Genomic DNA, 60,948 nt, shown 5'->3' on the forward strand with positions numbered 1-60,948 from the left:
TCTTTCCCTGAAGTTTTTGTTGATCTCCGTTGGGTTATATGTAATTTGTTTGTCCTTTTTCCTTTATGCAAATACCATTCTTTTAGTTTGTTCTGTCTTAAGCTGCCACATTAATATTTTGTGCATTTTTTCCCCTAGCTCATAATACTTCTGTTTTGTCTTCATTATGTTCTTCTCCACCTTATATGTTTGTAGTGTTTCATATTTTATTTTTTTATCTGCCAATTCTCTTCTTTTAGTTGTATCTTCCTTTATTGTTAATTATTTTTCTGTGCTTACTATTTCCCTTTCCAACTGTTCTATTTCCCGATTGTAGTCCTTCTTCATCTTAGTTACATAACTTCTTATCTGCCCTCTGATGAACGCTTTCATTGCGTCCCATAGTATTAACTTATCTTTCACTGATTCCGTATTTATTTCAAAGTACATTTTAATTTGTCGCTCAATGAATTCTCTAAAATCCTGTCTTTTAAGTAGCATGGAGTGTAATCTCCATCTATACGTTCTCGGTGGGATGTCCTCCAGCTCTATTGCCAATAACAGGGGTGAGTGATCCAATAATAATCTAGCTTTATATTCCATTTTCCTAACTCTCCCTTGAATGTGGGCTGATAACAGGAACAGGTCTATCCTTGAGTATGTTTTAAGTCTACCTGAATAATATGAATATTTATTTTCCTTTGGGTGTTGTTTCCTCCATATACCCAAAAGTTGCATTTCCTGCATTGATTTAATCATAAATTTGGTTACTTTGTTCTTTCTGTTAATCTTTTTTCCAATTTTATCCATCCTTGAATCCAAATTAAGGTTAAAATCCCCTCCTATTAGTATATTCCCCTGCATATCTGCGATCTTCAAAAAGATATCTTGCATAAATTTTTGATCTTCTTCATTAGATGCGTATACATTGAGCAAATTCCAAAATTCTGAATTTCTCCATTTCTTTATCATTACATACCTCCCTGCTGGATCTATTATTTCCTCTTCTATTTTGATTGGTAAATTTTTATTGATTAATATAGCTACTCCTCTGGCTTTTGAATTAAATGATGCTGCCGTTACATGCCCTATCCAATCCCTCTTTAATTTCTTGTGTTCCACTTCAGTTAGATGTGTTTCTTGCACGAATGCTATATCATTTTTTTCTTTCTTCAGTAAATTTAACAGCTTCTTTCTTTTGATTTGGTTATGTATTCCGTTAATATTTATAGTCATATAGTTCAACATGGCCATTTCATACTTTGTTTACCTCTCATTTCTGCTTCCTCATCACTACCTTTCCTCCTTATCCATTACTGTTTTCTTTTTTTGAACGCACTGTAAGACAACACTTCTAAAACATAAAATATTTCCACTATTCCCACATCTAAAATTCCCTTAACCCCAATAGTCCCTCCCCTCTCTGAGTTGCCCTTTGTCCCTTGTCGGGCAACCACATCTCCCCTCTCCATTTGGATTACGAACCCGCTCGCAAGCGCCAACTGATTTCGCAGTGACTGTTATTCGTCCCCACCCAGCCCCCCAGAAAAGATTTTAATCTTCACAAATAACAAAGCTCACTCTCTTAATTCCCCCCTTACTTCCTTTCTTCCCTTTCTTTCCCTTCTTAGTTCTTACTTATACTTTATTCTTCTTTATATATTGTTTGTCATCATTCTTGTTCTTGTTACATCTCTTTATCTCTCTGTCTGTTTTGTAGGTGTTCTGCAAATTCTTGTGCTTTCTCCGGATCCGAGAACACTTTGCTTTGCTGCCCCGGGTTAACTATTTTAAGCACCGCTGGATATTTTAACATAAATTTATATCCTTTTTTCCATAGGGTTGATTTTGCTGCGTTAAACTCCTTCCTCTTCTTTAGGAGTTCAAAACTTATGTTTGGGTAGAAAATTTTTTTTGACCTTTGTATTCCAGTGGTTTTTTGTCTTCTCTTATTTTTTTCATTGCCTTCTCCAATATATTTTCTCTTGTCATATATCTCAGGAATTTTACTAGAGTGGATCTTGGTTTTTGTTGTGGCTGTGGTTTAGGGGCTAATGTTCTGTGTGCCCTTTCTATTTCCATTCCTTCCTGTAAGTCTGGCATTCCTAGGACCCTGAGTATCCATTCTTTTATAAATTCTTTCATATCTTTGCCTTCTTCATCTTCCTTAAGGCCCCCCCACTATCTTTATATTGTTTCTCCTATTATAGTTTTCCATTATATCTATCTTCTGAGCTAACAGTTCCTGTGTTTCTTTAACTTTTTTTTTATCAGATTCTTCCAATTTCTTTTTTAAGTCATCTACCTCCATTTCTATGGCTGTTTCTCATTCTTGCACCTTGTCTACTCTTTTTCCTATTTTTGTCATGATCATCTCTAATCTATTCACTTTTTCTTCTGTACCTTTTATTCTTTTTATTTCACTGAATTCTCATGTCAGCCATTCTTTTAATGCTTCCATATATTCTTGAATTTTTTTTTTATCCATGTACTGTCCCTTCCCTTCATCTTCCATTTCTCTGTGTAGACTTTGATGTTCTCCCTCCTCTTCCTCTGAGTCCACTCCAGGATCTGTGTCCTTTACCTCGGTCTCTTCTGACTTTCTTGTTGGGTTGTTTATCTCAGTTTGCTGGGTATTTTTGTTTTTATTATTTTTATTAATGATGTCTTGGTGTTGGTCCTCTTCCTCTGGGCTGGTCATTTGCTGTTTCTCTCATTTCCTTTTTTCATTCTCTTCCTTCTTGTTTCCGTTATTTTCTGTGTTTTCCTCTTGGGATCCTTGTTGCCGGATCATTCTTGTCTGTTCAAGCTGTGGAGATCCACTCCTCAGCTGGTCCCCCTTCCCATCGGTGTTGTTTTTGTCGTGTGCATCGCGCATGTGTGAGGATTCGCGCATGTGTGGTTGCGCACTTCTGTTTGGCTCTGTGAGTCCTGCGCTCGGGGTTTCCATTGACCTCAGGGAGCGGGTTTCTCTATGGCGGGCCTCTTCGTACAGGTATGGCCTTCACCTTTCTCTTCTGACGTCTTTCCTTCTTCTTTTCTTCCCGTTGTTTTTGGTTTTTCTTTCTTTGGTGCCATTTTCTCCACACCTTTATTTTTAATTTGTTGTGATTTGTGTGTCTGTGGCTTTGCTTTTCCTTTATTTTTTTTTTATTTTCTGGAGAGGGCTGGTATTTTCTTACCAGTCACTACTCCATCACATGACTCCCTCCCTTGAAGAAAGGTTCAGGTCTGAAACGTCAGCAATTTATCTTTGCTTTTTTGGAGACCAGCTGAGTTTCTCCAGCATTTCTGCTTTTACTACAATCACAGCATCTGTAGTTCCATATTTCCCTCAGTGCAAAACAGGCGTCTCAGCATAATATCTGCGCTGAAATTCATCCCTAATTAAGTTTGCACATGATTCATGTCCTTCCATTTTCTGCATATTAATTTGTCCATCTGAAATCCACTTAAACATTGCTGTATTATTTGCTCCCACCACTATTCCTGGCAGCACATACCAGGCACCTACCACTCTCTGTTTAAAATTCTTGCATGGTACATCTCCTCTCATCTTTCTACCTCAGCATAAATGATTGTCTAGCCTGTCAATACATCTCGTAATTGATAAACATCTATCAGGTCTTCCTTCGGTCTCCAGATAAAACAGCCCCATGTTTGTCCAACCTCCTGTTGTACATCCTTTCCTTTGTCTCAATACATTATAAAATATACCAGAATTGAGTGGTAGGTCCTAGGACAGAGGAAGAAGCCAGGTACACTGACTCCCAAACTCCAAATCATCCCTACTAGCTTTGCACATGTATACAGGTCAACATAACAGTGATTCACGCACAGCAACCAAGCAGCTGCAAGTCCAGATCTTGAGAGGCACCTGGATAGGTACCCAAAGGAGCAAGACACAAAGGGATGTGGTATTAATGCATGCAAGTGGGATTAGAAGTGATTAGCATGATGATCAGTATGGACATGATGGGCCAAAGGAAAGTTAAATGACAGGAAATAATGGCTCTATTAAGTGGCACAGATGCTGACACATTGTTTATTATGCAGATCCCGAAGAAAACAATCTGTTAATGACAACCCTTTCGGAAAGAAATTACTTTTTCAATTCTTTATTTACCCAAACTGCAAAACAACTCTTCCTTCAAATATTTTGAGTCAGAATTAGAACTTAATTTTGTAAACATGTGTCCCAAAGTTCATTGTTTTGCAACAGCATTATGGTGCAAAAAATGCTATAAATTAGATTTTAAAAAATACATCAGTACAAAGAAGAAAAAAGTGAGGTATAGAAAACAGATATGAAAACTTTAAATGTACATAACATTAGGGGAACAATTGGTTAACTGTTCACTTCAAAATTCAATCTCAATATTTCTACATGAAGAAAATGAGAGACATAATGATGCACATGAAATGGATCGGATCTTGTCATATGTACCAAAATGCACTGAAAATGCAGTGAAAAGCTTTGTTTTGTGTGCTATTCAGGCAAATCAACCCATACTTCAGTGTAGTAAGAAGTGCAATAAGAAAACAAAGTACAGGAGGAAGTCCTACAATATTTCAAGGAGTGTGGTGTATAGTCTTACAAAGATAACATAGAGCAGAGAACAAAGTGCAGTTGGAACAGGGAGGTCTGTTTAAGAGTGATAACAGCAGGAATGAAACTGTCCTTGAATATGGAAATTCGTGTTTTCAAGTTCACATACCTTCTACCTGATGGAAGGGGAAAGAACAATGTCCGACTGAGGTGGACTGGATCCATTAACACGGTGACAGCTTTCCAAAAAGAATGGGAGGAACAAATGGAGTTGATGGACAGAAGGCTGGTTTGTGTGAGGCATACTTACAACTCTGCAGTTTCCTGTGAAGAGAATTTCCCTGACAAAGTTGTGATGTACCTGGACAGGATACTTTTTTATGGTGCATCATGTTGTGTGCAGAATGCATATTTCTTCCACCATCATTTAAAAGGCTGCCAAGTATTTTGGGTTGTCTCAAGCAGGGTGTAAATGATGGCTTACGACAAAGATTTTTATTCTCCTCACTCATCCACTGGACTCCTACAACCTGCTGATTTAAGGCAAGAATGCTCCTGGCTGATCTCGGAGAACTTAAACAGAATCTCACTGGCATATTGGATTGCACCAAATTTGAAACAAGTTACTGAAGATAACTGACAAGACACAGAAAAAGGAAATATCACAAATATGAGCAAAACCATAACATTAGTGACGAACCCCTGAACTTGATCATTTAATTTTTAAGGAGGCTATAGAAGAGATACTGTCATCCAAGGCATTTTCCTTCAATGGAAGCAAAATGATAGAACCACATTACAACACTAAGTAATATACATAGTTTGGTGTTGTTTAAATTCAGGATTTCACCAGGACCCCTTGATATAGAATTAGAATTGATTTTAAATATTACACAGTAGATTTCTCACATGCAATGCTCTCATACTTATCAGATCTAAAATTAAAATTGAGTTTTAGTGAAAAAATAATTAAACTTGCTTGTATAGAAAAAAAGTTCAGTTGAACAAATTATTAGAAAACTAGGCATCTACCAGTTGAAGGAAATCTAGTTTATTATCCACAATTATTTTGTTTTAAATAATGGCTTTCTATCATCCTTTGTTCAGTTAAAGCATCCAAAATAATGCAGATTCACAAAAAATGCTTAATTTTACTGGTGATATTTTTCATTTTCTAAATGTGTTTCATGCTGGCTAGTTGAGGGGTTTATCAGATACAATGGTCTTGAAAAGATTTAAGAGTAAAATCTGAAGCTCAGAGACAAATGGTATTGTGCAGTGTGGACAGTGCTTCACATTTACAGGGATATAACACAGCAATAGGTACACCTCACTGACAAAAGGCAAAGGAGGAAAAACCCAACACCCAACCCCAACCAACCAATTTTCCCCTGCAGCCGCTGCAACCGTGCCTGCCTGTCCCGCATCGGACTTGTCAGCCACAAACGAGCTGCAGCTGACGTGGACTTTTACCCCCTCCATAAATCTTCGTCCGCGAAGCCAAGCCAAAGAAAGAAAAAAGGTACATATAATCCTCCTTATAAAATCAGCAAGCTTATCTATATATTTTATTGGAAATTCAGCCTCAGCAAGTAAATGGCAGAAAAGTGAAACATGCATCAGAGATTCTGCTTTTCAGTCTTTGTCTTAAGTCTTTTTGGTGGAACGACATTCTTCGCATTGTGATACATCAAGTAAAAACAATCAAACTTCAAATTTTGATGAATACTTACAGGAGAATCACATGCAAACCTGGAGAATTTGTGAGGATTTCTTGGTCCAGAAAATCATCCGCAGTATGGATTGGATTTGTAATGTCAGTAACATGTCACATAATACAGCCGACAACGTTGTCATCCTTGGCGACTTCAACGCTCGCGTCGGCAAAGACTCAGAAACCTGGCCAGGAATCCTTGGCAAGCATGGTGTCGGCAAGTGCAATGACAACGGGCGCCTCCTGTTGGAACTCTGCGCAGAACAGCGGCTTGTCATTACTAACACCCTTTTCCAGCAGAGAGACAGCCTGAAGACTACCTGGATGCATCCCTGATCCAAACACTGGCACCTCCTGGACTACGTTCTGGTACGAGGAAGAGACAAACGAGATGTGCTCCACACCAGGGTCATGCCCAGCGCGGAATGCCACACTGACCACCGGCTTGTTCGCTGCAAGCTCAACCTTCACTTCAAGCCAAAGTTCAAGAACAGTGGTGCCTCCAGAAAGAGGTTCAATGTTGGAAACTTGCAGTCAGACGTAGTGAGAGGAAACTTCCAGGCAAACCTCCAAGCAAGGCTCGAAGATGCAAACTACCTCAGGGACACGTCTCCTGAAATCCTCTGGAATCAGCTGAAAACGGCCATACTGCAATCCAATGAAGAGGTACTGGGCTTCTCTTCCAGGAAAAACAAGGACTGGTTTGATGAAAACAACCAGGAAATTCAGGAGCTGCTGGCAAAGAAGCGAGCTGCCCACCAGGCTCACCTTGCAAAGCCTTCCTGGCCAGAGAAAAAATGAGCCTTCCGTCTCCCATGCAGCCACCTTCAGCACAAACTCCGGGAGATCCAAAATGAGTGGTGGACTAGCCTCACCAAATGAACCCAGCTTAGCGCCGACATTAGCGACTTCAGGGGTTTTTATGAGACACTACGGCTCCTAGAACGCTTCCACCAGCGTTGTCTCCGCTCCATCCTCAACATCCATTGGAGCGCTTACATCCCTAACGTCGAAGTACTCGAGATGGCAGAGGTCGACAGCATCGAGTCCACGCTGCTGAAGATCCAGCTGCGCTGGATGGGTCACGTCTCCAGAATGGAGGACCATCGCCTTCCCAAGATCGTGTTATATGGCGAGTTCTCCACTGGCCACCTTGACAGAGGTGCACCAAAGAAAAGGTACAAGGACTGCCTAAAGAAATCTCTTGGTGCCTGCCACATTGACCACCGCCAGTGGGCTGATATCGCCTCAAACCGTGCATCTTGGCGCCTCACAGTTTGGCGGGCAGCAACCTCCTTTGAAGAAGACCGCAGAGCCTACCTCACTGACAAAAGGCAAAGGAGGAAAAACCCAACACCCAACCCCAACCAACCAATTTTCCCCTGCAACCGCTGCAATCGTGTCTGCCTGTCCCGCATCGGACTTGTCAGCCACAAACGAGCCTGCAGCTGACGTGGACTTTTTACCCCCTCCATAAATCTTCGTCCGCGAAGCCAAGCCAAAGAAGAAAGGCTGTGTACGGCCCCTCACCCAAAGTCCAAAGCCCTCTGCGCAGCTCAGATGGCGAAGTCCTCCTCAGTGACAAGATCTCCATCCTCAATCGATGGTCAGAACACTTCCAATCCCTTTTCAGTGCCAAACGCTCAGTCCATGAATCCGCCCTGCTCCAGCTCCCTCAACAACCCTTGAGGCTGGAGCTGGATGAGGTCCTTACCCGGGAAGAGACATATAAGGCAATTGAACAACTGAAAAGTGGCAAAGCAGCAGGTATGGATGGAATCCCCCCCAGAGGTCTGGAAGGCTGGTGGCAAAGCTCTGCATACCAAACTGCATGAGTTTTTCATGCTCTGCTGGGACCAAGGAAAGCTGCCTCAGGACCTTCGTGATGCCATCATCATCACCCTGTACAAAAACAAAGGCGAGAAATCAGACTGCTCAAACTACAGGGGAATCACGCTGCTCTCCATTGCAGGCAAAATCTTCGCTAGGATTCTCCTTAATAGACTAATACTTAGTGTAGCCGAAAATGTCCTCCCAGAATCACAGTGTGGCTTTCGCACAAACAGAGGAACTACTGACATGGTCTTTGCCGTCAGACAGCTCCAAGAAAAGTGCAGAGAACAAAACAAAGGACTCTACATCACCTTTGTTGACATCACCAATGCCTTTGACACCGTGAGCAGGAAAGGGCTTTGGCAAATACTAGGGCACCAATGATGCCCCCCAAAGTTCCTCAACATGGTTATCCAACTGCGCGAAAACCAACAAGGTCAGGTCAGATACAGCAATGAGCTCTCTGAACCCTTCTCCATTGACAACGGCGTGAAGCAAGGCTGCGTCCTCGCACCAACCCTCTTTACTATCTCTTCAGCATGATGCTGAAACAAGCCAATAAAGACCGCAACAATGAAGATGGTGTTTACATCTGGTACCGCACGGATGGCAGTCTCTTCAATCTGAGGCGCCTGCAAGCTCACGCCAAGACACAAGAGCTACTTGTCCATGAACTGCTCTTTTCAGACAATGCCGCTTTAGTTTCCCATTCAGAGCCAGCTCTCCAGCGCATGACATCCTGTTTTGCGAAAACTGCCAAAATGTTTGGCCTGGAAGTCAGCCTGAAGAAAACTGAGGTCCTCCATCAGCCAGCTCCCCACCATGACCACCAGCCCCCCACATCTCCATTGGGTACACTGAACTCAAAACGGTCAACCAGTTTACCTACCTTGGCTGCACCATTTCATCTGATGCAAGGATTGACAAAGAGATAGACAACAGACTCGCCAAGGCAAATAGTGCCTTTGGAAGACTACACAAAAGAGTCTTGGAAAACAACCACCTGAAGAAACACACAAGGATCAGCGTGTACAGAGCCATTGTCATACCCATGCTCCTGTTCGGCTCCTAATCATGGGTCCTCTACCGGCATCACCTATGGCTCCTAGAACGCTTCCATCAGCGCTTTCTCTGCACCATCCTCAACATTAATTGGAATGACTTCATCACCAACATCGAAGTACTCGAGCTGGCAGAGTCCACAAGCATCGAATCCATGCTGCTGAAGACCCAACTGCGCTGGGAAGGTCATGTCTCCAGAATGGAGGACCATCGCCTTCCCAAGATCGTGTTCTATGGCGAGCTCTCCACTGGCCACTGAGACAGAGGTGTACCAAAGAAGAGGTACAAAGACTGCTTAAAGAAATTTCTTGGTGCCTGCCATATTGACCACCGCCAATGGGCTGATATCGCCTCCAACTGTGCATCTTGGTCAGTTCGGCGGGCAGCAACCTCCTTTGAAGAAGACAGCAGAGCCCACCTCACTGACAAAAGACAAAGGAGGGAAAACCCAACACCCAACCCCAACCAACCAATTTTCCCTAGCAGCCGCTGTAACCATGCCTGCCTGTCCTGCATCGGACTTGTCAGTCACCAACGAACCTGCAGCAGACATGGACATACCCCTCCATAAATCTTCGTCCGTGAAGCCAAGCCAAAGAAAAGAAAAAGAATGGAAGAATGAATTATAGGTTGCTGAGTATTTCTGGCTTTTTCTAAAAAAAAGTTACTGACCTGAAATGGTAGATCTGTTTGTCTCCACAGATGCTATCTTACCCGCAGAATATTTCTGTTTTTATTTTAGAGGTTCAACATCTACAACTTATTTATTTTTCAATTAAATTTATATGATCTTTTAAGATCTCAAAGGTTCCTATTATTGTCATGTAACATTACATTATAAATGTAATATACATGATATACATCAACTTTTGTCTGCTGTAAGTCGTTATGAGCATTGCCCAGCACCCACAACAATAGGAGAAAGAGAAGTAAAAGAGAATCCTTTCAGAGACACTGAGCGTCCATGGATTTGTCTCCAGTACTCCGCAGCATCTGCAGCAACACAGACTCTTGTTTAAATATTTAGCAACCCAATCCAAATGTCTGAGAAGATAAGGAAACCTTCAGCAGCCCTTCTTGCCCTCAGCACCCTCTTGAATCCTGGTTCCAATACCTGGTTTCCATGACTTAGTCTCCAACAGCCTGTGTGAAACCACCACCCATAATCTTTGTGGATCCTTCAGCCCTAAGCCCCTCGTTGATCCGCTGCCTTGGACACTGTCCTGTAGGGTCCTCTCCTATACTTCTCCTACTCAACAGTGGATATTTTCTTCATTTCTGGTTCAGTCCATTTTTCTTCTAGAGTCTATAACCCCTTATGGTCCGCTGCCTTGCACAAGAGGCATGATCTTGGGCACAGACCCTGTGGTTGCAGGATTTTTTTTTAAACTTTATTTAAAATTTTATAACATGAATAAAATAAAAATTACATTTAAAGAAATAATAAAAAATAAGATAATAAAAATTAGAATACTACATCATTAAACTACACAAATTAACCCCCCCAATAATTATAACACAACATTAATCGTCTAATTTAAAATTAGGCCAACCCTCCCCCCGCAAAACAAAGAGTGAAGAATTAATTAACAATGTTGTAAATAAAATAGAAAAAACCCCACTTACAAAAAAAAGGATAAAACTTAACAACAAAAAAAATTACTAACAACAAAAAAAATATCAATACTAAAATAATACCCTTAAATATATATTTAAATCAAACATAATACATGTATTTAACAAATGAAATCCACTTTAAAACTAAGTTCAAATATTAAAATCATATATCAACCTCATATCTGTTATACAAAAAAAATCATAATTAATAATACATAAATACAGAAATTCCATTAATACCAAGTTTCCTTTATAATTCATCGAGAGAACAAAAACATCCCTTAGAAAAACAATCAGATAAACTTTTTATTCCCTTCCCCTCCCCTTATATAAAAAAGAAAAAAAAAGTTCAAACTCATAAAATTCTCCATATTCTTCATTTATAACATCTTCAAAATTCTCTATCGAAATTAACTTAATTTTATTAAACTCTTCTCCCTCAATGTATTTGTATTTGATTTTCTTATTTTTCTTCTTATCACCTTTCCCCTCATCTTCCTCTTCATCATGTGACATCATCCCCTTAAAAAAGAGAGAAAAAAGAGAAAAAAAAAACCCAAAAAAGAGAGAGAAAAAAGAGAAAAAAACCACCTGATTCCCTCTCAATTACAATCAGAAAACAAAAAGAGTTAAAAAAAATTATTTATTTAAAAAAATAATTAAAAAAAAGCTTCACTTCATAACCCAAAAATTAAAAAGAAAAAAAAAACAGGTCTGAGGTCACGACTACCTCCTCCTGTTTAAACCGCCCAAAGCGGTAACTCCCCCAAAATATTGGGTGTGAGATAACTCACAGGTAGCTGATGACTTCTGGAAACTAGTGCCCACCCAGTTCCCTCTCCCAACTCCCATTTCATTAAACTATCATCATTATTTAAACTATTTAAACTCTTCTCAAAAAAAAGATTAAAGATTTATTTTTTTAAATCAACGTTACCACTTCAGTCACCATTGCTTCCATTTCTTTTAAAAATCTGGATCCCACCTTACATCTCTACTCTCTTTGGAGACCTTAAAGGACTACATCGTTCCTGAAACTGCATGATTGGTAGAGACTGAGCAAAGTCCATAACCTCTTTAGGATTGTCAAAGAACTTTGGCTAATTTCCATCCTAAAAAATCTTCAGTACCACAGAATACCTGAATGTTGCCTTATGTCTTTTTTTTCACAACCGTTCTTTCACAGAATTAAATTCGCGTCATTGAAACATAATTTCTTGACTCAAATCTTGATAGAAGAAAACAGGATTATTCTGAACCATCAAAGGAGATCTATTTTGCTGGGCATTTCTAATAGCCGTACGTAAAATTGTCTCTCTGTCACAATAGTTTAAACAACGGATCAGAACAGGTCTTGGATTCTGTCCTGAAAAAGATTTTCTTCTTAAAACTCTATGAGTACGTTCCAGTATTAAACCTTCAGGGAATTTATCCTGTCCTAACACTCGTGGAATCCATTCAGTAAAAAATTTTCTTGGATCTGGTCCTTCTATACCTTCTGGCAAACCAACAATTTTCACGTTGTTCCGTCTAGATTGATTCTCCAAATAATCAACCTTTTTTGCTAAATTTTTATTTTGGATCTGCAATGTTTCAATTATTCTATTTTCATCTTGCAGTTGATCATGTACATCGACTAAACCTTGATCACACATTTCAAATCTTTCAATGGTTTCAAGCTTAAAAGTTCCATTAATGGCTTCCATCATCGCATTAATCTTAGAAATAAACAGGTTCACAAAATTAGCTAAGTGACTCGATACAGAATATATCTTATCTTCAAAATCCTTAACAAACATTTCAACAGAAGTAGATTCAGGCATAATGGGGTCTTGCTGTTCCTTAGAGACCATGGGATCTTCTGTCCCTTCCCTTAATTTAGTATCTTTTCTAGCAGTTTGACTTCGTATAAAAATCCCTCTCAAAGTCCCCCAAGCAATGCCAGGAGACTGAAGATCAGGGTTATCTTTAAGCCAAATCTCTTTAATCATCTTCACTGAATCGATGTCTGGAAAAACCGTTGTAATTGAAGATGCATTTTGCAGCGCCACCACTGTAGCAGTCGAATGACAGCTCTTTAACTCTCCAGCTGGTGGCGCCCCAGCTGATTCAACTGTCAAAGTCTCAGTAACAGCACTCACAGTGGCCGTTGTGTGAAATACTGGCACTCGGCCAGCCCTTTGTTCTGAAAGCTGCCGAGTGCGACCTTCAGAGAGCCTTACCAGTTTAAAATGGAGTTTCAATGCCGAATTCTGTACGTCTTCTTCTGGATCCATTCTATGCTGAGTCCTGGCTTCTTGTAAACAAGTAGGCTCAGACAATTTCAGAAAATGTAGTTTTTTAACAGTCTGTTGATGTTTTCTTTTACCCTTTTTTTTGCATATAAACCATTAGGCACTAATCCAGCACCTCTTATTATTTATAAACTTTTAAAAGAACTTTAACGGGCACTTAAAGACAAAACAATAAATCAGAGTCAGGAGAGGTCTGGAAGGCACGTCTGTTCCCTACGCCATCTTGCCACGCCCCCCGTTGCAGGATTAAAAAAAAACATTGGCTCCTTTAACAGGCTGTTTAAAGCCTGTACAGAGCCTTCAGCATCAAAACCATGCAGTAGGACCCTGCAGAGCAGTGCTTGACTCCATTCCCCAGTCTTCTGGGTCTGCAGAAGCAGCAGCACTGCCATTAGAACAGCTCTGGCAGTGCCGCCATTTTTTTCCCTGTTCGTTACAAGATCATTACAGCCAGTGCCCACTCTTGGCTAAAGAGTAGATTTCAAAGAGTATCATAAAGGAAGACTGAGAGAAGAAGAGATATAATAAAGGAACTCCACAGCAAAAAAACAGGAAACACTGGGAAACTCTCAGAAGGCCATAAAAGATATATGGAGAGACAAATAGAGTTAACACATCATAACTATGAATGGCCATCAACTGAAATGTCTTCTCTGAAATATTTCTATTTTCATCAGATGCTGCCTGACCTGTTGGGTACTTCTAGCATTTTCTCTGTTAGCTTCAGATTTTGTGTGGTACAATTTTTTGTATCTCACATGTGATTCCAGATATATTGCTGCAGATATGTTTTAGCTGCCGATCAAGTCCCCAGTTGGATGGCAGTCGGACAAAGACAGCAGGTATAGCCGTTGTCTCACAGCACCAGTGATCTGGATTCAATCCAAATTTTTAGTTCTGTTTTCACAATGAAATTTTTCCATATGTTCCAGTTTCTTCCCACATCCTAAGAATATGCTAGTTGGTGTGTTAGTTGACAGTCTGAAATTTGCCCTTGTGACTGAATGGAGTTGATGGGAATGTGTGTTCACTGTGGGACTCGCATGCATGAATATTTGATGATGAGCTCAGTTCAATAGATATCTCTTCAATTTAAAGGAGAGCACATTGCAAGCACTAAATTTTGCAGTTGTTCATTACTCTCAATGATCTAGCCAATTCACTAATTTCACCTGGACCAGATCCAAGAGCAAATCCTCAAGGTGAAAAAAATACAATGGTCTTGGCATTTTTTTGCAAACTTCACAACCAGTCTTTGGAAACTCAATATTGTGTAGAGATTTCTAGACAAATCAAGTGAATTCTTGACTTCCTGACTTTAATAAATACTGTTCTGAATCTCCTCTAATCAGCATCTCTGAAAAATGTTCTGGTAGTTTACAATCATCACAGACTTCCATTTAACACCACAAAAAAATGTTGCTTACATACTCCAGGTCTTGGAATACAGAAAAAAATCACCATTTGCTTAAGGACATCAGCAGGTTATCTGGCAACAATAGGATTCATCGCTACAAAATACAATTTTAATTCCTGCAACCCCAGTGTGCCTACAAGCTTCCCGCTTGTAAAATCGCAAGCCATTGTCGAATACTCAGCAGTTCATCAAAAGCAGTTTGTTAGTCTCGCAAGGTCCCATGAATTTTTTAAACAAGAAATTTGAATTGCTCAAGATAATTTAGTGGAAATCAGCAATGCTGTTATAACTTTGTTCCTGCTTCAGAACCTGTATAAGAAGGAGACATTTGTATAATGAAAATAATAAAAAATAAAGATGCTGGAAATCCAAATAAAACCAGAAAATCTGGAAAAACTCAGCAGACCTGGCAGCATCCACTGAATGGGAAATTAAGTTGATGTTTCATTTTGGAGATCCCCACTTTCCCAGTTCTGAGAAATGATCCGTGACTCTGCTTTTCTATCCACAGATGATGCCTTAGCCATTTTCTTGGAAATGCACAAGAACCAAAAGAAACAGGAACAGGTGAAAGTTGTCCAGCCCATCGAGCCTGCTCCACCATTCCATGAAATCATGGCTGATCTGATGATAGACTCATCTATACCTACTAGCTTTTACCACATCTCCCTTAATTTCCCTACTATGTTAAAATCTATCCAGCCTTGTTTTAAATATATTTCCTGATGTAGACTCCAATGCTTCAATGGTCAATGGATGCCATAGATATTCCATAGATTCACCTCTCCCCCACCCCCACCCTCCTCATCTCTATCCTAAATCTACTACCCTAAATCTTGAGGCTATGTGGCCTAGTTCTAGTCTTCCCCCATCAATTGAAACATTTTACCTATCTGTATCTTATTTATGCCTTCTTTCCTAATACTATATGTTTCTATAATATCCCCTTTCATTCTTCTAAATTCCAGCAAGTACAGACTCAGATGACTCAATCTCTCCTCATAGGCTAAGCTCCTCATCTCTGGATTCAACCTGGTGAATCACCTCTGGACCGCCTGCAAAACCAGTACATCCTTCCTCAAATAAGGAGACCAGAACTGCACATAGTACTCCAGCTGTATTGTCGCCAGTAACTTATACAGTTGCAGAATATACTCCCTGCTTTTAAATTAAATCCCTCTAGCAAATGAAGGCCAACATTTTATTTATCTTCCTGATTGCCTGCTGCACCCGCAAACCAACATTTGGAATTCATGCACCAGAACTCCCAAGTCCCTCTGCACAGCAGCATACTGCAATCACTTACCATTTAAATAATAATCTTCCATTTTCCCTTCCAAAGTGGATAACCTCACATTTTCCAACATTGTACTCCATCTGCCAGCCACTTGCCCACTCACATAACCTAATTATTTATATCTCTCTGCAGACTCACCATATCCTCTGCACAATGTGCTTTTCTACTCAATTTTGTGTAATTAGCAAACTTAGATATGCTACACTCTGCCTCCTCTTCCAGATTGTTTATGTATATCATGAACAGCTGCGGGCCCAGCACTGACCCCTGTGGCACTCCACTCACCAGATTGCCAACCATAATACACCCCTTTCTATTCGTTAACCAATCCTCTATCCATGCTCACACATCACCCCAACTCTATGCATCCTTATCTTATGTATGTAGTTTATGTGACACCTTATCGAACGCCTTCTGGAAATGCAAGGAAACATCATCCATCTGATCCCCTCTATCTACCACCTTCATTATATCCTCAAAGAACTCCAGTAAGTTTATTAAACAGGACCCTCCTTTGCTGAATCCATCCTGCGACTGCCTGATGGATGCATTTTGCTCCAGATGCCTCGCTATTTCTTCTTTAATGATTGCTTCAAGCATTTTCCCAACAACTGATATTAAACTAACTGTCCTACAGTTCCTTGACTTTTTTGAATAGTGGCATGACATTCACTGACTTCCAATCTGCTGGGACCTGCCCAGATTGGTAAATTATCAGCAAAGCCTCTACTATAACTTCTGCCATTTCATTCAGTCCCCTGGGATACATTCCATCAGGTGCATGGGACTTATTTATGTTTAGACCCTCAAGTTTGTTCATTAATACCTCTTTCATGACAGCAATTGCATCCTGGTCGTCACCTCCCATCACATCCAGAACATCGGTTTTTGTCATGATAGACAGGTCCTCTACTGTGAAGATTGACACATAATAGTCATTCAAAGCCTCAGCCATTTTCTTATTATCCAATAGCAATTCCCCCTTCTCATTCTCCAAGAGACCTATCTTCACTTTTGCCACCCTTTTCCTCTTTATAAAATTATATTTAAAAATTACTGTCTGTTTTTATATTTTGTGCAAATCTTTTTTTCATAATCTACCTTCCCTCTTTCTTGCTCACTTTGTTTCTTTGTTGCTTTTTAAAGTTTTCCCAAACTTCCAGTTTCCCTCTGCTCTGAGCGATTTTGTAATGAGCTTTTAGTTTGATGCCTTCCTTTATTTCTTTAGTTGTCCAAAGCTGTTTGTCTACTCTTACCATCATTGCTAACTGGAATATACTTTTGTTGAGCACCATGAAAAATTTATTTGAAAATCTTCCACTGTTCCTCAACAGTTCCTTCATATAGCCTGTGTTTACAGTCTATCCTGGGCATCATCCTCCTGTAATTTCCCTTCTTTATGCAAAACACACTGGTTTTAGAATGAACATGTGTACCCTCCATTTGTATGAAAATCAAATCAAAGAGGATCTCTAACTATAAGATGACTAATTTTATCTGTCTCATAGCCCAGGACCAGATCCAAGATAACATGTTCTCTTGCAGTTTCAGTATGTGCTGTTCAAGAAAGCTATCATGTATGCATTCCATGAAGTCCTACTCAAGATTGCCAAGACCAACCTGATTCATCCAGTCTATGTGCATATGAAAGTCTCCCATGATAACTGCTGTTCTATCCTTACATTCCTCCCATATTTCTTGGTTTATTGCCTGTGTCACTGTAATGTTATTATTGAGTGGCCACCAGTTTTTTTTCCTTTTACTACTCTTATTCTCTACGCAGATGAATTCAACATTTAGTTTCTTAGATCTTACATCATCTCTCACTATTGCCCTGATCTCATCCTTGACTAAGAGTGCTACCCACCTCCTTTACCTTCCTGCCTGTCCTTACGTATTACCTGACATCCTTGGATATTTACTTTCTAATCCTCTCCACCCTGGAACCACGTTTCTGTAATGGCCACTAAATCTTTGTACTGATTCATGCCATAAGTTCACTGACCTTGATTGGAGTATAGGAACAGAGACGCCCTTCTGCAGTTGTACAGGGCCCTGGTGAGACCCCACCTGGAGTATTGCGTCCAGTTCTGGTCTCCAATTTTGAGGAAGGACATACTAGCTATAGAGGGTGTGCAGCGCAGATTTACAAGGTTAGTTCCAGGGATGGCGGGGTTGACATATGCTGAAAGGCTAGAAAAACTGGACTTGTATCGGATGGAGTTTAGAAGGATGAGGGGGGACATGATTGAGGTATACAAAATCATCAGGGGGATAGACAGGGTGAAGTCGGATTACTTGTTCCCAATGATGGGGGAGACGAGGACTAGAGGGCATAGTTTAAGAATACAGGGTAGGCCCTTTAGAACGGAGATGAGAAAACTTTTTTTTACCCAGAAAAGTGTGAATCTGTGGAATGCTCTGCCACATAGGGTGGTAGAGGCAGATTCGCTGATTATGTTCAAAAGAGAGTTAGATAAGACTCTAGTGGGCAAAGGAGTTAAGGGTTTTGGGGATAAGGCTGGAAAGGGGTACTGATAGTAGTGATCAGCCATGATCTGTAAAATGGTGGTGCTGGCTCGACGGGCCGAAGGCCTACTCCAGCTCCCATTGTCTATTGTCTATATCCACATTTTCTCTCCTATGTCCCATCCTTACACTCTCCACTCTATCTTTCCCTTCCCACTTCTTCCTTTCTTTTTCCAATCATCAATTCCTTACTCAATCCTCAGTCCAACACCTTGCAGTTCTGATCTTGCTTTTGCGTCTTTCCCATTTCCCTCCTCTCTCTCTCACCAATTTCAATCTGCCTCCCTGCAGTACCTCAGTAACCATGGTTATGAACAGTCATGAGTATCACCAGATCAAGGTCAGGTCAGTTAAGCTTTTGAGACAGAGGGGTTCCAGGTCCTGAACAGTAGTCAATAGAGGTGTTGAGCTCAGGTGGACTGTACAATCTCAGGATCCAAGGCCAAATCCAACACTAATTTGCAGACATGCATTTAATTGGCAATCATATTAAATAGATTTATTTCTAGTAAAAAATCTTTTGCTCTAATTTTCCCATTAGAACCCTTGCATCAACATTTGAATAGCTTGATTTTTCGAGTTCCCTCAAAGGTATACAAAGGTTAAATCAGTTGGAACTGCCTATGGTGAACATTTAATCCAGGAACATAGTTGGTTTTCTAGACTGGATCAACAATAAGTATAATTGTTTAGAAATTCATTCCCACAAACTGGGTGAAATGAATTCCTGCTTTCTATGGTAACATTGGATTACCTTATTCTGCCGCTGGTCCAATACAAGAGGACAACTCGAGAATCCTAATATCACAAGCAAGGACATTGGTATGCTTGAGACATGTTTGTTCTTTTCTTATTTTTCTCTATATAAGATGCAGCTTTGCTTACGACATTACAAGATTTTTTTTGATGAATAAATAATTATTTTAATTATTTAAATCAAAATCAGAAATGCCAGAACCATCCCTGGATTTTATTTTAAATTGTGCAGTAGTTGGATAAGTACCTCTGTTATAATTGAATAAATGACAAATAAAGTTAGCCCAGTGTTACAAGGTTTGAATCTGCCAAGAGATTATAATTCATGACATTGACTTTGATTACGCACAAAATTTTCTGCCAGACTTCAACATGATATTTTTAAATTGAAGTCAGCAAAGAATTCTTTATGCAAAACTTCTGTAGCTGGGGGATTTAAACCGCATGAATGTGGTATTATTAATGAAAATAGCCCAAAGGTGCAATGTGGGAGTTGATGATGTTTTATCCTTAGTAGGTCGTTTTACTTATACCTGCGCCAAAGACAATCTGATATACCCCATGGAGGTAAAGAAAACTGAAAGGTTTGTGAAGAGAGAGGAGAGATGGGCATTATTGCCCACCACAAGATCACAAGGGTGGCATCAGGAGACCTTGTAAAGCCATCACAAAGGTCTGCACAGGCTGGAGATGTGTCAGGTATGAAAGATGTAGTTGTGTCAGGTCTGTCCCAGGACATTGTTATAGGAGTTCTTTAGGACAGTACTCCAGGCGAAACACTTGCAGTTGCTTCATCAAGGACATTCTTTCTAGTATAATGTCAGAACTGGGGATAATCTTATGATTATGAAATGATCCATTCCTTCATAACATTAAAAAATATAACTGTTTGTGCTTAGGAGCATTGAGGTCTGGATTACCTTCAAGAACAGGTTTAAAAGGGGGAGTCAAGTGAAGCTGAGAGGCTGTAAGGATGTGCTCCAAAAGCTCCTGTCCAAAGGATAATATTGTCTATAAATAGAAGTTAAACTTACCCACCATGAAGTAAGATGGGCAGGAAGCTGGTGGTGACCCAGATTGGAGGTCTGGAACAGTGACTGGACACCAGACTACAAGATATCTCTGAGGGTCTGCTCAGCCTGCGGATTTCAATTGGGTCTCTGACAAATCGTGTCAAGGTTCTGGAAGGCAAGATGGTGAACATCCAAGATATACAAGAAAGAATGAAAAATGCAGCTGACGCATGGGTAGTTGAAATAGAAACAGCTGATAAATGTTAGACTATCTGGAAAACTACAATCGGCGCAATAACATTAGACTACTGGGCATGAAATAAGGGAAGGAAGAGAAGGACTCTGTGGAGTTTTTTGAACACTGGATCCCTGAAGTGTAAGGAAGGGATCGATTTAGAGCCCACATAACCATAGAAAGGGCTCATCAGAAATTTGGCCCCGGTCCCACCCAAATCAACCCCTGAGGTCAGTTCTGATCTGGTTTGTTAGTAGCCAGGACTGGAAAATAATGCTAAGGGCAGCAGGAGCCATATCAAGGGAGACAGCGGGACCAGTGGAATTCTGGGGTGGGGGTGAGGACTAATGTTCTTCCCTGACCTGAGTCCTGTGCTGCTAAAACAATGAAAAGAATTTGACCAGGTCAAGAAAATATTGAGAGATAAAAAAGTAGGGAATGCGATGCTGTACCTGGCCACCCTAAGAATCATGCTACAGGGAGGGGAGAGGAGACATTTTACAGAGCCACAGGATGCTATGTTATGCGCCTGGGAATTTCCATGATGTGTGCAAGCCTGAAAGAATACAGACTGAATTGAACCCCTGAAGGAACAATGGATGGAATACCTGAGAAGCTATGGAACAAAGGTGGGACATTACAGTCTTTTAATTATTGATTCATGAAAGCAATTAAGACAACTAAGGCTTTTACAGTGTGGGAAATTCAGAAGAAAGATTTAATGCAAAAAGTTGATATGTTGGAAAATAAGAGTAGAAGAAATAATGTGAAAATTGTTGGTGTATCTCAGGACTTTGAAAGCAATAACCCAGTAAAAAAAAATTCAAAAATGGCTGCCTGAAATTTTGGGACCAGAGAATTTTCCAAATGGTTTGGAACTTAATAGAACACATAAAGCTCTAAGGATAAAACAATAACCGGGACAACCGCCACACTTTATTTTGATTAAATGTCTACGTTACCAAGATAGGGAAATTATTTAAAGATGGCAGTTCAGAAAGTCAGGGAACAACAAAACCCTTTAATGATTCAGAATAACAGAGTATTTTTTATGCGGATTTGTGTCATGAAATTGTCGAAAGAAGAAAAGAATTTAACCCAGCAAAATCAGTTTTGTGGAAAAAGGAATATAAATTCGCATTAAGCTCAATGTTTTGTTAATGAGTCTGACGCTTTGGAATTTGCCAATTCGCTACCTAATATCAAGCAGATGGAAGGCAATCTTCTGTACCTCAACAAATTGAAGGGGATCAGGAAAAATTGAAAGGAGAAATTTCACCTGGAAGACAGCTGACTGAAGTTCAAGTTAAAATTGATGAATATATCCATGTCGCTGCTCAGACAGGAACTGATATGCTTCAACAACAGCCTTTCAAAGAAATTCATCCCTGTAGTTGTGAGTACCACTGGTTGATAGTCATCGAGGCAGATTACTACATTCTTCTTGGGCATAGTAACAATTGATAACTGATTGAAACAGGTGGGTACCACACACTGTTGGATTGAGATGTTAAAGATATCCATGAACTGCATTGTCAATATTATTTAAATTCTTAAACAAACATGAATTAACAATATATTATTGTGAATGTTGACAGCAGCTATGAAAATATCATAATTAGGGTCAGATTCAATCCTTCTCCATTACTAACTAAATGCCTGGATGATTAAATATTTCTTCTTTTTCACTATACTATGAGAATTTATTTCAACAACATATAAATAAGAATAGATATTACTAAGGTGGCTCTATGACAATCTAGAATTCAGATTTGCCCATTTCATTGGGCAGTATGCGCAATTGACGGAAATAATTTGATACTACTGAGATTAATTTAATATCTTCATGTCTGCTTGATTTGATACCAAATCCCTCTATCAGAACTTTAATGGATTGTTCATCCCCTGACTTTCTCATCAACCAATTTTTTTTTGGAGGGTTATGCTTTTCCACTCAAAATTCAGTTAAAAATAGTAGATATATTGCATTCTGGGTCCTATCAGAGACCTTGAAGGAGCTTATCATACTTGACTGATTGAAATTAAATTTTGATATTCTGTCTGGGAGAGAAAGATTCTCTTTTTTTTCCCGCTTTCCTTTTCCGAGGCCTCGTGCCACTAGTGGCGAGAGCTACTTCTCATTATTAAGGGAGATAGTGCCGACCTATTTGGCACTTTTGGAGGGGGGGTTTACTTTTGGGGTTTCTTATCTTAAAAAAAAAGACAACTGAGGCTGTTGTACATAGTTGCCAAGGTTCTGATAAAGTTTTATAATGATTGGAGGGAATGGAGGGTTATATACTTTTCCTTGCTTTTTTAAAAAATGTATAAATGGGGAAAATAATGGGAGTTTGAGGCAGAAGATGCTACACAAGGCTGCAGTGCAGATGAGGTGTGAGAGAAGATGACACATGATGAGACTTGAAATAGGAGGGAAGATGGTGCAAGAGCAGAGGTGCCAAAACAGAGGATGGAAATATTTTGAAATTTTCGTTTGTTAACTTTGACATAGAGGATTTTTAAGGATTATTTTATTTTATCTATGGGGAGATGGGGGTTTGTCTTTTTCATGTTTATTTTTACTTTCTTTTTTCCCTTTGTGGATGGTGTGGACAACCGTGGGGAGAGACCATGAATGACAGAAAGGCGTGAGGACGGTGCTATTCAAGACAAATAAACAGGGGTGCTGTGAAGGTGAAAAGATAAGATATAGAAACACAAATGAATACAACTATTAAAGTGAATGGTTTAAAAAGCCCTGTAAAGAGGAAGTGGGGCTTGACTCAAAAAACATTGAGAGCAGATATAATGTTCTTGTAGGAAATGCACTTCACAAAAAAGGAGCATGATAAACTTAAAAGAAACTGGACGGGGCAGGTGTTATCTTCCTCCTTCAGCTCTAAGGCTGGGGGGGTTAGCCATTTTAATACACAAAAGGATCTTGGTGGTGATGAGTGATGGAGTTACAGACCCGGCCAAGAGATTTGTAATGGTACAATGCCAGTTATATTTGGAACCATGAACACTGCTAAATTTCGATGCACCAAATTTTGATGATGAGACTTTTATGCAAAATGCTTTTCTAAGGGCTACCGAGGGTAAACAGAACATATTAATTGGAGATCTAAATATTTGTCTGGACCCTATTCTAGATAAGATGAGGTCCAAGGTGGCAAAAATGACTCTGGCCTTTAAGAAAGAATTAAATTTAATAGACATATAGAGGTAGAGGAACCCAAAGGCTAATGACTACTTTTACTAGAAGACCCATGAATCTCATACCAGAATTGATTATTTTCTGATGTCTGTCTGGTTGGAAGGCAGAGTGCTTGAGTTGGAATATTTAGCAAGTCTTGTATCAGACCACTCCCTGTTGACCTTGCAAATAACAATGCCTGAAAAACAGGCAAATGCTTATAGGTGGTGCCTGAATGCTACACTGTTGAATAATTCGGACTTTTGTACTTTTATAAGGGTTAGGGGTCAAATTGCTCTGTTTTGTGGAACAAATTGCCCCTCAACTAATTATTTTTTTCAATTTGGGATGCATGAAAGGCCTATCTAAGGGGGCAAATATAAAGAAAATAGTTGACTGAGGTGGAAACATTGGAACAAGAGATCACAAAACTGGAGAAAGAATATCAGAACTTGGGATCGAATGAGAAATATCAGGAATTGGAAAATAAGAAACTAAATACAACACTCTGCAATCATACAAAGTGGAAAAAAATGCTCTTGCAAGCCAAGCAAAGATATTATGAACTAGGTGAAAAAACACACATTAATTTGGCATGGCAACTGAGAGCAGAGGAAACTTCAAGAATGATTAATGTGGTTTAGTCGGGCCAGACTCAGTAACATACAATCTAAAAGAAATAAATGACGCCTCTAAAATTTTTTAAGAGGTATTGTATAAATCCAAGGTCCCAAGAAACTTAAATAAAATTGAGGAGTTTTTGGCAGGGTTTGAGTTGCTGAGATTGGCACAGAGGACCAGACGTAATTAGATGCCCCATTTTCCAGTGAGGAAATTAAACTGGCCGTGGGAACATTACAAGCAATCAAGTCTCTGAGAGGGGATGGCTTCCCCACTGAATTCAAAAATGTATTGATACTGTTGTTAATGGGTATATTGAACCAGGCAGTGCTACAGCTATCTTAGTGGTGACACCTATAAAGATCAGGGACCTGTTGAAGCCATCCTCATAAAGGCCCATCACACTATTAACTACAGATTACAAAATAATAGCCAAATCACTGGCTAATAGGTTGGGTAGGTACCTTCCTGATCAAGTTGGCTTCATCAGGAAGAGACACTCTCCTAACAACTTGAACAGACTATTTATACCAGGGATGGCCAAACCTGCTTAGCATAAGAGCTGTATACCATAAACTTCAGATATCTGAGAGCTGTAGCAATCACGCGATCGCAAGCCACACCCACTAACACTAACATTAGCCCCTTTCAGGTGGCCATAATACCTGAATGTAAAGCCACCTAAAATACCTAAATGCGGCTGTTGGGAGGCCACCTGAAAGCGGAGAACACAGCGCTGAGGTGTACTTGCTCAGCCCACCTCAGGGAGGTATATTCTCTCTCTCTCTCTCCCTCTCTCTCTCTCTCTCTTTCTCTCTCTCTGTCATTCTCTGTCTCACCTCTCTCTCTCTCTCTCTCTCTTTCTCTCTCTCTCTCTCTCTCAGACTGGCTATATTGAAATGTTTTGCTTGTCTGATTTGTTGTATTGTGACTGAGTGTGAAGCGGCATACGTGTGTGCCGGTGAGTTGGTTAAGTGGTAGCAGAAGCAGGCACCTGCTGCCTACTGCCATACTAGCCTGCAAATGCTCGAACTCATCTGATCTCGGAAGCTAAGCAGGCTCATGTCTGGTCAGTACTTGAATGGTAGACTGTCTGGGAATATCAAGTGCCATAGGCTTTTGGCTCTCACCACCCACCCATTTTTCTTTCTTTGTATTTCTCTCTCTCACTCTTTCTTACTTTCTTTCTTTCTCTTCCTTTCATTCCTTCATTCATTCATTCTCTTTCAATCCTCCTCATTCTTTCACTCATTCTGCCTCATTCTATCTGTTTCTCTCTCACTTATTTTCATGCTCTCTCACTTTCTTTCTCTCACTCACTCTTTCTCAATTTTATATCTGTCACACTCTCTCTTTACTTTTCTCTCTCTCACTCTCTGTCACTTTCTCTCTCTCTCTCTCTATCTCTGTCCCTGTCGCTCTCTGTCTCACTTCTCTCTCTCTCTCTCTCTTTCTCTCTATCTCTGTCCCTGTCGCTCTCTCTCTCTCTCTCTCTCTCTCTCTCTCTCTCTCTCTCTCTCTCTCTCTCTCACACTCAGACTGGCTATATTGAAATGTTTTGCTTGTATTATTTGTTGTATTGTGCCTGAGTGTGAAACGGCATACATGTATGCCAGTGAGTTGGTTAAGTGGTGGCAGAAGCAGGCACCTGCTGCCTACAGCCAAACTAGCCTAAAAACGCCCAATCTCGTCTGATCTCAGAAGCTTAGCAGGCTCAGGCCTGGTCAGTACTTGGATGGGAGACTGCCTGAGGATACCAGGTGCCATAGGCTTTTGGCTCTCACCACTCACCCATTTTTCTTTCTTTCTATCTCTCTCTCTCTCTCTCTCTCTCTCTGTCTCTCTCTCTCTTTCTCTCACTTTATTTCTTTCTTTCTCTTCCTTTCATTCCTTCATTCTCTTACAGTCCTTCTCATTCTTTCACTCACTCTGCTTCATTCTATTTCTTTCTCTCTCACTTATTTTCACACACTCTTACTTTCTTTCTCTCACTCACTCTCTATTTTATATTTGTCACACTCTCTCTCTTTATTCATTATATAAACAATGTTATTCTATTATTCGTATGACAATCAGGCAGCGACCTAACTCCCCGAGCCTGACAACCCCCCTGCCCGCTGCCCGGCGACCCAACTCCCCTCTGCCTGTCAGCTCTCCGGTGCAGGACTACAGGGCTGGGACAGCCATCACGGGAGGTTGCCTACCACTGGTACAATTTTGGTGGGGAAAGTATTTTCCAATCCTTGCAAATCATCCATTTTCAAAATGCTGATACGCTGCAGATAGTGAAGAAGCACTGTTTCAAAGGGAGCAATTTTGCAAGATGTTTTTCTAATCAAGTCTACACACCAAGCATTCCGCCAGACACCTGAAAGCAGCAAGGCAAAGCGGCTAGCAGCTTTCAGGTGCCTAGCAGCAGGAAGGTTGTTGACAGTCAGCTGGCAACCCGGTAACAGCCATCCTCCCCGCTGTGGTCTCCTACCCTCCCCACTGCGGACACCTACCCTCCCGCGAGCCACACATTACATGTCAAAGAGCCGCATGTGACTCAAGAGCCACGGTTTGGCCACCCCTGATTTATACCTTTGGCACAAGCAAATTTGATCCAAGTATAATAGTTTCGCTACATGCAGAAAAGGCCTTTGATCAGCTAGAATGGCCTTTTTTGTTTAAAGTTTTGGAAAACTTGGAAAGGTACAAACATTTTTTAATTGGATAAAAACACTGTATGACAAACTATGGGCAAAAGTCAGTATGAATGGACAAATATCACCAACATTTCTCCTCAGTGGTTGCAGCAGGCAGGACGATCCTCTGTCTTCAGGGCTGTTTGTCTTATCAATTGAACCATTGGCTGAGACCATCAGGAAATATCCAGTAATAAAGTTATTCACCGTGGGTCAGTGCGAGCACAAGATTAATCTAATGGTAGATGACGTGTTGTCATACCTGACGGACCAGGCCGGGTCTTTGCCAAAGTTGCTCACCACACTGGAGAACTATGGTACAATATCGGGCTATAAAGCCAACTTAGGAAAAAGCAAGATCATGCCACTGAATAAATTTGACCATGAAGAATATCAAAGAAACAGTCATACCTAGGAAACAAGATTGATAGTAACCTGTAAAATTTATATTAACTCAACTACCCTCCTATATTGGAGAAGATTGAAGGTGACTTAATGAGATGGAGGGATCTGCCCATCACCTTGATAGGAAGGGTTAATTACATAAAGATGAAAGTGATGCCAGGACTCCAAACCTCTTCCAGTCTCTGCCAATTCCATTGCTACAATCTTTTTTTTAAGGCGCTGAATAATAGCATAAGGAAATCTATCTGGAATGGGGAAAGTACCCAAATAGCCCTGAAAAAATTGACATGGGACTACAGCTTGGGGGGGGGGGGGGGTTTAAGGTTGCTTGATTTTTAAAAATATTGTCTAGCAGTTTAGTAGAGGTTCCTTGCATCTTTCTTTGAGGAGGGGGAACCACCCACTTGGGTGTAAATGGGATTGCATGCAATGGGGGAAGAGGATGGTGAAGGATTTCATATACAAATGGGATGCCAAATTAATAGCAAAAAAATGGATAACCCCAAACATCTAATTCAAATTTGGCATAAGATCAATGAGGGTATTGGAGAGAAAGTGGGAATATCATCAAAGGTGCCACTGACATAAAATAAATTGATGCCCATGAACATGGGCAATAAAATCCTGGAGATTTGGCATCGACGGGGGATCCAACATATTTGAGAACTGCTATGAGGGAAGACAGCTTATGTCCTTTTAGCTGCTAAAGAGTAAATATGATTTTCTTTATGGGATATTTCATTTAAGTTCATTTCTAAAGAATAGGTGGACCCCTACAATGACCCAGCCTACAACTAACAAGGTGGAAGGGTTGCTTTGACTGGGAAACACACCCAAATTTATTTCAAGAATGTACTCTTTACTCCAAGGTGAAAGCCTTGGGGCTCATAGATCAAGAGAGAGATGGGAGTCAGACCTGGACATAACAATTTGACAAAAGATGTTGGTCGATTGGTGTAGAGACAGTGAGACAACAGTTATTAATTCTAGATACAGACTGATTCAATACCACTTTCTACTCCAGCTCTACCTCACACCACAAAAGATTTGCAAGGCAAAACCAGAGGTTCCGGAGACATGCTTCAGGTGTGGAGTGGAGCAGGGAACATTCGTTCATGCAACCTGGTCCTGCACAAAGGTAACCCCATTTTGGCAGGATTTGGTCATCGTTCTAACCAGAATAACGAAGGTAACTTTCCCACCGGATCCATTGTTGTATCTGCTGGGGAACCCTATGGACATAAGCTACAAATTAACCAAATTCAATTTGTATTTGTTTCTTTGTCCATAGCAAAAAAAATGCATAGCGATGACCTGGAAGTCCCACTCCCCTCTTATTATCAGTAAGTGGATTACGAGATGCATAGCTGTATTCCCATGGGAAACAAAAATCAGGTATAATCTTAGAAACTGACGCAGCACGTTTGTTAAAATATGGCAGCCATATCTGATATATGCAGGAGCATAGCTGTAGCCACACCCCGATAAAAAGACTTAGAGATTTACATGACATCACATCACATACTACCCTGAGATTCTTTTTTCTGCAGGCCAGGCAAAATTACCACTTATAGATAGTGCAACAAAAAAAGTACATGATGGATTAATAAAAGTAAATATATAAGGAGGTGGCTCCACAGCCTCTATGGACACTTTCTGGAAGCACCAACACCACATCCAGCCTCCCTCTTTCTTTTTCTCTCCTTTTTTCCCCCTTTCTTTTCATTTTCTCTGTCTTTTCCTTATTTTTTTTGGGGGGGGGGTGGAATGGGAGGGGTAGAAACATCCTATGTACGTAGATTGCTGGGAGATGCTGATATATTCTGTAAAAGTCAGTGATGTTATCTCCTTGTTTATTGATGGAAAATAAAATTGTTTTACAAGTCGCAAGTGCTACCTCTTTCATATTAGTTGCAGATAAAGACTATCCCAAACAAGAGAGTCGAGTAATCTGCATTTGACTTTCAATGCTAATACCATCTCCAAATCCACAGGATTGAGATTGAACCAGCCGCTTACAAGAACTACCAGAACTGGACAGAGGTGAGATAACCTGATATGTGAGATGAATTTCAACACCACATGCCCAATCCATCATCCACAATGCATGCACTATAATGGAACCATCTCTATTTGCCTGGGTAAGTGAACTGAAGAATGTCTATTCAATTAAGGGAAAAGCAGACTATGTTAATGGCAACAGGAAAATTCTTTTTCTTTGGCTTGACTTCGCGGACGAAGATTTATGGAGGGGTAATGTCCACGTCAGCTGCAGGCTCGTTTGTTGCTGACAAGTCCGATGGGGGACAGGCAGACACGGTTGCAGCGGTTGCAAGGGAAAATTGGTGGGTTGGGGTTGGGTTTGGAAAATGAATCCTTTGTCTAATCACTGCCACACAGGAACCATTGGAATGGATTTCTTTTTTTCTCAAGGTGCCTCTGACTTTAAGCTCTAGAGAAAGGCACATGATGAAATCAGATGAAGGCGGCTGGGCGAGGGTTAACACCAAGAATGAACACCAGTATTGACATTAAGGTTGATGAATTTGTTACTCTGTTGCAATGATTAGATAATTATTATCGTAAATACTGCAGTTCATTACAATGATCAACTTACAGACAATCTGTGCAATTTATTTTACATTTTATTGATACAATTCACTACCATTTATTAGTACAGTAGATACAGCAGATCATGAATGCAATCCACACATCTCATTAATTTAACATCAAGTGTGATTCTTTTTAATCTAACTCCTTACTTATGTATTATCCAGGCATGATTCCTGCTCTACCATTTGTAGTAATTTGAAATAATCTCTCCAAATTAAGTGATCAAAATTTTTTGATAAGTTTCAAGCTTCACTTTTAACCCTGTTAAACCTTTGTATCCATATAAATATTTCAGAACCAACCATCACAAGTAAAAGTTTTAAGATATGATATCCAGCTTGTCATGTGTCACAGCACTCCCTCCAAAATCTGATTGAATTAAAGCTGGATACAGGCACCAGGGTCTAATGCAACCTAAAAGTTAGGACAGATCACCCACTGTCTTAATGATTATCCTTTTCAATTGGTAATTCTCTATGGTCTAACTGGTAGACTTACAATTGTACTTTGTCACATATGCCAAGATAGTAAAAAGCTTTGTTTTGCAAGAAATTAAAGCAAATATTCATAATTAATAGTTGAATAATAAAATTAAAATGCTTGGTGCAATTTGTCAGTAAGTCAGAGGCTAGGGTATCATTCCAAAGACAATGTGCAAAATTCCACTACTGTCTTGATATCAATTTAAATATCAAAGCTTCCACCACAACTGTCAAACAAGACTGTATAAAGCCTCCTTCAATTACCATCTCTCTCCCAGCTGATGAATGCTTATCAGTCTGGTAAAATGTATGTAAAGTCTGGACTTGGGTGCATCATTTTCTCATGACTGCAAAGGATATGGCAATGTTGGGTTTACATGAACAGATTGGAACAATTTTTATTATCAAGATTAAACAGTTTTTAGTTTTGTCATCAGATACCATATAAAAGATCAAGTCATTCCTTGATGAATTATCTTGATCAGAACAAATTCATTGTTACATGTGGGTCACAGAAACAAACAAATTGTTCAAGCATTTCATTTTTATTAATATTGCTTTTGTTCTTTTAACAAATGCCTTAGCTTTTCTAATTCAGATTTCAGATTTATTGTCAGAGAACATACATGACATCACATATTACCCTGAGATTCTTTTTCCTGCAGGCCAGGCAAAATTACCACTTATAGATAGTGCAAAAAAAAAGTACATGATGTAAACATATAAACAAATGTAAACAACTGACAAGGCAGCCTTCAACAGTGAGGCTTTGGCAAGACAGCCTTCATTGGGTCAGCGGTGAGGCTTTGGCAGGGCAGTGTTTGGTAGGTCAGTGGTGAGGCTTCACTGGGGCAGCCTTTGGCGGGTCGGTGGTGAGGCTTCAGTGGAGCAACCTTCGCCGGGTCAGCAGTGAGGCTTTGGCGGGACAACCTTTGGCAGGTCGGCCTTTAGATTGATATCTCGGATCGATATTAGGAGTACGTAATGGAGTCAGCTAGGGCATTGGATTGCTCCAGTTGCAGGATGTGGGTAAATCTGGAACAGCACAATTATCCCTGAGGACTACATCTGCAAAAGGTGCATGCAGCTGCAGCTCCTGACAAACCGAGTTAGGGAACGGGAGCTGGATGAACTCTGGATCAGTCGAGAGGCAGAGAGGGTGAAAGAGAGGAGTTTCAGGGAGACAGTCACCCACAAGAGTCAGGAGGCAGCTAGTCGGGTCTCTGTCAGGAGAGGGAAGGGGAATAAACAGAGTGAGCAGAGCATCCCTATGATGTTCCCATCAACAATAAGTATACTGTTTTGGATACTGTTGGTGGAGATGACTTATCATGGACAAGATGTAGTGGTCACATCTCTGAGATGAGGGTCCAGTAAGAAAGGAGGGAAAAAAGGAGAGCAGTAGTGTTAGGGAATTGGTTAGTTGGGGGACAGATAACAGGTTCTGTGGGAGAGATGAGAATCCCATATGGTCTGTTGCCTCACTGCTGCCAGGGTCCGTGATAGCTTGGATTCTGTTCTTGGTATTCTCAGGAGGGAAGGTGAGCAGCCAGATGTCGTGGTCCATATAGGAAAGATGAGGAGCTCCTGCAAAAAGAGTTTAGGAAGTTAGGTGCAAAGTTAAAGGACAAGAGCTCCAGGGTTACAATCTCAGGAGTTCTGCCTGTGCCAAGAGCTAGTGAGGCTAGAAATAGGAAGTCAATGCAACTAAATATATGGCTAACGAGATGGTGCAGGTGAGAGGGCTTCAAGTTTCTGGACAATTGGGCTCCGTCCAGGGAAAGTGGGACCTGTCCTGACGTGACAGTTTGGACATGAACTGGAGGGGGGACTAACATCCTAGCAGGTTTGCTAGTGCTGCTCGGGGGGGTGGGGGGGGGGGGTTAAACTAGATTAGCAGGGAGATGGCAAGCAGAGTGTTAAAGTTGATAGTGAGTGGAGGAGGATAATCAGAAAACAGGTGGTACATGATAGAAATGTTCTCAGGAGTATTTATTTCAATGCAAGGAGCATTGTTGGAAAGGCAGATGAGCTACGGGCATGGATTGGTACGTGGGATTAGAACATTATTGCTATTAGTGAGACTTGGCTGTAGGAGGGACAGGACTGTCAGCTCAATGTTCCAGGTTTTCATTGTTTCAGACATTATAGAGGGGGATGGATGAAAGGAGGAGGAGTGGCCTTGCTAGTCAGGGAAAGTATCACAGATGTGCTTAGACAGTACAGCCCAGAGGGCTCGTCTACAGAAGCCATATAGGTGGAGCTGAGGAAAGGGGAAGGTGTGACAACACTGTTAGAGTTGCATTGTAGACCGCCCAAAAGTCAGAGAGAATTGGAGGAGCAAATCTGTAGAGAGAGCAGAACGATATAAGAAACAGAAAGCTGTGATAGTTATAGATTTTAACTTTCCAAATATTCACTGGGACTTCCATATTGTAAAAGGGTTGGATGGCTTAGAGTTTCTCAAATGTGTTCAGGAAAGTATACTAAATCAATATATAGAGGAACCAACGAGAGAGGATGCAATATTTGATCTCCTATTAAGGAACCAGACAGGTTACTCCCTACTACCCCCCTCCCACCTATCCCACCCTTACCCCTTCGGAGCTTATTTAAAAAAAAACAGAATAACATCAAATTATAGCAGGTTGTTGGGTGGTATGCCAACCTTTTACATCACATATACAGTTTTTACTTAACATGTAAACCCATACATTTCAAATACAGACTCCACATCTTGTTAAAAAAAGAATAATTGTTTTGTAAATTATACATTATTTTCTCTAAGTAGATACATGACTGCATTTCGTTGTGCCATCTTTGTACATGCAGTTCAAGATAATTTTTCCATGTTACAGCTATACACTTTCTGGCCATCGCCAAACTTAACCGAATAAATGCAATTTGAGGTTTCTCCAAACGTAAATTTGCTGTAATTATAATCATATATCCCAATAAACATATCCATGGATTCATATACAAGTCTATTTGGAACAAATCTCGCAAAAATTTAATAAATCTTTCCCAAAAAGGTTTAACCTTTTGTTTTGTAAAACTCTTAAATAATTTTTTTTTAATTAAAAAAAAAGGAACCAGACAGGTCAGGTGACAGAAGTATATGTAGGCAAAATTTGGTTTCGTTAATTATGGAGAAGGATAGGTCTGGTCCTCGAGTTGAGATTCTAAATTGGAGAAAGGCCAATTTGTGGAAATGAGAAGGATCAAGGAAGAGTGGATTGGGATAAGTTGTTTTTTTGCAAGGATGTGTTCAGTAAGTAGAAGGCCTTTAAAGGTGAAATTTTGAGAGTGCAGGGTTTGCATGTTCTTGTCAGGATTAAAGGATATTTTCAAGGATATTAGCAATATGGTAAAGAGGAAAAGAGAGATATAGCAAGTATAGGCAACAAAGAGAAAATGAGCTACTAGAAGAGTATAGAAAATTAAGAAAATACAAGAGTGAAATCAGGAAGGCTAAAAGAAGACATGAAGTTGCTATGTCAGATGATGTAAAGGTAAACCAGAAGGGTTTCTACAAGTATATTAAGAGTAAAAGGTCCCCTAGAAGATCAAAGTGGTTGTCTACGTTTGGAGCCTAATGAGATGGGGGAGAGCCTAAACAGTTTTATTGCATCAGTATTTATTCAGGAAACTGGCCTTGTTTATAAGGAAGGAAGGGAAACAAGCAGTAGTGGTATGGAGCACATAGAAATTAAAGAGGAGGAGGTGCTTGCTGACCTGTAGTGATAAATCCTCCAGGCCTGACATGATATTCCCTCAGACATTGAGGGAGACTAGTTTAGAAATTGTAGGGGCCCTAGCAGAAATATTTAAAATGTCCTTAGCAATGGCTGAGGTGCCAAAGAATGGAAGGGTAGCTCATGTTGTTCCATTGTTTGAAAAAGGCTCCAAAAGTAAACCAGGAAATTACATGCCGGTGAGCCTGTAAATTATTGGAGGGGGCTCTGAGAGATTAGATATACAAGTATTTGGACAGCATGGGGCATTGTGCATGGCAGGTCATATTTAATGAATCTTATATAGTTTTTTTAGGAGGTTACCAAGAAAGTAGTTGAAAGACGACTATGGATGTTGTCTGCCTGGACATAAGTAAGGCCTTTGACAAGGTCACACATGGGAGGTTAGTTCAAAAAGTTCAGACACTCGGTATCCATGGAGAGGTTGTAAAATGGAATTGAAATTGGCTGAAAGGGAGAAGACAGAGAGTGGTAGTGGATGATTGCTTCTCAGAATGGAAGCCTGTGTTTAGTGGTGAGCCTCAGGGGTCGTTGCAGAGACCATTGCTCTTTGTTGTCTCTATCAATGATCTGGAGGATAATGTGGGAAACTGGATCAGAAATTTTGCTGATAACACTAAGATTGGAGGCATTGTGAACAGCAAGGAAGTTTTTCAAAGCTTGCAAATGGATCTGGACCAAGTGGAAAAATTGGCTGAAAAGTTGCAGATGGAATTTAATGCAGACAAGTATGAGGTCTTGGATTTTGGAAGGTCAAACCAAAAAAGGATGTTCACAGTGAATGGTAGGGCATTGATGAGTGCAGAGGAACAAAGGGATCTGGAAATACAGATACATAATTCCCTGGAAGTGCTATCATAGATAGACAGGGTTGTCAAGAAAGCTTTTGGCATCTTGGCCTTCATAAATCAAAGTATTGAAGACAGGAGTTGGGATGTTATGGTAAAGGTTGTATAAGATATTGTTGAGGCCAAATTTGGTATTGTGTGAAGTTCTGGTCATCAAACTGCAGGAAGAATATCAGTAAGATCAAATGAGTGCAGAGAAGATTTACTAGGATGTTGTCGGGTCTTCAGGAGTTGAGTTTCAGGGAAAGATTAAAAGGTTAGGACTTTATTCCTTGGAGTGTATAAGAAAGAAGGGAAATTTGATAGAGGTTTACACAGTTATGAGGGAAATAGAGTAAATGCAAGTAGGCTCTTTCCACTTAGATTAGGAGAAGTAAATATGAGAGGACATGGCTTTAAGGGGAAAGGTTTAGGGGGAACTTCTTCACTCAGAAAGTGGTGGGAGTTCAGATGAAGATACCATCTGACATAATTGTGGGCTCACTCTTATGTTTTAAGAATAAAGTGGATAGATACATGGATGTGAGAGGTCTGGAGGGTTATGGAATGGTGCAGGTCAGTGGGATTAGCAGAATTATGTTTTGGCACAGACTAGAAGAGCTAAATGGCCTGTTTTTTGTGGTGTAGTTTTCTAAGGATCAATATAGGGAGGTAAAAAAAAAGCAATAAAGTGAAAAAGTAGGAGTCTTTAAATGAGTTCCTGATTGAGTTTGCTGTCGACGAGACTGATGGTGGAGGAGTAACAGCTGTTTCTGAACCTGGTGGTGCGAGCACTTATACCTCTTTCCTGATAGTAGCAGCAGGTGGTGTGCTGCTTGATGTTGATGGTTGCTGCTGCTCTCCGACATCAGTGTTCCCCATCGATATCCTCAATGTTAGGAATGAGTTTGCCTGTGACGTTCTGGGGTGCGTCCACTCCCTTTTGTGGGACTTTACATTCGGAGGTATTGGTATCCCATTATCAGACCATGATGCAGCTGGTCAGCACACATTCAACCACACATCTGCAGGAAATTGCCAGGGTTTCCAATGTTATACCAAACCTCAGCAAATCCTGATGAAGTAGAAGTGATGATGTTCTTTCTTTACGGATCCATTAGTGGGTTGGCTTCAGGAAACATCTTCCAAGATAGTCATTCCCAAGAACTCCTCTCCACTCTAATCTCCCGATGATTACTGAATCGTACACCTCTGGTTTTCTCTTCCTGAAGTCAACAATCAGCCGCTTGGTTTTGGTGACATTGAGTATGAGGTTGTTGGTGCCCCTTTCGGCCAAGTTTTCAATCTCTTCCCTGTATGCTGACTGACTCATCACCTCTTTTTATACATGGGATCCTTCTACCTTCTACCATGGGATCATCAGCAAATTTGTAGATGGTGTTGTCATATCAAGCCACACAGTCATAGGTGTAAAGCAAGTAGAGCAGGGCACCAAGTACACAGGCTGTGGTGCTCCAGTGCTAATGGAGATTGTGGTGGAGATGTTCTTCCTGACTGACTGTGGTCTGTAGGTGAGTTAATCAAGGATCCAATTAGACAGTTGGGTGTTGACTCCCAGGGCTTGGAGTTTGCTGATCAGTTTTGAAGGAATGATGGTGTTAAATGCCAAACTGTTGTTAATAAAGAGCGAATGCATCTTTGCTCTCCAGGTGTTCCAGGGCTTTGTGTAAAGCCAGTGAGAAAGCATCTGCAGCAGACCTATTGCTACGAAGGGCAAAGTGGAATGTATCCATGTCACCGCTCAGGCAGGAACTAATATGCTTCAACACCAGCTTTTCAAAGCAATTCATCCCTGTAGATGTACCACTGGTCGATGGTCATTGAGGCAGGTTACCACATTCTTCTTGGGCATTAGTACAATTGATGCCTGATTGAAACAGGTGGGTACCACACACTGTCGGAGTGAGATGCTGAAGATATCCATGAACTGCATTGTCAATATTAAAAAAACATGAATTAACAATATATTATTGTGAATGTTGACAGCAGCTATGAAAATATCATAATTAGGGTCAGATTCAATCCTTCTCCATTACTAACTAAATGCCTGGATGATTAAATATTTCTTCTTTTTCACTATACTATGAGAATTTATTTCAACAACATATAAATAAGAATAGATATTACTAAGGTGGCTCTATGACAATCTAGAATTCAGATTTGCCAATTTCATTGTGCAGTATGTGCAATTGATGGAAATAATTTGATACTACTGAGATTAATTTAATATCTTCATGTCTGCTTGATTTGATACCAAATCCCTCTATCAGAACTTTAATGGATTGTTCATCCCCTGACTTTCTCATCAATCAATTTATTTTTAGAGGGTTTTTTTTTCCATTCAAAATTCAGTTAAAAATAGTAGATATATTACATTCTGGGTCCTGCATTCTTCTCTCCAATAACAATTTTAAACATCACAAGGCCAGAATCTGCTCTTCCAACCTAAAGTCTCACAAAGGGATCTGTGGTGATATTTTCAGTCAGACCAAATATTCTGGGATCAGGAGCAAGCTACAGAAGAAAACCACTCAGTGAAGTTTTAATAAAAAGGGCTTCCCTGGATTCAAGCCTAGTAGGATGATTCGGATAAATAAGAGCACCATTTCCTAAACTCCAGGTTTTCTTGTTCAAGCCACATCAGATGGGAACAAGTTTAACTTAAATTGTAAATTGAGCATGGTAACAGGCCCTTCCAGGCCACAAGCCCATGTCACCCAAACATCTAATTTAAACTACAACTCCCATTCATTTTGAAAGGTGGGAGGAAACTGTATAATCTGGAGAAAATCCACATAGACACAGGGAGAACATGCAAACTTCTTATAGATAGCACTGGATTCGAACCTGGGTCGCTGGCACTGTAATAGCGTTGCCTTAACCACTACACTAACAGTACTGCCTACAATTACTTCCTATATCTTTTGACTTATTTGAGAGTCTTGTATAATCTGCCCATTTAAAACTGTTCTCTTTACCTTCATTTCCACATAAGTATGATGTCAGATGGTCAAGGTCCCACAAGGGAGAAAATAAATCTCTTGGGTTCAGAGAGCAACTTCACTGCTGTTGATGTAGGGCTTATTCAGTACCTTGGAGATCCTTAAGATAATGGAATGTATCGACAATTTTTAGCTTAATAAAATATGATCCCTATCAGGTTTAATGTGAAAATACAGCATTCCAGAGACTGAAGTGAAAAAAAATGTATTTATGTAGCGCCTTTCACATCCCTTGCAGAATGTCCTCTGACATACTTTTGAAAAAGCAACAACCAATTTTCAGAAAGATAACTACCACAACAGCTCTCCAATAATCTCCAGATAATTGACATTCATGAAAGTAATTGAGATAAAAATGTGTCCCATATTGCTCTTTAAAACCGTTTTCTATCAATCCCAGAGAGCAATTCAAATCTTGGTTTAATATTTCCTTTGAAACACAGCATCTTTTATGATACAAGCCTCCATCAGCACTTTCCTGAGCTTAATCATTTGAGTCCAAATCACAAGAATGAGCCTTTAATCTCAATCTTCTTGCACAAACACATGTTTTGGAATCATGGTGGTCAGGATGGGGGTGGGGGGAGGGGTCGTGGAAGAAACATGAGAAAGCAATAGTGATCAGGGATCCAATTATTAGGGGGTGAGACAGGCAAAACTGTGATCATAGATATGAATGCAGGATGGTATGGTACGCTTTGATGGTAGGTTCAAGAATGTAATTGAACAGATACAGTGCATCCTGAAGGGAGAAAGATTTTTTAAAAAATTAGACATACAGCACAGTAATAGTCCATTTTGGTCCAAAAGCTCATGCCACCCAATTTACACCCAATTAATCTACACCTCTGGTACGTTTCGAACGATGGGAGGAAACCGGAGCCCCTGGGGAAAACCCCACACAGGCACAGGGAGAACGTACAAACAGACAGCGCAGGATTTGAACCCCGGTCCCAATCACCAGCTCTGAAAAGACATTGTGATAACTGCTACGCCAACCATGCCATCCTTGTGATCTACACCCATCCCAACGGCATACATAAATAGAACAATAAACCACAGGCAGTGTTTAATGAGGTATGAAAGAAGTTTAAAAACTAGGCCTTTAAAGATAATCATCCCTGGACTACAAAGAAACAGTGCAGAAACAGGACCTTTGACCCATCAGTTTTCATGATTAATAACCGATATACACTAATAAACATGAATTCTATTTTAATATCTATACATCCCCATCAGCTCCTCCCAGATTCTACAATTCACCTACACATTCGGAGCAACTTACATTGGCCAATTAACCTGTCAATCAACATTTCTTTAGGTTACGAGAGTACATGGACAAACACAACTAGAAAGATAAAGTTCAAATTTCTTGTCAGTGTACATATATGAGATCAAACAACCCTGAGATCCTTTTACCTACAAAGTAAGAGTACTTAAATGAGTCTCTGATTGAGTTTGTTTCTTTAGAAGTCTGATGGAGAAGGGGTGAACCAGGTGGTACGAGTCTTGTGGCACGTATACCTCTTTCCTGAGGGTAGCAGTGACAGCAAAGCATGTCGTTGGTGGTGTGGATCCTTGATGATTGCTGCTGCTCTCCAATGGCTGCTATTCTTGACGGTAGAGAGAGTTTTGCCTGTGATGTACTGGGCTATGTCCACTGCCTTTTGCAGGGCTTTCTGCTCAGAGGCATTAGAGCCCAATACCAGACTTTGATGAAACCATTCAGCAGACTTACCCCGACAAATCTGTAGATGTTTACTTAGGTTTCCAATGTCATACCAAACCTCCACAAACTCCTGAGGAAGTGTTTTCTTCATGATGACCAGGAAATTTCAACTGAGATAGCGAATCCTGGGAATTTAAATTTGCTCACCTTATCTAATCTCCAAATGATCACTGGATCATGCACCTCTGGTTTTCCCTTCCTAAAGTCCACAATCAGCTCCTTTGTTTTGATCAGATTGAATGTTCCTTTTTAATCACTGCTGTGCTATCATCAGGAAATTTGTAAATGATGTTGTTGTACTGAGCCATGCGGTTGTAAGTATAAAGTGAGCAGAGTCGTGGGCTAAGTACACAGCCCTGTGGTGCTCTGATACTGCTGGTGATGTTCTTTCCAATCTACACTGGTTGGGATCTGGAGGTGAGGATATCTAGAATCTAATTACACAGTGGGTATTGAGGCTCAGGTTAAGGAGTTTGCTGATCAATTTTGAGGGGTTGATGGTGTTAAATTCAAACTGTAGTCAATAAAGAGCATCCTGATGTATGGATTTTTGCTGTCCAGATGTTCCAGGATTGTGCGTAGAGCCAGTGAGCATCTGCCAAAGATCTGTTGCTGTGGAAGGCAAATTGGAATAGATCCATGTTGCCACTCAGACCGGAGCTGATATGCTTTAATACCAGCCTCCCAAAACTTTTCATCACTGTGATTGCAGTGGCAACTCCCCGCTGCTTGACAGCCCCCCACCCAGCTACCTGACAACCCCCCGCCTCACTGGGGAGGGTAGGTCAGCAGGGGCGGCCGACGTGGGACATCAGGGGGCGGCCGGTGCAGGCTGTAACAGCCAGCTGGCCGTTCCGGCACCTCACTGGGCGCTTCGGTCTTTGGGGCTGCTCTCTGTGGCTCAAAACGTGGCATAACAGTGGCTATCTTTCCTACCCATAATCCCCCATGCAGCTGAAACTGTTCTGGGAAACACAGAGCAGTTAACCCTGCATGGGGGATTATGGGTAGGGAAGACCACCATTGATTGGTGGTGCTGTGGCACCAGTCGCTCTGCCTCTATCAGATCCGGAAATCTGGATGGAGCAGCCTTTTAGGGGTGCTGTCTGAAAGGTGAGTTCTTAGTTTTCAATCCACTCCTGTCACTGTCCTCAAAGGTGGAGGGTTCACCTGAAATGGCCTTTTGAGAGCAATGGGTGCATCTCAACAGGAAAGGGACAAAAGTTTATGCTGTGGGGGATGGTTTAAACTAGTTTGGCAAGACAAAGGAACCTGAGAGTAGAATGTGAAGGGAGAAGAGCTGAGTGCAGAGAGAATTTAGAAAGCAAAAGGCAAATATGCAGGGCAATGTCTATGAGAATGTATCTGGAATGACCAAGATGTACAAGCATTATAGAACATGAATAAATCAATGTTAAAGCCAAAGGAAAAAAAATCCATAATAAATTAATAAAGCCCATGATGAAGTTAAAGTAAATATTTTACTGGAATCAGTGAAAATGGAGATTATATAATTAACTGATAACAAAGCATTTGGGAGTATGTACAGAATGTGGAAATGTGGTTAGTCAACCATAGACGAAGGTAAATGTGTAGGAGAATGATGTTGTGGTAATAATGGAGAATTGGCTCCAAAAAAAAATCAAGTCTGGGTGTTAAATATTCCTGGATACAATGTGTTCAAAAAGACAGGGAAGGAAAGAAAGGAGAAGTAGCATTGTGATTGAAGAGAATATTTCAGTGGGAGAGAAAAGAGGGTTAAAGAATCTGTTAAAGAATCTCCTCAGCACATGGAAGAAATATAGGAAGAAATAATGAAGGAAGATTACAGAGAAGAGCAAAAACTCTTGAATGGTTATTCTGGGAGACTTTGTGTAAAAATATAAACTGGGGTAGATGAAGAGTTCTGACTAGAATAATTTTCGAGAACACTTTATTTCTAGTCCGAGGATGGGGATTGCTAGATCTGATTTTAGGGAATGAAGCGGATTAAGAGCACAAAGCTTTCGTAGAGGAACAATTAGGAGAAAGTTGTCCAAATACCTTTAGATTTAGATTGGTGAACTACCATAAGTTATATTAATGACAGAGGTGCACCAAAGAAAAGGTACAAGGACTGCCTAAAGAAATCTCTTGGTGCCTGCCACATTGACCACAGCCAGTGGGCTGATATCGCCTCTTGGCGCCTCACAGTTTGGCGGGCAGCAACCTCCTTTGAAGAAGACCGCAGAGCCCACCTCACTGACAAAAGGCAAAGGAGGAAAAACCCAACACCCAACACCAACCAACCAATTTTCCCCTGCAACCGCTGCAACCGTGTCTGCCTGTCCCGCATCGGACTTGTCAGCCACAAACAAGCCTGCAGCTGACGTGGACATTTACCCCCTCCATAAATCTTCGTCCACGAAGCCAAGCCAAAGAAAAGAAGAAGAACACAAAGACAGGATGAATCCATTCGATTCAAAATAGAGCCCCGTGTAGTTTCAGAAAAAAAGCTGTTGAAACTCCTGTTCCCGTTGTTTTTTTTTAAATTCTGTCTAGGGAACTATACCTAGAATTTAGAAGTAATTCATAAAGACCAGATATCACCCTCCTCCCTTTATAATTAGGCTGAAAATTATAACTCATCCCTATCATATTAGGTTCCAGGTCTTCAGGGAGCATCAAACTTAAAGAATTTAAAAATCTCCTATCCTGTAGATAATGGTGTCTAGATATTGTAAATTTGGTGGATATTTGTTGAAAAGAGGCAAGATTTTGATCAGTAAAAATATCTAAAGAAGATTGGATACCTAAATTTGACCAAGGTTGGTCTTGAACCGACGGTAAAAAAAAAATTACCTAAAATATGAATAAGTAATAAGAACCTCAAAATGTTTCCCAAATTGAAACCAGATTCTCAAATGTATGTCTAACAACAAAATTGTCAGTTAGTTTGTTAAAATCGCGCTTCCTGTCAAGGTACAAAAAGTACAGCGAAACCACAAAGTACAAAACGCAGATTTTATTGAGTCATGCCAACAAAAATGAACAATATTAGAGGCAGGTAGACAAAGCCACCTCACAAATATTGTTGAATCTTATTCAAAGAATCCAGTTGAGGGGTACAATATTTAAGGACCATTCTAGCATACAAATTAGAGTTAACTTTTTGAAAATATTGTTACAAGTTAAGGTATTACAGTCAGAATTTGCACATTTCTAAAGACAGGAAAATGGTTGAATGCCAATTGGCTTTTTACATGTACACGTTATAATTAACAGATATAAATTTGTACCATATACAATGGAAGCAGTTTGGAAAGTTGCTTGGAGTGATTACTGTGCCTTAGTTTCAGTGGTGCTTTTAAGTTACAGCACTCGGGTAGCCCTCCTGGGACCCAGGTGCAATTAGTGGGGCAAAGTTGCCTCCAGCATCTTTTAAGCTGAGGGGGGATAGCCCCAGTAAATTGCCAACCCAGCAATTTAAGGGGGATCCCATCCCCGCAATGATGCAGCAAATGATGCGTCAAGCAAACTAGTCTCCCCAGTTCCCCCCCCACCAGCTGTCACTCTCCCTCCCACTGTCAATCATGCTCCCCCCCCAACCTGCGGCAGCCGACACCTCTGCCCCCGTGGCAGTGACCCCTTTCCTCTCTCCTCCATGGCAGCAACCCTTCTCCTGCTGATCGTGCCACACCCCCACACCCCCCTCACGGCAGCAACCTCTCACTACCCCCCCCCCCCAACCACCTCAGGCCCTGCTAGCGACCCATCTCTCCCCCGATCATTGCAGACTCTTCAGCCAGAGTTTCCCTGTGATGCCAGCATGCAAGCGCTGACATCACAGGAGTAACTAGGTCAGCCATTTTGCTTTTCAAGCTGCCAATCGACGCATCCTGGGTAAATTTAACTGTGTTCCCTGACTATCTCCGAGGTAGAGCAGGGACCTGGTTGACTTTGGACATCACTGACCAGATTGGACCCTTTCAAGCTGCCTTGTGAGTGGGGTGCTAATGGGGAAAATTGCCTGGTTAACCCCATTTTACAAGGCAGTTTGAAAGCACCTACTCATTCATTAATACTTGGAAATGCCATTTCCACCCTAAACAGAGAGCCATCTATACCAACAACAAGGAGAGAAGCCTTGGTCTCATAGGCGCCTTCAGTGTGGCTGTGCACATTCTGCAGCTTTTAACAGCTAGATCGTGTCTGACAAGTAGTGGAATCAATCAGCCACGTTTGGCCGGCAAGCTAATTTATCAATGGGAATCCATTTGACAAGTAATATAACTGGTCGGCAAGGCATTTAGCGTCTTTGTTCTTCAGACATTATAAAGCCCGGGGATACAGTGATTGCTTTTGATATTATCAGGGCATAAAAGATCATCAAGTTTAATTTTCTGTCTGGAATGTTTCTTGGCTTAAAACTCATCTTTCCCTTCCAGCCTGTTCTCTGGAAATCTGTGACTTTACTTCAGTTACAGAGGAAAATTTGTATTGGTTTTCTCATAATTGATATTTCTAGATATCCTATAAACTCAAATTTCCACAAGTTTGGAGGTCAGAAAAGGTAAAAAGTGCTCCAGTATCCAAGGAAGGGAATATTTATCTTTCTTCTTAAAATATTTTTATCAACTTTAACATTTGAGCATACGTAATAAATGACAATTACATAATAAATCAATTGTATACAAGTAAATACATACAGAAGGAGAAAAAATAGGTGGTTAATAAATTATGCAAAACTAGATTAATAGCTACTTGTATTAACTCAATCTAGCGATAAAGATAATGCATGCAACCCTGTCAGACCCAGGGTGTGTCACGTGATGTGGTAGAGTCAGCATGTGGAAATCTGACTCTCCTGGGAATTAGTAAAAAAAAGTGCTAATTAGGTAAAGTGCAATTAACTAAAACTATTAAAAAACTGCTTTACAACCTCTATACAACATTCGAACTATGTCACCTAAAAGAGGAAAAATCATCGCGAACACAGATGGAACAACGACAAGATAAAGAATAAAGGCCTACCGTCTCCATGGATCCAGGATCTGAGGTGAGGGTTCATCCCATAGTGAGTTCCACCACCATCTCTACAGGGTGATAGGATCGAGAAAGAAGACGTTGAACTGTGCATGTATTGAAAGATGCACATGTGCAGACCAAAAGAACCCCGCAATGTTGCTGGAACCAGCAGTGCTGGCTCTGATACATAGCAGATGCTGTATCATGAACAGGAGGAGATCTCTCTGACAGATTCGCAGGCCAATGACAAAAAAATAGGAGGAAGATCATGAAGAAGAGATGACAAGACAGACAAAAGTTCTCAAAGACAAAGGTTGGAAAATGAAAGCATTATAAGAGGAAGAATGCACCAATACCAAGCTACAGAAAGAAATTAGAGAAATAAAAATAAATATGAAAAAAAATCAGATGACAGAATGAAGAAATATTTTGCCATTGTTCAGAAATCGCAAAACAAATTGGATGAGGATGATGAGAATTAAGACTATGGAAGCCGGTATGGAAGATGTACAGGAAAGAATGGTGAGAGTGGAGAACAATACTGATGCATGGGCCATTAGAATGAAGCAACTCTGGGGAAAGGTTGATCTACTAGAGAATTTTAGTAGAAGAAATAATATTAAAATAGTTGGCCTTAAAGAAGGTGATGATGCGATATGTTTTTTCAGCGCTAAACTCCGAATGTCCTGGGAGCTGATAAATTTGACAATGTTATTGAAATTGAAAGGGCACAGAGACCTCAGACCATGACCTCCTCCAGATCTGAAGCCAGGATTTGTGCACTTATAAATATCTTGGGTATCAAGATAGAGAAAAAGTGTTGGCTCTAGCAGCGCGAAAGAACGACAAGGTCCATTGGAATTTCATGGAGTGAAGATAATCTTCTATCCTGATATGTTTGGATTTGCTGAAGTGGAGGAAAGCATTTAACACTGAAACACATGGCAGAAGGGATATCAGTTTATCCTGCACTATCCAGCTACTCTTACAAAGAGGACAGAACAGATTTTTTACAGATTATATTTGAGCATAAGAATTTGTTGAAACTCTACTAGTTAGGCCTCAAGAAGACACTTTAAAATGTTCTGATTTATATAAAGCAGTTTTTTTTTCCATTTTCTTTTTTGTATAGATGAGATTGATGATGGTAAACATCCCAGGGTAAGGGCGGGGTGGGGGAGGGTAGAGGTTTTGTGGACTAACTTCTATCGACTCATGTGTGTATTTGTGGCAATAGCCATAACCCATAAAATGGAGGGGGGGTGTGGTAATGTTATATATTCAACAAAATTAATTATTTTTTATGTTTTTCTCTTATATTTTTGAATATTTTATTGGTTGTAATATTAATTTATTTATGTATAAATTTATCTTTCCTTTTCTACTTAGACTATGGAGAGGAGTGACCCTTAACAAGGTGTACATTGAATATTGGCATATTCGGGGAGGTGCACAGAGAAAGAGGAAGGGGCAAAGTCACTGGCCTTGTATTAAAGTAAATATAAATGAATAATTTACTGAACTTTCTTAGTTTTAATGTTAACAGGCTGAATAAACATGTAAAGAGGAAGAATGTATTGACACATATTAAAAAAAATGAACGGAGATGTAGCTTTCTATAACAAGAGACTAATTTAACTGAAGTGGAATATCAGAAATTAAGAGACTTAGTGGGACATGTCACAGTCTCCTCATTTAATTCAAAGCCAAGGGGAGTAGCAAATTTGATAGACACTTCCAGTCATTACAAAAAATACAGTGATACATTGTCAATTTTTTTTCAGAATTTTGGACTTTTTTGAATATATATGCATCAATTGTGAATAATGAAAAATTTATAGACCTAGTAAACACATGGTCCAAATTGTGCTCTACATTGGAAGACTATAGGGAGATCTCCGGATATAAGATCAATTGGAACAAGAACAAAATTATGCCACTTACGGGGGGAGATTATAGCCAATGTCAAGAGAATAGTTACCTAAAATGGCTGCAAAATGGGATTAAATATCTAAGAGTCAATATAGATAATAACCTAAATAATATGTCCAAACTAAATGATACCCCCTCGCTGGGAAAAATCAAAGGGACCTAAACAGGTGGATGCGCCTGCCCATAACATTAATGGGCAGGGTCAAATATGTTAAAATGAATTTGTTGCCAAGACTTCAGTATCTCTTTCAGACACTGCCCATGGCATTTCCCTTGGTTTATTTTTTCAAACCCTGCTCTCACAAGTAAGTTTTTCTTTGGAACGGGAAGGTAGCCAGGGTTTCTATGGAAAAAAATTAGCTGGGATTATAGTCTGGGTGGATTGCGAATGCTGGACTTCAAAAAATATTATTGGACAGCCCAGTCGAGATACATCTCCTCACTCTTTGGGGGTGGAGATGCATCATCCTGAGCACAAATTGGTCTGCACTTGGTGGGTGGGAAGGTGGCAGAGGATTTTATTCATAAATTGGATGCATTCGGAAGAATTGGCAGACGAACCCCCCCCACCCCGCCTCAAAATAGAACAAGCAAAAATAAAATGTAACCAGCTCAGGTACAATAAGCTTTCTTCCAAATCTTGATTAACTTAATCATCATCAATTCCGGTATCAATTAACAATTAACTGTCCAGTTTCAATCTCTTGCTTCCCATTCTGAACGAGAACAATCTGTTGTGGGAACTTTTCCTGATCTTGCCTCTGCTTATTATCAGGTAGAGAATTAGCAAAAGTGAGAGCTTCGGCATCATCGTTAAAAAACTGAGTTTGATAATCCCCATAAAAAAACTTTTAACACAGCAGGATAACGAAAAGCAAACTTATAACCCTTCTTCCACAAAACAGCTGAATTAAATTCTTTACAGCTTGGCTCAAATCAGCATTAAAAAAATATTATTCTTAACAAGTAAAGGGCCCTGGTTACTTCTAGTATTCTGTACTGTAAGTCTTAATATCAATTCTCTATCCTGGAAACACAGACATCAAATCAGAATGGTCATGGCGCTTGACCCGGAAGTGGTTTCCTTCTTATTGCTCGATGAGCTCTGTCCAATTCCAAACCATTCAGAAAGTAAACTATTCCCAAAACTTCAGGAATCCACTTCTGAAAGAACTGAGCTGGATCCGGACCTTCGAGAACTTCCAGAAGACCAACAATTTTAACATTATTCCTCAGACTCTGATTTTCCAAAACATCGATCTTTTTCAACAAATCATTTTACTGGATCTCCCAACCAGTGAACAAATCCTCCATCTGTCCAATCTTTTCTTTACACAAGCCCACATCATCTTTGCAGTCAATAAATGCATCTTCAATCTTCTTAAATTTATCTTGAACCTTATCCACTGCTTTCAAACACTTAGTAACATTCATTTTAATAGAAGACATTTCACCCTTCATTTCAGCCAATTGTTCCTTCACAACTGAAAACCCTTGGCTCACTTGCATAGCCAAATTCTTCACTTGCTTAGATAAATCAGACAAAGCAGAATCTGAATGAGAAGGGTCAGACATAAGCTTAAAAGTCTGCCTCATCACAGGCCTAGCCTTAAATATGAATGTTTCTTCTTCTACAAGTTGCTGCTCCACTTCTTCCATTCCAGCGACGTCCTCCTCCTCCATCGAAACGAGGGTCGGCACGACCCAACTACGGGTGCAGACCCCCCCCACCCCCTGAGTCACTGGACTGAGGGATGTCGGGACCCCCTGCAGCCTGGGACATTTCAAAAGCAGCGCAATTGATCCTCTTGGTCTGGAGATCAATGTCAGTCGCTGGCACCATCTTGCACAGCAGTTCACGAGGTCGGCACCGGCATGGAGTACACCCTACCAGTAGATTGATGCTGTGGTTGGGTCTGTCCTATACTGAAACAAATTATCTGTATTTGGAATAACATTAAGAATAATGTTATCAATAACATTAGGAATAAAAGTGGGGCTGTCTCCAAAATCACCCCTGAATCCAAACTGATTTATATCACTGACGGTAGGTAACAAGATCCTGGACACCTGGCATCAAAATGGCATCAGGTGTATAGAGGACTGTTAAGAGCATGGGCAGCTACTGTCATTTAAACAAGTTAGGCAGAAATACAATTTGTCTAATAAGATATTCCACTGCTACCTTCAGATAAGATCTTTTCACAGGACCAATTAGGTCCAATCAAGATCCTACCAAAGTGCATGATCTGAAGGGGGAACATGGTGTATTTCCTGCTCCAAGCGGAAGGACCTAAACAAGGTCTTTATAAATCAAGACAGAGGTGAGAGTTGGACTAAGAAATATTGATTGATTAGTGATGCTGGTCTGACCTGTGTCGGGCCGGCATGATTGCAGCCATCAAAACGCGGTACAGGCTGGTGCAATACAATTTTTTGCACCAGTTGTACCTGATGCTACAAAAGATTAATAGATCTAAGACAAAAATATCAGACCAATGTTTTAGATATGGCATTGAGACAGGAACCTTTGTGCATGCGACCTGGATATATACTAAGATGAAGCCTTTCTGGGTAGAACTAGGCAAAGTCCTAGGGAAAATCATAGGTAAGGAATTCCCACAGGACTCAGAGCACAGACATAATGGACTTAAGACTTAAAATGAAGCTGTCCAAATTCCAAATTCAATTTGTAATGATCGCATTGGCAGTGGCCAGGAAGTGCATAGTGGTTACCTGGAAGTCTGATTCTTGTCTGAGTATCGCACAGTGGAGCAAGGAAATGTAAGCCTGTGTTCCCCTGGAGAAAATTACCTATAACTTAAGGGGAAGGCACAATACTTTCCAAAAAATTTGGCAACCACATTCAACCTCCAAAGAAGTACGGTTGTAAAGAGGATTGCTGCACCTCATTGCCCTGCCTACCCTGCTTCCTCCTCAACTCTGAGTGGGAGGGGAGGGGAGGGACAAGGGATCAGTCTCATTCCAGCCAGGAAAAGTCAGGAAAAAAATATCGGCCTGAACCCAGGCTGCTGAGCTGTGTCAGACCTACAACCTTCTGATATGATTTAGTCCTTTGTTGCAAGTCTTTTTAAAGTCTTATATATTTTTTTTATTATTAGTTAAGCGTTAAGTGTTAGATGTCAAGGGAATGGCGGGGGGTAGGGGGGAGGGGAGAAGGGACTCGGTAGAGGAACCTGTATAGAATAGTTATGGATAAGTAGTAGTTGGTGCTGATTTGTAATCACTGACAATGACTTTTTAATAATTGTTTATTTTTCACACTGTGAACCATATCAACCAAAATATGTACAAATGTATCTCATTAAATTTACACAGTGGTCTTTTCTCCCTTTTCCCCCCACCTTCCCTTCCTCCCCTCTACCCATCCCCCTCCAATACCCATAAATATTCAACATATACAATAAAACCATAAAATAATATTTTCACACAAAGGAAAATAAACAAGAAAAATGTGTCATCTATTTATTACACACTGAATCTAGACAAAAGGCAAAGGAGGAAAAACCCAACACCCAACCCCAACCAACCAATTTTCCCTTGCAACCGCTGCAATCGTGTCTGCCTGTCCCGCATCGGACTGGTCAGCCACAAACGAGCCTGCAGCTGACGTGGACTTTTTACCCCCTCCATAAATCTTCGTCCGCGAAGCCAAGCCAAAGAAAAGAATCTAGTCATTTTGTCTTATCATTTTCATTCTCATTTTAGGGGATGGAGGTCCTAGGCAAGCTCTCTCTGATATGTTCCATGCATGGTTCCGAAATTTGTCCAAACATTGTGACATTATTTTTTAAATTATATGTTATTTTTTTCCAATGGAATACATTTATTCATTTCCATGTACCATTGTTGTATACTCATGCTCTCTTCCATTTTCCAAGTTCACATTATATATTTTTTTGCTATCGCTAAGGCTATCATAATGAATCATTTTTGCACTTTATCCAATTTGAGGCCTAATTCTCTACTTTTTATGTTACTTTAAAGAAATATCTCTGTTTTTTTTTGGTATGTTATTTTTTGTAATTTTATTTCATATCTGATTTAATTCTTCCCAAAATGTATTTACTTTCATACATGCCCAAGTTGGATGTAATGTTGTTTCCATTTCCTTTCAATGAAAACATCTATCCGATAATGTTGAATCCCATTTTTAAAATTTTTGAGGAGTGATACATACCCTGTGTAACCAATTATACTGTATCATGCATAACCTTGTGTTTATTGTATTCTTCATAGTTCCAGAATATAACTTTTCCCATACTTCATTTTTTACCTTTATGTTTAGATCCTTTTCCCACTTCTGCTTAAGTTTATAGTTTATTTCATCATTTTCCTTATCTTGCAACTTAATGTACATGATGGTTATAAATCTTTTGATTATCATTGTGTCTGTAATCACGTATTCAAAGCTGCTTCCTTCAGGTAATCTCAAGCTGTTTCCCAATTTATCCTTTAAATAAGCTTTCAATTGATGATATGATGTTATTCCATATTTGTACTTTAACTGTTCAAATGTTAATAATTTTTTTCCCCAAAAAACAGTTTTCTATTCTTTTGATTCCTTTTCTCTCCCATTCTCTAAAGGAAAGGGGATTAGCAGATTTTGCGTCAATAGTAATTTTGGTATTTGATAATTTGTTATTCTCCTTTCTAAGTGGATCTTCTTCCGTGTATTAAGTAAATGATGCAGTACTGGTGAGTTTTTATATTGCATCAGCTTTTCATCCCACTTATAAAGTATATGTTCTGGTACCTTTTTGCCTATTTTATCTAGTTCTATCTTAGTCCAGTCTGGTTTTTCCCTTGTCTGGTAAAAATCTGATAAATACCTCAATTGTGCGGCTCGATAATAATTTCTAAAATTTGGTATCTGTAAACCATCTTGATTATACCTCTCTGCTAATTTATCTAACGCTACTCTTGGATTCCTCCCTTTCCACAAGAATTTCCTTATTATTCTCTTTAGTTCCTTAAAGAATTTTTCTGTTAAGGGAATTGGTAAAGTTTGAAATAAGCATTGTATCCTTGGGAACACGTTCATTTTAATGCAGTTCATTTTACCCTCCCTATCAATGTTAGCGGTAATTATTTCCATTGTTCTAAGTCTTCCTGGAATTTCTTTATTAGTGGCTGATAATTTAGTTTGTACAAGTTGTGGTGATATGTAATTACACCACTAGGTCACCAGGGATCATCCCAGTGATCTTGTATATAAAGCAGTCCAGAACTACAGACTAGCCTTCCAGGTTTGTCTTGCAGTGAGACAAGACCTCTTAGTGTACATATTAGTTTATTAAAGCTGTCTTATACTCACACTGCTGTTGTGGTTATTGTCAGTGCACAAGTGGCTTAAGTTATTATCTAACATGATCCCTAGGTATCGGATTGCTTGTGCTTGCCATTTAAATGGTGATTCTTTTTAAAATTCTGTATAATCTGCGTTACTCATTGGCATCACTTCACTTTTATTTGCATTGATCTTGTACCCCAATATTTCTCCATTCTTCCTTCAATTTCTTATGTAATTCTTTCACTAATACCTCTGGTTCTGTTAGGTATACTATGATGTCATCGGAAAATAAGCTGATTTTATACTCCTCCTTTATTGTTATCCCTTTTATTTTATTTTCTATTCTTATCAGTTCTGCCAAAGGTTCTATTGCTAAGGTGAACAATGAGGGGGATAGTGGACATCCCTGTCTAGTTGACCTACTTAATTTAAATTGGTTCAATACATATCCATTTACTGTTACCTTCGCCCATGGTCCATTATACAATGCTTTAATCCAATTTATATATTTTTCTAGTTGATTGAATTTCTGTAATACTTTAAATAAGTAATTCCACTCTACTCTGTCAAAGGCTTTTTGGCCGACTAGAGCAACAGCCACTGTTGGTTTCTTATTTCCTTGAACTGCGTGAATTAGATTGATAAGTTTGCAGACATTGTCTGCTGTTCATCTTTTCTTAATAAATCCAGTTTGATCTTGTTTAACTACTTTAGGTACACAATCAGCCAATTTGTTTGCAAATAATGTCACTATTATCTTATAGTCTGAGTTAAGTAGAGATATTGGTCTATATGATGCTGGTATTAATTATTGCTGTCTTACATGAATCTGGCAAGTTTTGTGTTTCTTCTATCTGGTTCATTACTTCCAGGAGAGGAGGAATTAACTTTTTAAATGTTTTATAAAATTCTATTGGAAATTCATCCTCTCCTGGTGTTTTATTGTTCGGTAGCTTTTTTAATATATCCTGTATTTCCTCTATTTCAAATGGTTTTATTAGTTTATTTTGTTCCTCTTCTTTCAATTTTGGCAGTTCAATTTTAGCTAAAAATTCTGCTATTTTATCATCTTTCCCCTCATTCTCAGTTTGATACATTTGTTCATAAAATTCCTTAAAATTTTCATTAATCTCTGTTGGATTATATGTAATTTGTTTGATGCCAGTATCATTCTTTTAGCTTGTTCTGTTTTAATTTGCCAAGCTAATATTTTATGTGTTTTTTCTCCCAGTTTGTAATACTTTTGCTTTGTTTTCATTATGTTCTTCTCCATTTTGTACTTTTGTAATGTTTCGTATTTAATTTTTTTGTCCGCCAGTTCTCTCCTTTTCGTTTTATCATCCCTTTTTACTAATTTCTTTTCTGTACTTACTATCCAACTGCTCTATTTCCCTATTGTAATCCTTTTTCATCTTAGTCACATAACTTATTATCTGCCCTCAAATGAAGGCTTTCATTGCGTCCCATAATATAAATTTGTCTTTCACTGATCCTGTGTTTATTTCAAAATATGTTTTAATTTGGCATTCAATAAACTCTCTAAATTCCTGTCTTTTAAGTAGCATGAGTTTAACCTCCATCTATATGTTCTTGGTGGGATGTCCTCCAGTTTTATTGCTAATAATAGGGGTGAATGATCTGAGAGTAGTCTAGCTTTATATTCAGTTTTCCTAATTCTCCCTTGAATATGGGCTGACAACAAAAACATATCAATCCTTGAGTAAGTTTTGTGCCTACTCAAATAATATGAAAATTCTTTCTTTCTTTGGTGTTGCCTCCTTCATATATCCATAAGTTTCATTTCCTGCATTGATTTAACCATAAATTTGGCTACTTTATTATTTTTTACTTGTCTTTTGTCCAGTTTTATCTAACATTGGGTCAAAACTAAGGTTAAAATCCCCTCCTATCAATATATTTCCTTGTGTGTCTGTAATCTTCAAAAAAATATCCTGCATAAACTTTTGATCCTCCTCGTTAGGTGCGTATATATTGAGCAAATTCCAAAATTATGAGTATATCTGACACTTTATCATTGCATACCTCCTGCCGGATCTATTATTTCCTCCTCTATTTTGATTGGTGCATTTTTGTTAACTAGTATGGCTACACCTCCAGGTTTTGAATTATAGGATGCTGCTATTACGTGTCCTACCCAGTCTCTCTTTAGTTTGTTATGTTCCACTTCAGTTAGATGCATTTCCTGCACAAATGCTATATCTATTTTTTCCTTCTTCAATAAATTTAGTAGCCTCTTCCTTTTAATTTGGATATGTATTCCATTAACATACCATTAATGTCATATAGTTCAACATGGCCATCTTGTATCTTGCATACATCTCTTTTCAACTTCTTTGCCACCTCCAACCCCCTTTTCCCCATTTTCATCTCTTAGTTTTCTCTTATTACACATCACATTTAAGACATAAAGTACCCCCGCAGTTCCCACATCCACTAATATCATAACCCCAAAAGTTCCTCCCCCCCTCTCTGAGTTGCCCCATACCCCTTGCCGGGAAACCACAATTCCTTTTCATTTAGGTTGCAATCTTGTTTGCAGCGTCAACTGATTTTGCAGTGACAGTTATTCCCCCTCCACGCAGCCCTCTCCAGAAAACACTTTAAAAAAAATCACATGACAAAGCTCTCTCTTTTTTCCCTTACTCGCTTCCTTCCGTTCTCTTTTCCCTCTTTAGTTCTTTACATATACATTATTTTTACATCTTTATATATACTTTATCGCCGTTCTTCATTCTTGTTACATCTCTTCATCTCTTCTCCTGTCCTGCAAATGTTCTGTGAATTCTTGCACTTTCTCTAGATCTGAGAACAGTCTGTTTTGCTCCCCGGGTATAAATATTTTAAGCACGGTTGGATGTCTTTTTTTTGAAGACTTTATTTAAAATTTTATAATATGAATACAATAGAGAATTACATTTAAAGAAAAATTTAAAAAAAATTAAAATGGTATGATTACAATATTACATCAGAAAACTACACAAAATAACCCCCCCGTTAATTGTAACACAATATTAGTAATCTAACTTAAAATTAGTCCAGCCCTCCCCCAAAATAAAGAGTGAAGAGTTAATAAAATTAACATTATATATGAAAAAAAACCCACTTACAAAAAAAGAGATAAAACTTAACCTAAAAAAAATTCTAACAACAAAATTTTTTTTTAATCAATACTAAAATATCACGCTTAAACATATATTTAAATCAAACTTAAATGCATATAATTAGCAAACGGAGTCCACTTTAACTTATAAAAAGACATCCTATCCTGAATTGAAAAAGATATCCTTTCCATAGTCAAACAAAATTTCATCTCCAAATACCACTTATCTAAAGTTAATATATTTTTATCTTTCCAAGTAAGTGCTATACATTTCTTAGCCACGATTAAAGCTAAATAGATAAAGGAAATCTGATAATCCTCTAAACCTAAATCAATTAATGATTGCATGTTCCCTAATAAAAATATATTTGGATCTAATACAAAATGAATATTATATAAACTGTTAAAAATAGATTGAATACCTTTCCAAAACTGTTGCAATCGATCACAAAGCCAAACAGTATGCAAAAAAGTATTGGCCGTCTGATCACATCGAAAACAAGAATCCAACTTACTAAGACCATTTTTTAAAATTTCTCCGGCGTTAAATATAGCAGATGAATAAAATTATAATTAATCATCGCTAGTCTAGCGTTAATTAATTTCCGAATACTATTCTGACAAATTTCCGTCCAAGCTTCTTCAGCTATTTTATGTCCTAAATCTTTTTCCCATTTCAACTTATCTTTATCCCAGTCTTTTTTACTATCAATTTCTTGTAAAATACAATAAAAATCAGATATATATCCCTTTTTTGGTATTGAAAGTACATATTCTTCAAAACTAGATTCAGGTAATAAAATCATATGTCGACCACATAACTGTTTTACAAAAGATCTTCATTAATAATATACAAATATAGGATTTCCACTTATACCATATTTCCTTTGTAATTCGTCAAAGGAACAAAAACAACCCTCAGAAAAACAATCAGATAAATTTTTTATTCCCTTCTTTTCCCATTGTATCAAAGTGGCATTGGAGTCCGTAAAAGGAACAAGTTGATTATTATATAATGGCAATCTTCCAGAATATATATTTTTAAGTCCCAATTTTTTAAGTTTACTTGTCCATAAATTCAATAAATGTTTCAATATTGGCACATTGTATGTTCGTAGTAAATTTTTATTCCATCGAAACAAAAACTCATGAGGAAGTTTTTCTAAAATAACTGCCATTTCCATCTTTACCCTACTAGGTGGGTCGTCCATATTCATTAATGCACTAAGAAATTTAAATTGAGCTGCTTCGTAATAATGCTGAAAATTCGGTAATCTTAAACCTCCAAATTGAAAATCCCACATCAATTTTCTCATTGCTACTCTCGGAAATGTTCCCTTCCATAAGAATTCTCTAATCGCTTTATACAAGTCCTTAAAAAAACTTTTTTTTTTTAAATAAGGAATTGATTGAAACAGATATTGTATTCTAGGAAAAATATTCATTTTTATGGTATTAATCCTCCCTAGTAAACCCAAAGGTAGATCCCTCCACCTAATCAAATCTAATTTAATCCTTTTTATTAAAGGAAGATAATTAATTGAGTATAATTCTTGAAATTTCGTATTAACATTAATTCCTAAATATTTAATTTGTGTAGTCCACTTCAAATTTGTAATATTTTTATACACTAAATAATCATCTTTACAAATTGGCAAAATTTCACTTTTAGGCCAATTTACTTTATAACCAGATAATTGGACATAAATTTCTAAACATTCTTGAATTGCAGGTAAAGAAGTATCCGGATCAACCAAATATAATAAAACATCATCAGCAAATAAATTAATCTTGTATTCCTCATTCAGAACTCTCATACCTTTAACATTTTCATTTTGACGTATTAATTGTGCTAAAGGTTCAATAACTATAGCAAATAAAGCAGGTGACAACGGACATCCTTGTCTAGTAGATCTTGTCAAACTAAAAGATTCTGAAATTTGGCCATTAACAGCAATTCTAGCCTTCGGGCTATTATATAAAGCCTTTATCAATCCAATAAATGAAGAACCAAAACTAAATTTCTCAAGTACTTTGAACAGAAACTTCCATTCCACTCTATCAAAAGCCTTTTCTGCATCCAATGAAACCACTATTGGATAATTTAACTGAAATTTAGATTTATTTATCAAGGTTATTAACCGTAAAATATTATCTGAAGCATACCTATTTTTTATAAATCCCGTTTGATCACCATGTATAATTTTGGGCAGATATTGAGCTAATCTATTAGCCATAACTTTAGCTACAATTTTATAATCTACATTTAACAACGATATTGGTCTATAAGAAGAAACCTGTAAAGGGTCTTTATCTTTTTTTGGTATAACCATAATTATTGCATTAGAACAAGACTCAGGTAATTGAAAAGTATTATAAGTTTGTTGTAATACATCCTTATAAATAGAAGATACATCAGCATAAAATTTTTTTATAAAACTCTATAGAAAACCCATCTTCACCAGGTGCCTTTCCATTCGGCATATCTCTTATTGTCATTTCTATTTCATCGTCTGTAAAAGGTTTATTTAACTCTTGTCTATCTTCTTGATTCAATTGTGGCAAATTAATATTTTTCAAGAAAGAATCTATTGCGTCTCCAGTTACATCTTTACATTCTGAAGTATACAATTGTTTATAGAAATTACAAAATTCCTCATTAATCTCCTTTTGATTAAAAGTAATACCTGATTTCTTTCTAATCGCTGGTACAATCCTAGATAATTGTTCCTTTTTTAATTGCCATGACAAAACTTTATGAGCTTTCTCACCCCATTCATAAAACTTATGCTTAGTTTGATTCATTAAACATTCAAACCGATATGTTTCTAATTCATTATATTTAAATTTTAAATTAGTTAACTGATTCTTTTGCGTTTCGGTAGCATGTTTTTGAAATTCTTTTTCAGTAGCAGTTAGCTTTTTCTCTAAGTCTTCAATCTCTTTAATTCTCTCCTTCTTTACTTTAGAGGCATAACTGATAATTTGGCCTCGCAAAAAAGCTTTCATTGCATCCCATAAAACAAAATGACTAGAAACAGAATTACAGTTAATACCAATAAAAATTGCAATTTGCTGTTTTAAAAAACTAATAAATTCTGTTTTTTGCAATAGCATAGTATTAAATCTCCATCTTGAAGCTTTCTGAACATCTTGTGAACTCAAATATTCTAATAATAGTAATGAATGATCCAAAACCAATCTAGCCTTATACTCCACAGATGTAACCCTATCCTGCAAATGTGCTGATATTAAAAAATAATCAATTCTAGAAAAAGAATTATGTCGCGAGGAATAAAAAGAAAAATCTTTCTCTATAGGATTAACTCTTCGCCAAATATCAATTAAATTGAAATCTGCCATCATATTAGTCACACGGTTGGATGTCTTAATATGAATTTGTAACCTTTTTCCATAAAGTTGATTTCACTGTATTAAATTCCTTCCTCCTCTTTAAGAGTTCAAAACTTATGTCAGGGTAAAAAAATATTTTTTGACCCTTATATTCCAATGGTTTATTATCTTCACTAATTTTATTCCTTGACCTTTCCAGTATATATTCTCTTGTTGTATATCTCAAAAATTTTACTAAGATGGAGCTTGGTTTTTGATGTGCCTGTGGTTTCAGAGCTAATGCTTTGTGTGCCCTTTCTATTTCAATTTCTTCCTGCATTTCTGTCATTCCCAGGACCTTTGGGGTCCATCCTTTTATAAATTCCTTCATGTTTGTGCCTTCTTCACCCTCCTTCAGGCCCACTATTTTTATGTTGTTTCGCCTACTATAATTTTCAACATATCAATTTTCTGAGATAACAACACTTGTGTGTCTCTTTAATTTTTTTGTCACTTTCTTTCAATTTTTCTCTTAAGTCATTCACTTCCATTTCTACAGCCGTTTCCTGCTCTTCCACACCCTCTACTCTTTTCCCTATTTCTGTCATTTCCAGTTCTAACCTTTGCATTTTATCTCCTGTTCTTTTCATTTTTCTTTTAATTGCATTAAGCTCTAATGATAACCATTCTTTTAGTGATCTCATTTGTTCTTCAAAAAATACTTTATCTATATTCTGTTCATCAGTTTTACCTTCTATTTCTCTGTGAAGATCTTGGTCTTCTTCTTCTTCTGTGTCTGTATTGGTGTTTGTGTCTTCTTCTCTTCTTTTTGTCTGTGTCTCTTCTGTTTTTCCTGATGAGCTGCTCGTATCTCTTTGTCGGGCCTCTTCTTGCTAGGCCCCTTGTTGCTGGTCCTCCTCTCTTGGGCTGTTCATCTGTTGTGCTTCTTGACATTGGTCTTCTTGTTGATCTTCCCTCTATCTTCCATGTCTATTTCGCTGCACCCTCTTCTGTTGTCTTCCTTATCCTCCAACTGAGAGCCCTAGTGTCGGGCCTCTCTCAGCTGCTCGGTCTGTGACAGCCCGCTCCTCTGCTGAGCCCCCCTCCCGCCAGTGTCCTCTTTCTCCTCTGATTGCACATGCGCGACTCCTCGCGCATGCACCGTTGCACAGTTTTGTTTGGCTCTGAGAGCCATTTATGTAGTGTACCAGCTGGTGGGTCATGATTCTGTAGGGCAGGTACTGACCTTGAGGGTTGGGTGCTCCTCGTCACCACAGCATCCTGTTCCTTCCTGCAGGTAAGGCCTTCTTCCTTCTTCTCTGGTGACTTTTTTTCCAGCTGTTCTTACTTTCTCCTTCTTGGAAGCCATCTTCTTTTTCTTCTCTGTATCTTTATCTTCTATTTCTTGTGCTCTATTGCTGTTAAGCTTTGCTTTTTCCTAACTCTTTTTCCTATTTTCCTGGAGAGAGCTGGTTTTCCCGACCGGCCACTACTCCATCACGTGACTCCTCCGACAATGACAATGTTGAAAACTGTTTGAGTTCAAGACCAGAAAATTACAATTTTTTTTTTAAATTATAGAAACCTTTTTTTAACATAGCAGGAGCACATCAGAATATTTTAATATGTGGGGATTTTAATTTTTGTCTAGATCCAGTTTTCGATAGATCATCCAGTACAGTAATAAGAGCAAAGGCAGCAAAGACAACTTCAGCACTAATGAAGGATTTGAACTTAATAGACACGTGGAGAAGAATTCATCCAAAGGTTAGGGATTATTTTTTTTATTCAAATTGACACGATTCTTATGCGAAGGGGGCACAGACTTATTTTTAATGTCAGCACATCTTCAAGATAGAACTCATTAAGTTGATTATAAAGCAAGGTTTCTATCTGACCATTCACCGTTACTAATGACTAGAAAATGGTAGATAAAGAACAATCTACTTATAGATGGAGACTTAATGTTATTAAAATGGTCAGATTTTTGTGATTTTGTTTGAAGGCAAATTCAGTTTTTGTTTAAGACTAATTCTAATTTGGTTAATGATAAGTTTATTTTATGGGATGCAATGAAGGCTTACTTAAGGGGACAAATTATGTTACACTTCTAAAATTAAGGATTATATGAAAGAAATGGATTTTTTTTAAAGAGATAACATTTAGAAAAGGATTTACAAAGATGGGTATCAGAGGAAAAACATTGGAGACTTATAATTAAGAAACTTCATTATAGTTCATTACAAACATATAGAATGGAGAATGCCATAATGAGAACTAAGCAGAGATATTGAGTTGGAATAAGTGGGCCAACTGGTTTGATATGGAATGCTTCACAATCACATGTAGTTACCTTTGCCTCCCTTATCACTAGAAGGGCCATATTAATGAGATAGAAAGATGCTGTCCTTCCCACTCGTACTCAATGGTTGTCTGATATGATAGCATGTCTGATTTTGGAAAAAAAATTAAATGTTCCACTACTGAAATGAATGTAAATTTTGTTTCTTTATGGGGTTCTTTTCTCAATTATTTTCAAAATTTGTAACATTAACTATTTTCTGGTTTATGACCCCATTAATTACCTTTTTTTTTTAAATTATCAGTC

At 39.0% G+C, this 60,948-nt stretch overlaps 1 long non-coding RNA gene and 2 pseudogenes across 1 annotated transcript; all 3 read left to right on the top strand.

Moving 5' to 3' along the window:
* The first annotated feature begins 25,111 nt into the window (after positions 1-25,111).
* LOC138752182 (5S ribosomal RNA) lies at positions 25,112-25,230 on the top strand (annotated as a pseudogene).
* A 535-nt stretch (positions 25,231-25,765) lies between these two features.
* LOC138752086 (5S ribosomal RNA) lies at positions 25,766-25,884 on the top strand (annotated as a pseudogene).
* Positions 25,885-36,558: 10,674 nt separating this feature from the next.
* On the top strand, positions 36,559-60,069 carry LOC138735599 (uncharacterized). Its single transcript, XR_011339825.1, has 3 exons — positions 36,559-36,782; positions 46,030-46,135; positions 59,992-60,069. It is a non-coding gene; the product is annotated as an uncharacterized lncRNA (long non-coding RNA).
* The last annotated feature ends 879 nt before the right edge of the window (positions 60,070-60,948 follow it).

Source organism: Narcine bancroftii, chromosome 1, assembly GCF_036971445.1.
Source record: "Narcine bancroftii isolate sNarBan1 chromosome 1, sNarBan1.hap1, whole genome shotgun sequence".
Classification (NCBI taxonomy): domain Eukaryota; kingdom Metazoa; phylum Chordata; class Chondrichthyes; order Torpediniformes; family Narcinidae; genus Narcine; species Narcine bancroftii.